The sequence below is a fragment of the Thalia democratica genome, chromosome 9 (genome assembly GCF_965202585.1).
Source record: "Thalia democratica chromosome 9, ktThaDemo2.hap1.1, whole genome shotgun sequence".
Taxonomy (NCBI): domain Eukaryota; kingdom Metazoa; phylum Chordata; class Thaliacea; order Salpida; family Salpidae; genus Thalia; species Thalia democratica.
The window spans coordinates 18,422,355-18,482,900 of NC_139173.1; the positions used below are offsets into that span (position 1 = coordinate 18,422,355).

The 60,546-nt window shown below is 25.6% G+C and overlaps 3 protein-coding genes across 3 annotated transcripts; 1 reads left to right on the forward strand and 2 right to left on the reverse strand.

Annotated features, from left to right (window-relative positions):
• Positions 1–980: 980 nt before the first annotated feature.
• LOC145844873 (solute carrier family 22 member 15-like) lies at positions 981–6,790 on the reverse strand. The gene is made up of 12 exons (XM_082952294.1): positions 6,624–6,790; positions 6,408–6,507; positions 5,629–5,732; positions 5,366–5,442; positions 4,603–4,792; positions 4,333–4,456; positions 3,723–3,873; positions 3,108–3,278; positions 2,238–2,346; positions 1,851–1,950; positions 1,379–1,521; positions 981–1,089 (listed from the first exon to the last, which is right to left on the reverse strand). The coding sequence occupies exons 1-12, from the start codon at positions 6,788–6,790 to the stop codon at positions 981–983; spliced, it is 1,545 nt and encodes a 514-aa protein (XP_082808420.1).
• A 6,385-nt stretch (positions 6,791–13,175) lies between these two features.
• On the forward strand, positions 13,176–24,899 carry LOC145844530 (proteasome subunit alpha type-6-like). The gene is made up of 4 exons (XM_082951929.1): positions 13,176–13,580; positions 18,646–18,751; positions 22,805–22,974; positions 24,556–24,899. Exons 1-4 carry the CDS (start codon positions 13,212–13,214, stop codon positions 24,661–24,663), a joined length of 753 nt encoding a protein of 250 aa, XP_082808055.1. The 5' UTR covers positions 13,176–13,211; the 3' UTR covers positions 24,664–24,899.
• Positions 24,900–41,277: 16,378 nt separating this feature from the next.
• Positions 41,278–52,272, reverse strand: LOC145844527 (uncharacterized). Its single transcript, XM_082951925.1, has 4 exons — positions 51,761–52,272; positions 50,202–50,398; positions 46,539–46,772; positions 41,278–42,045 (listed from the first exon to the last, which is right to left on the reverse strand). Exons 1-4 carry the CDS (start codon positions 52,235–52,237, stop codon positions 41,775–41,777), a joined length of 1,179 nt encoding a protein of 392 aa, XP_082808051.1. The 5' UTR covers positions 52,238–52,272; the 3' UTR covers positions 41,278–41,774.
• Positions 52,273–60,546: the final 8,274 nt, after the last annotated feature.

Here is a 60,546-nt window from a genome sequence, read left to right on the forward strand (position 1 = left end):
TTTTTGTTATTTTTATTGACTAAAATAAAGTATTGTATAAGTTCACAACTAGTTGTTTTGTACATTTAATAATTCTTCTTTGTATTATTACACTTATTTAAATCGAAAGCAAACTTGACTGAGTTCTGTTGCTATTAAGTTTTATCAGTAGCAACTTAATGATGTTGAAAATTTAAATAATTGGCAAATAAGACTTTTTTTTTAATTCATATGTGTAACGCATTGTCACACATTTAGTTAAATATTAAAGCTTTTGACATAGAACGTTATTTGACGACAATTTCAAAAATATTAGCTTATCCAAATAGCTTGACTTCTTTCATTAACAAACCCTAGAATATTTAGTTAAATTCCCCCGTCACTTAAAATTCAAAATGTTTTACTCTTCATTCAAAACCTCCGAATTTTTAGTTAAAGTTTCCGCCCTACTACAAAGCTTCCCCCATTTTTGAATTATCATTTCAAACCCCATTTTTTCAACCCTAAAAATTTCAAAATAGCCACTCTTTCACTTCATTACTAGTTAGTACCCTCAAACTTAGACTAATTTTTAGTCTATGTGTATGTCACTATATTAGTATATACTGTGCATAACTATTTTAGTGTAAAGAAAACCTTACAAAATAACATAAGAATAAATAATATAAAAATAATAGAAACTTTCTCCAGTAACAGTTTGAATAAAAAATCAAAAGCACTTCTACAAATTGCCTTTTTAATACTTTTTGAATATTTTAAAGCTGCGAGTTCTATTCTAATAAAATAACTTATATGAAGCTAAAGAAATTTAGTGATTAGTTTTGAAAAACAGTTCAACAGCACATACTTTCAATTTTATTTACAAACGTTGAGAATTTGAATACACGTGTTAAAGCACGTGACACGTATGTCAGAACAATAAATGGTTAAAATTAACGCAGGCGAAGAAGAATAGAATCAGGCTAGTGTTTTGGAATCCTAAAAAAGAACTGAGCAAAAACCTAATGAGTTAGAAACAGAATTTCTCTTTCTTTTGAAAAAAGTACATCATCGAAGTCTTTATCTAATTCACTTTTATTTGCTCTATCGGCTTGAATGCACTTTCGTTTGCTAGAAATAAAATAAAAAGTTTGGCTTTTATAAACAAGTATTGACTAATTTCAAAAGATAAAATCTATAGTTTTTTAGCTATCTGGTTCGTAAAAGTTAAATTGTAGTATGAAAATAAAAAGCTTTAAAGTATAGATGTATAAAAACACACGTTATCTTTAACTTTTGTTTTTACTTTTCATACTTTTTAGACAAATTATTTAGATATTCCTAACTCATAGTGTAGAAGTGTTTTCTATAAATATTTTTTTCTGTATGCTACAATTGATTTAGAAGCTAATTCATTTACCTGAATATTCTGTTATATAGGGTCATTTTAGTGAGAATAAATTTTTCAGTATCTTTCAGAGTTTTTAGACACTCTGAACCTTCGGTTTCTGGCAAAATTAGACAAACAAAGCCAGCTAAAATTCCTAATATTCCAAAAACCGTCTGTTTTTTTTTATATTTTACTCAGTATATGTTAACTTTACAAACTGTAAAAACAAAATTTAGAGTTTAAACGAAACAAGTTTTATTTTTACCTAGAAATAAAATCTTTTTAACAGCCCAATTTTTTTTCTATTTACTAAACATTTAAAATAATGATGTAGGTTAATTTGTTTTTTTTTTTCTTAGATCTATTTAGATTTCGAATTGTTCGATTGATATTAAATTAAAAAATTTATTTAAATGTTTTTTTTTTAACGTACTAATTTTATCCTTAAGAGATAAATAAAAACATTTAAGAATTGTTCTAGTTTAACAAAGCAACAGTATACCTTTGGAAACCATGGAAACCTTTCGTACAAATGTAAAGTGAAAGGAAAAAACATTCCCCCAAATCGAGAAATCATTGAACAGAATCCCATCCCTGTGCTCCTGAAAAAATGATGAACAATTATTTTGTTTGTAAACTTTCACTCCTGTTTTGCTTTGTACAAATACAATTGTTTTTAGTGTGTTGAAATTTGAAATAACAATTGTAGCATGTTTTCTGTAAGCTAGTTTTTTTCTTGTAATTTTTGTAGAAACAAAATATCGAGATTTATTTTCATTTTTGAAAAACAGTTTCAAAAATTTAAACAATAACTAAAAGCTAGTTTTTAACCGCAGAAAGTAATTTCAGTCCTTAAATGCTATTTTTTTTAGTTTTTTTGTTATTGTACCTGAGAATAGTTGGATATATGTCAGATGTGACGCTGTATATCACTATCCAGGAAGCTTGTGATCCCAGCTTTCCAATTAAAACAAAAACAGTGCTGAGTGATTGTCCAACTTTAAAGAAATAGATTTAGTAAAAGTAAACCGACATGCATTTATTTAACTTAGAATGATACTAGTAAAAGGCCCGCTAGCAGCCGAGATCGGCCATGCGTAACTATTATTATTAAACACTTATTATCGCTTATTTAACTATTTTTTTTGATTAAATTTTCAAATTTTTTTGCAATGATAATATTAAAGGTTCAGTAAGATCTTAGTATTATCAAATAGCATTGACCAAGAACCAAAAACGTTTTGTTTAATTTTGGGCTGGATTGCAAACACAAAAATGTACCAGCCAGCAAAAACACTTTGCAATAAACTTTAAAGAAAAATGGCAATAAAAAAATAAGAAAAACTTTAATAAAGCTTTTATTAATACTTTATTACAAAAACGTAAAATTTTTTATGTCTAAATTTAGTTATTCATTAGATATATCATCTAAATAGCAAGATTAATTCCGTGAGGCATTTTATTTAGTCTTTTAATCATAATCCTTAAAGCATAAAAGGATGTATTCTTCATCCTAAAGTGTTTTTTTTTTTTTGAGCTGTTAAAAACTTACAACTATTGTTTAAGTGTACTAATTATGCTTTAAGTACAAAAAAGTTTAAATATTATGATAATGTTAGAACTCAAACATAAGAAAATTATTCATAAAAAGCTACAAAAACTGACTTCATTTTTTATCAACTGACTTTCCTTCAAAACAATATAAACAAAATAACTTTTTAAAATATCATATATTTTGTTTTTCAACTCACAAACTTACCAACTGAACTTGTTGTTTGTGAAATGATGCACGAAATTATGCAAGTCGTTCCGGAAAGGAAGTAACAGAAACTGAACATCTTCCTCTTGCCGATCACAAACACGAGGGTGCACATCATCACCGATATTATTTCCACTCCCGCGTTCAACACTCCGTTTAAATAGATATTTCCTTGGTGTTTTTTATTTGTTTAATCTTTAAAAAGCATTAATAGTATTGCTAGGAAAAAACTACCTAAATTTTTCAACACGGTACGATGAAACAGCTTTACAACTTACAAAAAAAGTCAGATAAATTTACACGACATTGTTAAAACTATCAATACTTTTTAGTGGGAACTTATTTTTAATTAAAAAAAAAATTAGTAGTTTTAAGTTATGTTTAAAAATAGGTAAAGTTAAACATTCCTAATTACAAATTTAAAATTCTCAATGAAGTTATGAAAGTTTCAGCAAACTTAAATTTTAATTTATAAAATTTTAATTTATCAAAAAACATTAAAAATTCGTCTCTAAAAATAGAAAAAATGTTATAAACTATATATTTTAGATATAAAAACTTTTTTATTAGTTAGCTTAACAAAAAAACAATTTGTTCATTACTGTTTTTCCGCACCTGCGAGATTGGCGGCGTTGTAAATCAACCCGTAATAAACAAGACAAGTTGAAAACCACAGAAAAGAAAGTGATATCGTCACTATCCTTATTCTTGGAAGTTTCAATAAGTCCAAGTAGCTATACTTTTTCTCTTGTTTTATTTCTTGTCTCTAAAAAGTATACAGTACTTGTCTACGTTACTTAAAATGTATGCAAAAGTTTGCAATTTGATCCGAAACTTAAAATTTATGTGCATTTTTTTACTGTTTTATAGACTCATATAGACTATTTTTATTTGCATTTGTTTTAAATATTTAGTTATTAATAATTTATCTTCTTTTTTTTTCTGCAAGACAACAAAACTTTTATTTAATTTTTTGCTTATACTCAAAAAGTTTGTTTTAAAATATTAGCTTAAAGTTTTTAAATATTTACAATAAATTTATTTATAAAGCATTAATTTACTATACCTTTGTCTAAAATGCCTAAGAAATTTTACAGCACGAGTGATGGCCTTATACTGTGAATACTGCCTCACTATTTTTAATTCGAAGTCTAACCTTTGTCTTAACTATACCTAAGTTTTATATCTTTAACAGTTAAAATTTTTACCAAAAGACTTTAAAAACCTTAAGTTCTTCATTGAGCACAACTTTCTGCCAATCTTTTTCAAGCAAAACTGCTTTGTTTGATTGAATAATTTTTTCTACAACTCTTCTTGCTTCCTCGTTTTTTCCTTGGGAGAGCAACCACCTAAAATTGCAATACTTTTAATCAACATTTCATAACGAAACTTCTTCAGGAAAATGAGAATTTAATCTATTACAACAAGTAATAATCAAAAAAAAAATCAAACAAGTTTTAAAATGTACAATTTCAGTAAAAAATTCGTAACTCACTGCGGTGTTTCGGGAATAAACCAAAAAGAAATGAAGCAGGGCACGAGGTAGAAGGAAACCACTACTGAAAGGACGCGCCAGTCTCTGAAAAAGTAGGACACAACCGGCAGGAGTGTGTGAGAGGTCGAGGAGTTGACGAAGACGCAAAGCTGAGCGAAACTCCTCTGTCTCGCTGGCATGATTTCGGCAGCTTCGTTTGAATTAAATTTCAGTGCACATAAGTTTTAGTAGCGAAAATTCAAGTATTGGAGTTGTTTTTATAGAAGTCTTTTTATATAGTTATATAATTATTTTGAAGGGTAGAAATAAAATTTATCGTCTAAATTATTTAATAATACTAGTTTTTATATAAACGACGCTACTGTAAAAGATTTGTTGTAAAATAGAAAAATAGCTAAAGATAAGCTGGCTATGAAGTTAGATGATGTTTTTGGTAAAGGATATGTCATACTTTTAATTTCTTAACATATATACACAAAGTAGTCAACAACATCATCCGTCAATTCATTTTAAAACTCAAACATTGCACACTTTTGAGAAGCTACTGATTTAACTCATTATCGGATTAGGTAAAACTTACTTCGCTAAAACGATGGACGTTATAAAGCTACTTGTTTTATGGAATAAGGAAAATGAAAAGTTGCATTACCTGATAATTTAGATACACTTAACACATTACTAATAAAAGTATTTAAAATATTGTGTCGCTTTATAGTTTATGTACATTATTTTAGTGTAAATTTTGTTAAAAGCATAAACATACCGTACGTGACAACAGCTATAAAACAGAGTATGTAGGCAGCACCCACACCAATATGCAGTATTGTGTACACTGCAAAACTGGTGGAGAAAAAGTTTGCACACTCAAAGATTAAGTATATTCCTAGCGCAACCGCGATTCCTTTTTTTCGTCCATACCTTGTTTGTTAAACACGTTTTATAAGAAACTGATTTTAGTTTTTAATACTTTTAAATTAAAGTTTAATTGTATTTTTAAAATAAAATTACTAATACGTAAAAGCTAACCAGTCACAAATAGGACCGGCCATGAACGATCCAAGAAAAAATCCAATAAAATACAAGCTATTCGCCACTGTATTCCATATAGCTTTGTCACAAACGACATCGTACTGTAAGGTAAAACTTTTGAGATAGTAAGTTAACTAAAAATGTAGATATTACAAGGTAAACATTAAGAAAACTGAACGATTATTGTTTTAAAATATATAAAACAGTCCATTAATTTAGTAATAAACCATTGCTCACATCAGTTATAACTGTCCTTTTGAAAAAATCTTTTTTGAAAGTAAAACTTTCATTGCAGGTAGTATCTGACTTATAGACAACTGTGCAATTATTTTGTTTCATATTTATACAATTAGATGTTTGCTCAGAAAATTCAATTTTCTTACAATGGTCAAATACCTTAAAACAATAAATAATCGTTAGTTTACAAACTACAATTATAACCATATAGTTATAGAATATTTTTTATTTAAGTAATTGTTTCCATGATAAGTTTTTAAACGTTTGAAATTTTTAATGATTTTTTTATTTTCGCTACATAACATTGATATATATTTATTACTTTGTAATCCATAAGCATGAAAACAAATTGTGACTTTAATTATCACAGAATGTGGTTCATACTGTAGTAGGTCATAATAAAAACAAATACTTTATTAAACACCTTATATCTTATAACTTATATATTTAAGCTTTTGGAATAATTTGGGCTTTCTATTTTGAAACAAAAAACGATAAAGCATTTAACAATTAGTTTTTACAAATGTTAAAAATCTTACCTTAGACTGCGTCAATAAAGACTCTTTAACGTCAATTATCTGCTTTGAAAATGATAGGTTGTTAGCCTTAGCATAGCTGCTCACTTCTGGTGAAAAGCAACTGGAATTTAAATTAATTTTTATACTAAAATTCATCTTATTTACAAAAACTAGCAGATTTTTTTTTAAGTTTAACTTAAACTACAACAAATTAAAATAAAACAATAAACGAAAAACCTGAATTCAGGAGTAGCAGCAATGAACACGCCCAGTTGACCTGCTGGCGCGGTGGCAAAAGCGCAGAATGTAACGCAGAACACCACAAACACCTGGTACCTGCTGTAACCACCGTATTTCTCGAAGAGACCGTCTAAATCAAACTTGTCACTTTTTTGTGTGCCCATTACTAAATGCTTTATTATCTTTTTTTTACGGTAACAGTACTAGTATATACTGTAACATTTCGCAGATAAAGTACAGTAAGTTATTAGTTTGTTTTTATTAAATTTTATTTGCTTTTCTTTTATTTTTATGATAAAAAATTGAATTAAAGTAAATTTTACGTAGAAATATAAACTATTTTCTAGTTCAATCACAACAAGTATACTTTTTGTACTGTTACTGAAAACTATAATTCAATCTAAATAAACACAACTTAAAACCTTTAAAATAATTTATCAATTAACATAACTAGCTTGAAAGGTTTATTATGGAGAAAATAATAAATTCATTTCTAAAAATGTTTACAACATTTTTCAAACTTTTAAAATGAAGATAAAAAAATTGTGCAAAAAGTTTTCAAGGCTTTACAAATGCAACATCATAACTTAATTTGTTTGATCTAACTTTTAACACAAAAAATCAAAAATTTTTAAATAGTTTGATATTTGTAACTGTTAATACATTAACATAAAAGTGTTATGAACTACTTTATATGGTTTAATATTTTTCTTTATAGTTTGTTTAGCTTCTTTTAACTGCGTAGGTGTATGTTTAGTAACTATGTATTTTGTTTTTATGTATATAATTCACTTTGTTTCACGCTAATTTAAAATACGCTTAGTTTTATAAAACGTTTAAGTTTTTATCTACTTGCTTGTAAAAAGTCTATGGCTTCTCCAATTTAAATTCTTAAACTCAAGAAAATAACCTTGTTTTCAACAAGCTTTTTAACATCACAACAACCAATATCTATTTCAGCTGTCATCAACAAAGTTTCTCGCGATTAAGCCTGCCTGATGAGTCCTAATAAGGACGAAACCGGTCGTAGGTTGTCTCGGATGCTGTTGTTGTTGGTCTTGTAAATTTCATTATTTATCATTAACATTACAACATATAATAAACAACTTAACATAACTGTATTAAAAAAAAAACTTTACAAAAAGATAGTTAAAAAATTGATTACTTACATTTTCTTAAAGTAACCAGTTAGTTTTCTATATTTCTTATACTTATAACGAGTTGTAATGTTTTTGATATAGATTATATAATTTTTATTTTTGATTTAAACCAAAATTATAAATATTCTGCTTACTTTTTATACGATTTTTTTTATCTTTAAAGTAAGCATGTATTCTATATGTAAGTACAGTACATCCTCGCTTATTCGGTTCCTCGCTAATCCGGCCAGTTTTACTCAAAAAGTTAATTTAATAAATTAATAAAAAAACTAGGCTTTCTTATTTAAAACTTAAAATTGTTATAAGTTAAATTGTTTTTTTGTTTTGTTTTGTTAAATTCCGGTATATTGTTTTTATTAAATTGATTTTAAAGTTTATAAAAGTTTTTCTTTGTTTATTATTTGTTTGTTTTAGTTGCATTGTTCGTTTTAGAATTAAAATAAATAAAATTAACAGAAAATTTAGTTTCGATTATTTTGTATACATTGCAAATAATAAAAGAGGTAAAAACGATGCTTTTTTCTTATCCGGCAAAAGGCTAATCCTGCCATAACTACAAAAATAGCTTGCCTAACATGGCCGGATTAGCAAGAAGGCACTGTATCAGGGGCGTGTTTTGACTGGTTTCGTGTTTCCTGTGAACCCCTGAAAAAAACGAAAAAAAAAGAAAAAAATATTCTTAGAATATCACTAAAAACGTTGTTTATTGACTTTGTTTTGGTTATTTGATAAACTTTGAATAATGAATGTTGAATTTATAACACTGAAAGATTATAAGTTGCCGTAACAAAAATTCTCGCTTTTGCCCTGCTGAAATAGATTTCAAATAAAATTGTAAGTGTGACGAGATAATAGGTAAAATTTTTAAAGTAGCTTTTTTTTCAGGGAAACTTTTTACTAAGATGCTCCTAGTTCCCATTATAAATTGTTAGTTAGTGAAAATAACTTTTGATTAAGTTTTGTTTTTCAACTAGTAAGTACAACTTTAGTTCAAAAATGTCCAATATAATTACTAAAGTTTTATTTTACTTAGTTGATTGTATATAATAATGTTGAGTGAAGCTTTTGTACTTTAACATATATATTTTTATACCAACTGGGTTTAAACCTTGAAAAGTTCAATTCAGAGAGTTTTCAAAATCATCTGTAGACCACTACGACACCTGGTAATTTGTTCTTTTTTCAATTAGTGTTATTTTAATGTTTTTATTTAAGTTATTTTATTTTGTATATCTGTTGGCCACAAAATTGATTCTTGATTTTTTAAATTTTTGAATTTTTTAAAATTCAACACAGTGAAAACTAATACAATATAATAATTACAGTAGACTACCGCTTAAGTACGCAAATTGAACCCGACCAAAAAGTGCGTACTTAGCACGGGTAGTGCGTACTTTTTGACGACATAGTATAATATGAAACTTAGTTGTTTGTTTTCTTTCTTACAACTAGCCACCAAATAATTAAGCCAAATAAACAAGTCTTTTTATTTTAAATAATGTTTAAAGCGATCCAAAATTTCTTTCGAAAAGCTGGTCTAAAAATTCAATTTGTTGATCAAGAAGATGACTCAAGTCCTGTAAAGGAGGTAGATGTTGAAGACCTTGTACACCTGTTAAACCAAGTGCTGCTATTCACTTTAATGATGAAGAAAATAATGAGATGGCTGCAGGATCTAATCAATGTCAATTTCGTGGGTACACCAAGCTATACACTGAAGCTGTGGAAACAGAGTGTCAGCTCTCTAGTGAAGCAGCACTTGGTATAGCTCCTGAGCTCTGTCACAAGCTAAAAAGCACCTATGAAAAATATCAACGTTTGCTAAACAAAGCCGCCTTATCTGAGCAGGGCTCGCACAGAAAGAAAACCAAGCAGCTCACACTTTTTGAAATGATGAAATAAATCCAAGATTTATTTTTATTCTGAATAGATTGCTAGTTAAGCTAAGTTTAGTTTTATTTATAAAAAACTATAAGAAATATGTAAAAAATTTAAAATATTTTTTTTATCTTTCTGGATAAGTGCGTACTTAAGGCGGGGTGCGTACCAAAAAAAGTGCGTACTTAAGCGGTAGTCTACTGTAATAAAATATAATATTTTTCTATCACTACTTACATATTTTTTTTCTAAGCTGAAAAAATCATTTTAAACAAAATAAACAAAAAAATTAATAAACAAAAAAAAGTTGTGAATCCCCTTTGAAAAATGTCTAGACACGCCCCTGCACTGTATTACTAATAGCTACTGCTATATAAAAACTTGGTATGCTTTTTTGAACAAATTATTTTCTTAACAAAATTACTATAAGCATACTTTTTATCACTAATTTAACTTTAACTTATTTAATTTGAAAAATAATTGATACTTTTTATAAGTTTTGTATAAATAAACTGCAAATGTGTTAGCGATGTTGTACCAAAAAACTTTCATTACTGCTTTATAATAAAAATACACAACCTAATGCAACAAAGTGTTTAGCTTAAAAAAATTTTTTAACTATATATATCAACATCGCTAAACTTTTATTTAGTAAACAAATTTTGTGTAAAATTTTGTGCAAGCTAGTTTTTATCTACTACTACTTGTTGTTCTTTTATGTTGTGTAGAATTAAAATGGCTTTTAGTTTTATCGAAGTTTTAAACAAAGCAACTTTAGTTACTTAGGAGTCTATGCATAACAGCATATATTGTTACATTAAACTGTTTTGTGTAAAGTGTCGGAAACACGGAATTGAAAGAAAGAGAATTTAAAATAATATTTTTTTTCTACATTTTTTAACGTTAAAAGTCTTTCTTAATTAGTATTGTTAATTTTTTTGAATAACTACATTTTAAGTTAATTAATAAAGCAGTTAAGTTACTCAGTTCACTAAGAACTTCTTCTCTTTTATCTGCTTCCCTTTGAGTTATGATCTCACCAGATTAATCTCCTATCAGTTGACTTAATAAATAGTTGCACAAATGGGTAACAATCTAGAAGCCTTTATATAAAATATATAGCCTACGACCCAATTAAATAATAAAACTTGCTGTTATAAGCTTCGTTGATGTAACAGTTTATTTACCAGTCAAAGTGCTTTGAATTTATTAAATAACGCTTGGAAATTCACATTATCAACCACTTTAAGTACAAATCTATAATAAAACAAGAACTATCTATAATTCAAGACTATATATTAAAAAAATCACAAGCTTTTGCCTTATGGTCTGCAATAAATTAGTCTATTGTGAGTAAGTGACCAGGTTTAACAGACATTTTTCTTCCAAGGGGCATGACATTTAATAGATTTGTACTTTGTAATAAAAACTAAAAATATTTAGTAAAACAAGCATAAGTGCTCATTTACATATAGCTAACAACCATTTTATGTTTCTTTATAAACGTACTATCCAAAAAAAGAGACGCAGGCCGTAGTTTGCTAACAGCTTATAGAATTTCTAAAACATTTAATATTTCAATTAATGTTTATATCTTAAAGCGAAAAAGAATACTAAACTTAAGTTTTCTTTTATAAAAAAACTTAAAACTTAGTTACTTATATGCAACAATATTGTTTTACTATAGAGACTAAATTATATTGAACAAACATATACTAACTTATTTACTACATAGTTTCAAAAAATTATAATAATTGATAAAATCTTAAAATTTTTACAACTTACTTTAATAATCAAAAACGGTTGAAAGTTTACAAATACAACGTTTTTCATTTTTTGTAAACTTTATTTTGTGACCATAGCTTAATCCTAAAAACTCGAACAAAAACCATTAACAGTCTAAAATAAAACGTATGACAACAAGCCTTTCCTGTACTTGACTAGTTTGAAAAACCATATTCATATAACAGTAAAAAGAGTTTTTTTGAATATTAGTTTTAACAGGTCGATTAACAAAACCTTCACAGTTATGTAGTAACTAAACTTTATATTCTAAATAAACTGTAATAAATATATTTCCACATATTATGCAGAGTAAAAAAAGACGGTAGAGAAATTGTAGAGATAAAATTAAAGATTTAAAACTCCATTTACTTTTTTGTTATTTTAGTTAAATCAATAAAAAAAAGTTTAATATCTATAAGATCAACAAAAATATTCAGTTATGCAGTCTATTAAGATAAAAAACAAACTTATCTGTAACTTGATTACCATCTTCTAAACTTGTACAAAATTTAAATGACCAATCCTTTTTTGAACTTTTTTTTAACTTTAAAGAAACTTTTCGAAGACCTTTACGTTTATAGTTATCATGAATCATAAATAATGTATAGAATCTAAAACTTATTCACCATGATGGAGTATAGAGTACTAAACAACTTGTTTTTTGTTTTCAAGTTTTAACTAAATACTTGTGCACAAATGTAAGTTACCAAATACCAACTACACCTTTTTTCATGCGATAATTTAAATAACTTTAAAAATAAAAATTATATAACTTATTTATTTTAGTTTAAAAACTGCAGTGTACTGTATGTCAATCAGTAAAAAAATATTTTCAGAAATTACTTAATGAGAAAAGAACGTATGCTATTACGTAACTTTATTTCAAAGCAAACTTACATCATAATAAATTAACACTTTAAATACTATTAATTAGAAATATTTTAGCAACTTAACATTTGTACACTGCTTCGAATCTAATTATGAATTATTAAGCCTGGTTATAATTTACACGTTTCGCATCTTTGATACAAACAAATCCTTACTGATAGTTTTTTTTTCTTAGAAAAAAGTTTAAGAAAATGAAACTTCTTATAAAATAGTTTTTATTTATATCATTTATTAGAGAAATTGACGTTTTTTTTACTTAACAGTTAAAAAATGTATTTTGTCGTTTTAATAAGGATTTGATAATCATCTTAATCATCAAATAAATTTTATCATTAAACTTCCAAATCATTTTAAACAAAAACTCATAAAAGCTTATTCTACGGTCGCAGAAAAAACTTTACTTTATGGTTTTGGTTGAAATTAAGTTGTTTTAGAATTTTTAAATTATTTTTCTTTTAACTTAAAATACATTACTTTGGTGCCTAACTAGTCAAATTCTTTAAAATATATTTAAATAGTCACAAACAACTAAAAAAAAAATTTTTTTATAAGGATAGCTCTTCATGGTCTAATTACAACCTACTTTTTTTTTCTGTTTTTTTTTATTTTTTTTTTTTTTAAGAACTTTAATTGTCTGAATTTGAATAGTGATGTAACCGTACTATTTTCTTGCAAGAGAATTTATACTGACTGGTTTTCTTATTTAAAAGAAAAAATTTAGTTACTTTACTGTTGTGCATCTGCTTTAACTAGTTTACTTTTTGACGAATTACGTCCAAGCAACATTTTCAAATTTAAAAACACAATTACAAGCAATTTTAAAGCTGCTTAAACTTATTGTAGTTGTCAAGTTATAACTTCTTCAACAAATAAAATGTCTAGAGGAACAAGTGCTGGATTTGATAGGCATATAACTATATTTAGTCCTGAAGGCCGTCTTTACCAAGTAGAATATGCCTTTAAAGCTATAAATCAAGCTGGATTAACTTCTGTTGGTGTTAGGGGGCATAAGTCTGCTGTTTTAATTACTCAAAAGAAAATTCAAGACAAACTTATTGATAAATCAACTGTTACTCACATGTATGAAATAACACCAACAGTTGGATGTGTAATGACTGGCTTAACTGCAGATAGTAAATCACAGGTAAACAGAGCTCGTCATGAAGCAATGCAGTTTAAATACAAATATGGTTACAATATTCCAGTTGATGCTTTAAGCAAGAGAATGGCTGATATTTCTCAGGTTAGTCTTTTTCAAAAATACATTTTTAACTGACTTAAAACTTGATAGAATGAATAGTCTTAAGTTTTAACTACAATTAATAATATAACATCCCTAAATTTTTATCTTAATAGAATAAAAAATAAATAAAAATTGTGTTTGTTTTAAATGCTAGTCTTTAAAATAATGTGATCTTAATTTGTACTTTATGTGTTAATATTGTTTAAAATTCTAATTGGGTAGTATTAAAGCAGATTCTGTTTATTTTTCAGCTCCTAATTTTTTCTGACATTTGTTCAAGTATATGTATTTTATTTTAGGATGATGTTGCTTTAACTATTAGTTTAAATTGGTCACAATATTATATTACTATTGAGACATTCAACTTATTTTTAAATTGATTTTAACTAAATGTAAATGTAGTTTTTTTTAAGGTAATGAGTTAACAAAATTAAGAGTCAGTCTATTCAATTTTTAACCAACTAATTAGTATAAAAGTTTTTTGTTTGTACATTAGTATTGGTTTTCAATTGCTCATATATAAAATTTTTATTTTTAAAATACTACATGTTTCAACAACTTATTTATCAAATTTTGTCATTATAAGTGATTCATAAAGGAAAGGTACTTTTTAAAAACCACTCATTTCCAACCCTGGGTCAAATACCACCCGATTAAATCCTACCTTGTCAAATCCGAGAACCGCTTACCAACCAAGTGTTAGGGGTAAAAGTGATAGGAAAAAAATAAAGCAAAAATATTACAAAACAAAGGAATAAATAAAGAAAATTAAAAAAAAATGTGTGGGAATTGTGAGCATAGGAGGGAGGGGTCCAATTTTTTTTTTCTAAATAACATTGGCTCTTATATAAAAGCTTTAAGTTCTAACTACAAGCCAGTTTTTTAAAGAATTAAAAAATATTATTTAACTTTTCAGATATTGAAATTTTTGTAAAAAGTTTCCAATACAAACGTATTGACCACAAATTTTTAAGGGGTCAATTTTCTTGAAAATTTAAAAAATCATTAAAAATTTATTTTCTCCTTCATTTTTTGAATTATTGACCTCAAACTTTTAGAAAATGTTTCTTTTTTAGTTTAAAAAACTTTAAAAGTTGCAGTTTTAAAAATAATAAAAAACAAAAATTTTAGACAAAAAAAATTGATGTTTTTTTTTAATAAAAGTTTTATTTTTCAAAATTGAAAAATTCCTCTATTAAGTCTTTTAAAAAATTAAATATGGACTTTCTATGAAAATTTTAAAGAAGATTGGTTAAAAAATGAAGGACAAGATAGATTTTTAATGAAATAGTTATTTTCTGGTTAGTGCCTTTCATTAGGAACCTATTGAGGTCACTGACTTTGAATGTTTTAAGTGGTTAAAAATGTATGATAACTCAGATAAAACTATAAATTAAGATCAAGTTGTAAAAATGAAGGTGGATCCCCCTATGCCCTTAAAAATCCCAGAGTTGCCACACTTTTTTTTACAACTGGTCTAATTGTGTAGAATATTGAATAAGCTACCATTTTCATTTTAAAGGTCAATTTATAATTATAATCAAACAATTTTTTTATATATATTTAGTTAAAGTGGAAAGTATAATAGGTTCTTTATGGGAGGAGAAAACTTAAGCTGTAAATAAAAGTTTCTCTCCTACATTTTTGAGATAAATACCTGAAATTTTTAGGAAATGTGTCTTGCTATATTTAAATAAATCTATAGAAACAAATATATAAAAAGTTAAAAAATAATATTTTTATGATCAAAAAACCAAAGAAATAAAAAAAGTTTTTAAGCTCCTTACGTGATTTTTTTTAAATTTAACAAGAATCTATTAGCTATTTATTCAAAAAACGTATGAGGGTATAGATTTTTAGTGTAATAGTCTATGTTTCCCTTTTTAGTTTGCGCCTCCCAAAAATAACCTATTTTACTCTCCAACTTAACCAGCTGTAACTCAAAAATTTTGATTTAAAAACCTGCAAAAAGCAACGTGAAAGTTTGTTTAAAGTTTACAAAATAAGATCAAATTATAAAAAGTGTAGTTCACCCTCCCTTATGGCCTTAAACTATTCAGGAAATGTTTCATAAAAGCTTAAGAGTCTCTTGCTCCAAAAAAAAATTCTTTTTTATTAATTTTCAAATTTCTTAGAAAATAAACAAAAAGAAATTGTGGTCAGTACATTTTTGTTTTTAATTCTTTTTGCAAATTTTAACTAGCCTTGATTTGCTAATTTCTTATTAAAGAAAGATTTTTTTTAGTTTTAAAATTCCACACAAAAGTTTTTTAATCCATGTTTAGTATATACTGGACTTTAAGTTTTTAAATCTATTATAATTTGTTTTTAATTAATGTAAAGTATCTTTTAAACAAAAAGAAATTATAGTTTTAAAATAAGAATTTAATACATACAATAGACTCAAATTATGTTTAGTTGGATATGAAAATTAGCTTAGTATATAATTGATATTTGAAATTTTTTTTCAAAAGTTAAGTTTAATGTAGCCCTAAATTATGTCAACTAAACTTTGTAACACCTTGTAAATGTTAATTAGGTGTTAAATAAAAAGTTTTGTTGATAAAAAATAATAATACTGATATTATTTAATGAAGATTTAAAAAAAGGTTTAGGTTTTTTTTGAAGAAAGCATTGTTAAAATTGTCTAAAAAACTTAATTATAAGCATTATCTAAAAGTTTAAGTGTAGTAAATTATTAAAATCTACTTGATTTAATGGTTTAATTAAGGCCTTAGGGTAAAGGGGTAAATTACTTTTTTTTTGGAAATTTAATCTTATTTTGTTGAGCTTTAACTAAGCTACAAGTTGCTTTTTACAGATTTTAAAATTTCGAAATTAATTTTGAGAAATAGCAGGTCAAAGTCAGAGATTAAAATAGGTTCCTTATAAATTTTATAAATATTGCAAGGAAACTTTCCTGAAAGCTTGAGGTAACTATCTTAAAAAATGTAGGAGAAAACTAAAATAGCAAACAACTTGAAGTTACTAAAAGTCTATTTCCTCCTACAGTTTTTGAGATAGTTATCTCAAGCTTTCAGGAAATGTTCCTTGCAATATTTATAAAATTCTGTTGCAACAAAATTTTGAAAAATCAAAAATAAAAGTTTTAAGACAAAAAACGAAAATAAAAATACAGTTTAAATATTATACTAGAAAATAAAACAGTTTTTTTAAAACCTGGAAGAAATTTGGAAAAACCCATTGGCAACCCTGTAGTATATACTCTAAGCTTTTAAATAAGAATATTATTTTTTATAAAGAAAATGTTGGAACTCTCCTATGGCTTTAATATATAGTATTACATCAGGATTCTTATAAAAAATTTGACCTTGGAGTTTTCAGCTGATTTTTTTTTGTATGTGGCAGGTATCACAAAAACACCTTCTTAAAACTTGAGCTTGTTTTAAAATACTTTCACATTAGCATTTTATAGTTTATTCAAAACAACTCCCAATGTAAACTGTATAGGATTTTTAAATGTGACCTTGGAGTTTTTGCTGAAAATTGTTTTACATATATCAATTAACACAAAAACACATTGTGTATAATTTAAAACAGTTTGAGAAAAGTTTCACAGAGGTTTCTTTTGATTGTCAGTAATTTTTGATTAATTTTCTTCCAGTTGTCTTAAATTCTATGTCTCAGCTTGTTGACCCTTGCTTTAAAATTATAGTAAAAACCTAAATTACAATAAGAAGACAAACAATAAAGCATTAACTAAAGTAAATTGTAATAGATCAATAGTTCATCTGATATAGATCTAATAATTAAATGAAATTATATAACAGGTTTTATATTATTTACAGGTTTTTATACCCCTCTAGCGGATAATTGGTGTGTGTTAGAGTTAAATGATATTTATTAATTTATTATGGGCGCTTATTTATGTCACAGCTAATAAAAGAATAACTTTAACTGAGTTGCTATAAGATATACAAATTTTTACAATTTTTTACAAATTGTCAATTTTGTAAAAAAATAAAACTTAAATGGACTATAATTTTTTGTCTTTTCTCAGAAATTTAAAAATTAAAATCTATCTGTTTTTATATTTATAAATTAAAATCATCACTTTTATGAACTAATTTATATATAGTTTTAAAGATGCCTAGAATTTTAGTTTTTCAAACATTGTAAAATAAAAATTTTTAATTGAAAACAAAACAAAAAAGTTTCTTAGAATTAAAATTTTCTAAGGTAGAAAGAATTCAACATTATTAATATAAATAAAAAGATTAATCAAAAAATAAAAGTGGAGATAGATTCTAAGCAAAGTAGTCTTTTTTTTTTGTATTTTATAAGTAACCTGTTCAACTCACTAACTTTGATCTCATATATCTCAAGAGTCACTTGAAATTATGTTGAATAGTTAAAAGCGTCTGATAGCTAGATAAATTTACAAACTATTTGCAATTTTAAAAAAATAAAGTAAGCCCTTACATTTTCTCAAATTTTAATCAAAATAAAATAAAAAGAGTTATGGTCAAGAAATTAACTTCAGATGACCATTGGTAACCATGTTCAAAGCATGCAAACCTGAAATGTACTGTTTGAGCAAAATGTTTAAAATAACAATATAAAGTCAACTTGCAAGAATAATAAAATTCTTGTGAATTTTTATATGTATGTACATTGAATATCTTTAGGTGTTTCTTTTTTGTACTGTAAAGAACGGTTCTGATACTTTTGTAGTTACTATTTTATAACTTGAAAAAATAAATAGTTGACTTTTATTAAATATGCATATTTTTCTCATAAATTTGTTAGATACTCATAGAATTTTCTTACAAACTTTTATTTGACTCAGTATTTCTTTAAAAAAGACAGTTTATTTATAACAGCTCAAAGGGAATATAAATTACTTATTAAAAATATATATATATATCAATTAATCACCTATTCAATATATTTATAAAACTGTTGGTTATACAAAAGTATAAATTTCAATGTATTCCAAACTCACTTTTCTAGAAATAAATTCTTTATTTAAATTAACATTTATTTTAGTTTTTAAGATAGTTTTAGGTTTTGTTGATAAATTATAATTTACTTTTGAAAACAGGTTTACACTCAAAATGCTGAAATGAGACCGCTTGGTTGTACGATGATGCTTATTGGTTATGATAAAGAGTTCGATAAACCCATGCTATACAAAGCTGACCCTGCAGGTATTTTTTAATTTTGCAACTTAGAAATAATTTTTATTAGATAAACAAGTGAAACATAACATAAAAAAATATTGTAAAAAGACCCTAATTACAAATTAGATACTAAACTAAATAAATTTATTAAGGTTTTCAAAATACTTATTTATAATTTTAAATAAGAACCACTTTTAAGTTAGTTTTTAATTTTTAATATATTTATAATAGAAATAGTTTTAGTTCTAAAAATTTACTTTTTGAGTATAAACGGTATTTTGTAAGTGTTAAATACAAAACATATCTTAATTTTAGTATCTAAAACCAAATGAAGTATGAAACACAAAACTTTTGTTTATTCAATAACGTAATATAATAATGTTACTTATTAGAAAACTTGACTAACCTTGCTAATTTTTATGTTAAGCAAATATCTCTAAGCATTATTTATTTATTTTAACATCATTGCTAAAGTAAAAATTGTTAGTTGACAATTAAAATACAAGGTGAAGTTTTATTAAGTACAGGACATACCTAGAATTTGACAATTGAAGCAATAAAAACCTGTAATTTGAAAAATTTTGAATAAAAATAACTAAAAATCACATAATTTTAAACATGTTATATGTAACATAGTGAAATTTATATTGGATACAAAAAAAAGTTTGTACTTATAAATTTACTTGTTATAAAGCACATTCAAAATGACATTAGAATATATTTTCAATAACTGTATACTGTTTTAATTTTTTTTTTCTTTTACCTTAAATTTAATTTTATACTAAAAATTGTCAAAAAAAATACTTTCAAAAGCCTGGAAAAAATTTCAAAAAATCGTTAACAACCTTGTAAGTAATCAAAAGAATCAACAAAATATTTAAAATACCAGTAGTGAGGCATTTTTGTTACATTGAATAAAATTAGTTCAGGAAATTTTTACTATTTTTAGATTCGCCTAAGAAACTTTTAAAAACTTGCATTTTATTATATTTTTTATGACTAAGTATTATTAAAAGTTAAAGTATTTCTGTAAATAAACAAAATTAAAGTATTTCTGTAAATAAACAAAATAAAAGTATATTTTGTTATGACAACTTTGATAGCAGCATTACATTTATTTATTTGTTGTATACAAATTTTCAAAGTAATATGCGTAAATTTTAGTTTCTTTTGTAAACTTTTTAAGATGTATGATGTTTTTAACTTGAAGATTTAAATAACTTTTATAGATAATTGAAATATGCTATGATAATAGTATTTATTATTATTAAAAGTGTTTTGTTTTGGTTCTGTTATTTTTCTAAGCATACAGGACTGCCACACACTCAATACAGCTTTATTGTTGAATAAATTTGGTTAAACTTAGGCTACTTTTTTGTTACAACATATATTGATTGTACAAATTGTTTAATTTTTTATTTAACTTACCTTTTAACACTTGTTTTTGCTAATTTTAAGTAAGTTTTTATAAATTCAAATTAAACTTTTTCTTGATTTTTTTTTATGGAATTAAGTCCTTAAAGCATTAGTAAATTTTTTCGAAGTATTTAAGGCCATAGGGGGGTAGGCCATGTTTTTTACAAGTTGATCTTATTTTATAGAGTTTTTACTAAGCTTCAAGTTGCTTTTTACCGTTTTTAAAAATTCGAATTAGTTTTTGAGATATGACCGGCCAAAGTCGGGCCGCATAACAGGTTCCTTATGGGGATGGAAAAACTAAAACGGCGAAAAAAGACTAATGCATTCAAAATCTATCTCCTCCTTCATTTTTTAAGCAATCTTCTTCAAACTTTTACAGCCTATTCTTTATACAATAACAAAAAAACGTTATTTGTGACTTTAAAAAATTTCAAGTAAAAAAACACTTTTTTTTGAAAAAAAAAAATTTTTTGATAAAATATCACTTTTTTTTTTTTTTTTTGTCATAAAATTTTTATTTTTTTAAATTATTTAAATTCACAAATAATGTTTTTTTTTCATAATGTAAGGAACATTTCCTGAAAATTTAAAGAAGATTGCTTGAAAAATGAAGGAGAAGATAGATTTTAAAGCCCGTCTTTAAAAACTTGAGAAAAAGGGCTTTAAAGTTACCCTTTATGAAAGAAGAAAGCTTGCAAATTTGAGGAAAAAAGACCTAGTTGAGGAACAAAAGGTCTTAAATTCAACAAAAAATATAGATTATTTGTTATAAAAGCGGTTGAAAATCTCCGGAGCAGAATGGCCATTGGAAGTACATTTGTAAAAAGTATGTCATGCCTAAATCTGCATAGCCTTGAAAAAAATAGGAGTCACAATTGTTGTTAAGCGTTTTGCCAACATTGTGCACTCCTTAACGAAGTAAAAACTGTGCTCCAACTTTGAAGGTGATACCATCATTGAACAATTTAGAACTTTGGTAAATAATGAATGCATTAAAGTTCAAGAGCTTTAAGCAAAAGGAAGATTGTTTGGACCAGTTCTATTTTGAAACATTAAAATGTCCTGCCAAATCTTCTCTCGGAAAGTTGTTGCAACCATTATTTGTGTTGCACAATGACCAGGCTGAGGTCGATTTAATTTAAGTATCAAAGCTCTGCTTGAAAACAGTATGAAATGAGAAACTATTACATCCAGAAGAAGAGTTAAAGATTATATGTATGCATACAAACTTGAACTGCATCAAGTTAGAAAATACAGTATTTTGCTGATAGAGCTGTTTATTGCAAATACATCAATCATACACAGATGGTTCAAGTGATGTAATGGAAGTTAGATGATTGAATTCATCAAAAAAACTGTTGTTTTAACCTGTATAAAAATAAGATTGGAAGATTTATACAGTTTTAAGTGTTTGATTGTGTATTTTTGAATAAGTTTAACTTAAGAGTTTAGATTTAGAAAAGTTGAAAAAAAAATTTTTAAGTCAGGAAATTTTTCTCAGCTTGATCTGTGGCAACCATGCTTTTTTTTTTATAAAGCAGAGGTCTGAAAGCTGCAGCCCATGAAGAGTAAAAGTACGGCCCGCGAGTATGATTTTATTTTAAATGGGGTGCGGACCATAACAGGTATAACCTATGGCTTGCGATTTTTTTATTTTTTAACTATGGCCCGCGACCGTTAAAAGCCTTTGCTATAAGATTTAAAAATTAGGCAGGATGGGCGAATATTTTTAATGCTTTTTAATAAACTAAAGCTAGTTTTTTGCCTGAGTGTTTGGTAAACTTAAATATAGCTTTATAAATTGTTTGTAATTAGAAGAGGGCATCGTATGACCCGCCAAGCAAAAGTCTCTGGCCTGTTATTTATTTTTTTAGCTAGAAAATAGATTATGTTTAACAAATTATATGAAATTGAGCTTTTTATAACAGATATTTTGAAATATGTTTTTAAAACGATTGTAATTAACAGTAGTGCGTATTATTTTATATTTTTCTTTAAATTATTATTTTTAAAAGTTAACTTTACTAGTAAATTTGACTATTACTATTTAAGAGTGCTCGATTTACAAGTGTAAAGAGCTAATAATACAAATAGAGTGCTAAAGTTTTAACTGTAGAGTTAAACAAAATAAACTTTAGCACTCTATTTGTAAAAGTTAACTTAAATTTTTATAATAATTTTTTTCAATTATCCAACCAGCAAAGTACTTTTTCTAGTTTAATAAAGCGTATCTACTATAAGGATGCCCACCCCTAATTTATATAATTTAATTGAGTATCTTTTTTTTGAAAGTTGTTTTTCTTAAAAATGAGTTAACCTTATACATATGAACAGTAATTATATAGTTCTTAATTTTTTTTGCTTTTAAAAATTATGGTCTGAAATTTCTTTAGATTTTTATGAGAATAAAAAACAGATAGGTAAAAATCATCTAAAATGCTCAATGTTTCTAAGTGAATAATTCACTTACAGATAGCAAGTTAAATGCTAATGATCAACATTTATGAAATATGTTTTATCAACCGAAGTACTTGGCATATTTTTACTTTAACATACAACTTCCAATCTTAAAACAACCTACTTTTTATTATACTTACGTTACAAAGTTATGTCTTAAATAATTTACGTACATCTTGCTGACTTGCAATGTTTTTTGCGCAGGCTACTACAGCGGGTTCCACGCGGTCGCGGCCGGAGTGAAGCAAACTGAAGCCAACACTTTTCTGGAGAAGAAGATAAAGAAGAGGAAAGCCGATGAGAAGTGGGATTTGAACAAGACCATTCAAGTGGCGCTGGCTTGTCTCACCCACGTGCTTGCTGTTGATTTCAAGGTAAGTTCGCACGTTTATTTTTAAGAGTTTGTTTTTGTTGTGCATGTAATATGTAACAGCAAAATAATTAAATGTTAAATGACATATGTTTTATACAAAAATTGTAATGTAAACAATATGTTACTCACAGCTGAAGATCAGACTTTTACAGTGGTTTGTTTTACGAAATTGTTGTAGATTTTAACTATTTTAAACCGTTTTGGCCCATATTTATTTTTTATACAGATTTTTGTAAATTGTCTTTATATGTATTAAAAAATTGTCTGAGGTCTTAACTATGTATAGTTATGTAAAAAAAACAGTATTTTCTAAACCTTTTAGTTATGCAGCATAGTTTAACTTAGAACTTAGTTTGGAGATCTAACAAGAAAATATTTATACTTGTTTTTTTAAATAACCATTAGACTTTGTTATTATTAGTATGAATTTTTTATTTACTTTTCAACACGCATTTAAGTTTCTTTTTTAAATGTGCTAAACTTTTTCGTAACAACCTAAATATCAGTTTAGCTACTGATTTTTAATAAGGTGTCTTAAGTAAAAAATAATTGTATAAATATCTTTAAAAACATTAAACCTAATTAATTTCTAATCTAAAACTTTTTTAATCAAATTTTTAGCAGCTTTTTATCAAATATATAAGCAAAGATTAAATTACCTGTGTCAATACAACCTGCTTATTTAAACAATGTATATCTAAAAAGTTTACAATTTGTATTTTTGTTTTAATTGACTTGAATATTTCGATACTTGATAAGCTTTAGTTGTTCAATCTTAATTTTGTCCTGAGTTCTTAATGTACCAATAAAACCTAATTTTATACTTTTCGTTTATACATTTTTAAAGATAACGATATTGCATTTTATTAAATTTTTTTTTGATATTTTTGAATTAAAGTCTTTGATAAAAATTAAGCTGTTTTCTATGTTTTTGAAATAGTATTTGTACTCCAGTTATTTTCAGGGAAATTTTTCTCCTTATCTAACCAATGTTTGTTTTGACATCTTAAAAGGGTTTTTCTCCCATATCATAAACTTAAAGTTTAGGCTATTTTATAACTATTCAGAACATATCATCTATGTACTTAACGTAAGTATGGGTTGTTTTAGTTTAAATTCTTCAGTGTATTCTGACTTCCACAAATATCTTTTAACTATAATGTTATAAATACATCTATGTTTTACCCAACAATAGTCTTTGTCATAATAGCCATAAATGTCCAGGGTTGTCAGGAAAAACGAAGAAAAATTATAAAATTCAGGAAAAAATTGAGGGTTTTTAGAAAAAGGCAGAAAAATTCATGTAAACGTGCTCTTAATAATAAAGTTTAACATCATTAAAGACTGCATTTAGCTAATGTTGTTTTATAAAAATTTTTGATTTAACCTGAATAAAAGTAAGATTGAAAATTTTACATATTTTTAAGTCTTTGGTCATGTATTTTTGAATCGGTTTTAATTAGGAATCAGATTTATAAAATTCAGCAATTTTTTCAGCTCGATATGTGACAGCCCTGAATATCATTTGTTTAAGCACTACTTTGTTAGTTGTTTTACAAGTAATAGATAAATTTATCTGCAGTCCAGCGAGATTGAAGTGGCAGTGGTGAGCAAGAAAGATCCTTCATTCCGTGTTCTCACCGAAGATGAGGTGGAACAACATTTGACTGCGCTCGCCGAAAAGGACTAAAACGGTTTTTCACACTGAATTAAGTTATTTTATACAAATTTAGTTTTACATTTTTTATTAGTTTAATTTTTATTTTTGGTCGTTCAACTAAACACTTACATAACTCGTTTAAGTTTAGTATAGAAGAAGTTTCTACTTATTTTAAAATTTTAATTCCAAATATATAATATTGTTGAATAAAAAACCAGTGTTGTAGCACTTAAGTTTTGTTTAATAAAATTCTTGACTGTCCTGCATAGAGTCGTTTTTTATTTAGTATTTCATTCGTTTATTTTTGGTATAGTTCTTATTTTATGTTAATAATTAATTGTAATATATTGTATACTTATATTAGAACAGTTGATTTTTGTAATATTTAAAAAAATTTATTTATAATCTACTTTTATGGGTTTGTACTTATAGAATTGTTAAACTATTTAACATTATAAACATGTAGCAGTAAATATAAAATAGTATAATGGTTTTAAAGGCACTGTTTAAACTCACAACCCACTCAGGAAAATTTTAAGTTTTAGAAAAAATCGGAACAGTCCAGGCTAGTTTGAATTTTTTAAATGCACTTGAAATTAATTTTTTCTTACCTAGCTCTAGAATTTTTTAAAGATGTGTACATAAAATCGAAATTATACTGAATGATAAAATATATTACGATTTACGATGGACTAAATACACACTATATTTTGAAACTTGATTTGGTTTTTGTGCTGTGTTTAATGTGTGAAAGAAGTTATTAAAAAGATTTTTAACAGCTTTATAAACGAAGCTGCTATAGACAACTTGGTTATTGTAATGTAAAAGCGTGTATTAGTTTACCCTTTGATTTAATTTTAGAAAAATTATTAACATAGAAATCCTAGTGGTTTTATAATGAGTTTTATGGTGGAATTTATTGTTTTTGGAAAAAAAAATGGAAATTTAATAAAAGTTACAAAAAGTGATAATAATTACATAAAATCAAGAAATTCCACCATAAAACTCATTGTAAAACCACTAAGATTTCTATGTAAATATTTTATTAAACTTTCTTTAAATCTTTTTAAATTGTTCACAGTGTGTTTGTGTGACAATAAGCCATATGTAAAAAAAAATTGAGCTTAAAACTCCAAGGCCGCAATTTTTGGATCCCATACATTTTGCATTGGAGTGGTTTTTAGAAAATTGGTTCGTGCCAAGGTAAAAGTTTCTTCAAATCATCAAAAATTTTGTACAGAGTATTTTTACGATATTTCGAAAACATAAACATTTTTCCAGCTGGAAAATCAAAAATGGCAGTAAAAATAAGCACCTTACTGTGCACACTGTGAAGACCACTGTTTAAGGGAACTTAAAAGTTTAAGGTAAAAACTCAAGACCTACCGTAAAATTGCTTGATAGAAGAAAATTATATCTTTACACTATGAAGGTTTCTAATACGAAGAAAACCTTGAATTTGCACCTAAAAATAAAAACAAAAAAATCAAACATGCACTAAATTGACAAAATTACCGAATAAATTTGTTCAGACTTATGATGCGTTTTTATACTTGATGAAAGTTTTTTTTTGTAGCAACTGAAAATTATTCAAAAAAAAGAGGTCAATTAATAATCATATGAAACTAATGTTAGCAAGCTTCATAGTTACAATCAAGACTAGATTAGATTCCTAACTGTTGAAAAACGTATAAAAAGTTTATATAAAACAAACACATATTATTATTTGTCGGGATTAAAATAAATTCTTCTGGACTAACACAATACAGTAACCTCTAGCTTAATTACGCACATTGTGTCCACAGAAAAAGTGCGTAAAGATACGAGAGGTACCAAATATACTTACTATAATGGCTGTTTTTTGATAATGCTTCTAGTTAAAAGCATACTGGGGACTTTTCCACTTATAAAAGTTTGTTTATTTAGTTTTTATATATAAAAACAAAAGATAAAACTATACATGTGTTAAAAAAATCAAATTTAAGTTTATATAAAATAATAATACTTTTAGAAAAATTTTACTAATTTTAATAATAAGTATATTTTATCTTTTTTTTTTATTAATATGTGACTTATTTGATACTTAACATTTACATTGTATTCTAGTTAGCAAATTCAACTTATAATTAAGCATTTGTTTACAATTAAGAAATAATGAGGTTTCTATATTAAAAATTGTTTTTGTAGCCTTTTACAAAAATATGCATTTGGTGCTGTAATGGATTTCTTCTTTTAAACAAAAATATATAAAATATAAGGAAAATGTTGGAGTAACTGGTGCTGGTAAGCATTGCGAAGAATTGAAGGCAACAAGCGAAAAATTTCAACGCTTGCTGTGTTACAGAAGATAAACTTAAACTAAAAAAAAGTGTCAAATGAAAATAAGTGATATTTTTACTAAAAAAACAATTGAAATTTGTGATAAGTATAAGCTCTATATTTTGTATCACTGCTACTTTTTGCTAGGAAGTTTTATTAGATTTATTTTTTAAATGTTTACCATATATAGGGCAAGAGTACTGTATTATTTATTTGTGTTTTAAAACTTCATTATACATTTATCATTTAACACAGTAATAATTCTTTTAGAATTTCAACTTAATCTCTTATTGTTAACAAAATTGCTGATATACTAATAACTAATGTTTTTTCAATTAGTCAAGGAACATAAGTTTACAAAGTCTAAATATATAGAGAGGTGAGATAGCATTTAAAAACATACTTTTAATTAAAAATATACAATAAACCTAATTTGTGCAATATTAAAAAAACTATTTTTTAGTTTTGAATTCTAAAATGCTTAACTAAACGAGAGTGCGTAACGTCACGAGTGCGTAAAGATACGAGAGGTTACTGTACAATACAAACACAGAAAGATTATTTTAAAATATTTAATTATAAAAAAATTTAACAATCTAAAATTACTATATCCTAAAACTTAATTTTTCCATACCTCCAAAATATTTATTAAATGTCAAAGAAAAAAAAATGTTTAGAGGTTTTAATTAAAACTAGATACGCACATTTTTTTTTTGTAAATGTATATTACTTAATGAGTTTTAGCGGTTTAAGTTTTTTTACAACTTGAATTGTTCGAATTTGAGAAGTCGTGCACCCAAATGATTTACTCCTCACCCTGTGGCTTTTACGTGTTAGAATTTTTAATTGTTAGAATAATTACTTTTTGAACAAATGGAAGCATGGACTCCTTATCAGGGGTGTGTTATGACTGGTTTCTTGAACTCCTGAAGAACCGGGAAAAAAGGCACTAAAAAAGCGATTGAATATTTTTTTTTTTTTTGAAATAGTTTATTTACTAAAATTTCATAAAATTTTGCTATCAAGTTGTATTGAGACCATAACGATTTAAAGTATAGTTTAGTTCTTACTTTTATGCAGAAATGACGTAATTTTTTTTGTGAAAAGAAGTTAAGTTGTACGAATATTGAATAATTATGTCAAGAGCATATTTTTAAAATGAAATTTTTGATTTAAAATTAGCTAACTAATTGTGTTAAAACAACAATTCTAATTGAATAGTTTGCTTCAAAAATTGATCAATTTTTTGACTCTACTGGTTTCTACAATAACACTTTTTTTTTGTTCACTTTTAAAATAAATTTAAACTTACCTATATAAAACTTTTGAGTTACTGAGATTTAAATAAGTCTTTTTGGATAGTAATACACTTATATAATCTTTTTTCAAGACTTATAATACTCTTTAGCCATTTTCGTACGATAAGCTTAGCTTTATAGTTTTTTACAAAAGTCAGTGTTTTTCTTATAAAAACAATCAAAATTTTGCTTTAAAACAAAGCTGATTCAGGTTGATAAAAATCTCCAAATAAGATTAGTTACAAAGAGCTTCATTACGCAATCAAAAACTTTATCTGTCTTTGTGGTCTTCGAAAGTAAATGACCACCTAACAGCGCAAAAAGATAAAAAAAAAATTCATATTTTTTCAAATATGTAGGGAGTGCTACTAGAGTACAAAAGTAATAGTTCTAACATTATCATTAGTTCTTTCTTCATGTCAAACTTTACTGAACAGCAGATTATAACAAAAAAATTAGCTGTGTACGTACACATTTGTCGAGAAGTTTAGACAGAATTAATATTCTATTTACCAAAAAAACTTTGTTTCTCAAAAAACTGTGTGGGTAGATTATTTTCGTTTACACCTCAGCTGTCGTAAAGTATCTTGGTAGCACTTCAACATGTAAAATTAGTAGTAGTGGCCTCAGCCGAACTTTTTAGTGAGAAATATAAAGTTGGTCACAATTTTTTTTTTTAACAGAATGTTACATAGATTGTTGTTGATAGTCTTGCAGTTCTGTTTAATGCTAAAAGTTAAAAAGGAATGAAACTACTTTTAGAGTATTTGAAATAAATTTCAAATTTTTGATATAAAAAATATATAAATAAACTATCTGTTCAAAATAAGCATATATTATTTATTATAACTAAAAAAATATTTATCCATTTTAAATCCCTTATAATATATAACTTTAATTAACACTTTTATTTTTTCTTTCTATAAAAAATACATGTTCGTGTTAAAAAACGCTTTAAGTTGTTTTTCTTTTCAGATAAATTAAAATTTAATCAAAAATACCATTTTTATCTTTTGAAAAACTGCTTAATAAAACACTTTCTGGATTCGAATTATAAAAATATTGGTTTATTGAACGACAAAAAAGGCGCTCAAAATATTTTGTACTAGGACCTGGTATACGAAAAACTTTTCGGTTATCGATACTACTTTACAAGTAAAGAAGTATTTTCCAGAGAATCATTTGTATAAAAGAAGTTTCTTTTTCCACTACGCATTTTTTTGAAGTAGCTTACCGAAAAATAAACTTGTTTCTACCATTTTCTGAATACTTTAAACAGAGTTCCCAATCTTTATCATTGTCTGTAACAAGTATAACTATTTTATGTTTTCCACGATTCAAATTTGCCCTAAACGAGTTTGGACGAGCAGGGACTTCGTCGACTAATCTTTTTTAAATTCCGAATCAGTAATTTTACATGAAACATATATTCCCATTTTAGCTTTTTCTATCACGTTTAAAGGTACTTCAGTTTCATCCACTTTCCATGATGGCCAGTTATCAGCGGGTTAAGTACCAGTGAATTCGATAAAAGAGTTGATTTCTTTAAGTTTAACAGCTTGTTTTAAATGTAAGAAATAATGATCAAGTCTACGTACGTTATCTAAAAACTTTTTTTTTTTAATAAAGAATGTCCTACCATGTGGGTTGTAAAGTTTTTCTAAATAATCATGTACATCAACTAAAGTGTTACAATGGCGTTCCCTAGTAAAAGCTACTGTCATTTGGGATTTATTTCCTAACCCGTGTTTGACTATATCAGGTACGTTCATGACATATCCGTTTTCAACTCTAATTTTATAATTATTTGGATAATTTAAAAAAGCTGTTTGTTAAACTTGTTAATATCCGGTGCACACGAGTTCCTACTGCAGTTCATAACTTACATCAAACAGAAACTAAATCAACGCTTTTTCCAATCATGGCCCTGACAAGGTTCCGTTTTTGGAGCTTTTAGAGTAATTCAATTTTCCATTTTCGTCAGTCGGCAAACTGTCGTCGATGACAACTTTGTGAAGTTTTCCAAACTTGTAAATATTGAACTCGAGTTCCGGCTTGGAACTGTTGTACTTTGCAGCGAGGTTGCAGATTTTTTTTCGGTATAACTTGACTGTACAGCTCGCGGTTGCTAGGCAGTGTCGCCATTGCAGAAATCATGCCGCAATTTCATAAATCTCCTTGTATATAACTATGCTGTGTTACGTCACAGTCTGCATCATCTTTTCTGTCTGCTATAATGTTCAATGGTATCCCCCGTATGTTCCCTGTATTTCGCGATGGTTTTTGCAGTGCATCCTGCCATGCATGCTCCAGATAAAGCTTTAACAACAATTTTAAACATTTTTCTGAAAAAGTTGTCTTAATTTATGTGCCATATTTAAAGGAATTGTTGTTGTATAAAGAACTTAATTAATTGCTATCCAGATCAAACCCGATCAGAAATATTTCTTGTCCGAATTATTTCCCGACCAAAAAATTAACCCCCGAAAATTAAATATAGTAGTTATGTTTAAGCGCATCAAAAAATTTTATTAAATTTGAAATACTTTTTTACTATTTCTAATAAGAATAGTATAACAATAAGTGAAAAAAGCTCATCATCTAAACTTAAATTGTGTGCTATCGTGTTCAAAATGATATTTTTTTCTGAAAACTCAGATTTTAAGTCAATAATTTTTTTTAAATTACAGACAAGATAAAGTTTTCACGAAAACTTGTACAGCTTTTACTAAATATGAAAAAATTAGCTTAACATGTAAGAAAATAAGTTAGTTGTAATTAATATTTAAAATCGAATCTTACAGTCATCAATACTATGTTTTAGTTTATAGCAAGGTCGTAAGACTTGCTTTTTTTTGAACAAACACAAAGTTTAAGCAAATAACTATTTACTATGTTTTTAATTCTTAATATTTTATTCTAGATTAGTTTTTCAAACAAATTTGTTTAATTTAGAGTCTAATGGGTTTAAATAAATTTAGTGTTAGAAAAATCGGATGATTTCTTAAAAGATGGGAATAAATTGGGATGAAAACTGATCGGATTGAAAACAATTCTTTAGGGTTTTTATTGAGGGTGAATGTAAAATGTTCTGAAAAACGCTCGACCTCTCTTAGACCTAACTTACCTTTTTATGAATTTTACATTTTATCTTAATTGTAAAAAAAAAATTAAGCGTGTAAATTTTCCAAATTAAAGTTTCTTTTTTTTTTTTTTTGACTCGTTATAACATTCACTTAAATTGTATAAAACTTTTTTTTTAAGTAAGTACTAAATACGGTCTTATTAATTGCAAAAACTAAAAAAAAATTAACGAGCTAAACTTAGTTTGAAATTAATAAATTTAAAATTAATACATTGTAGATTATTAGTTTTTTTTTTTAAGGCAACAACTTAAAGCATGGTTTAATTTATTTTATTAAATCTGATGTTCATTAATCGAAATAATATAATAACGAACAAAAGCTTAATCTAATCATCACTAAGCGTCGTCAATGTATTTGTTTAATTTAAATACTGTATAGAAAAAAAAAAACAAAGTTTTATGACAGTAAAAATACAAATTACTTCTATAGCAAAGCTTTCAACGTTATTTTAAACTTCAGTTCGTAACGATGAATCTGTATATTTTTTAAATGATCTCAAATGCAACGTATGTTAAACCGCAAGGTAGCGCTTTCTTTAAACAAGTGCTACCTCCGAAAAGATAATAAAAATATATTCTTGTTTACTGACTAAAATATTTTTCAAACAGAGACTTTACTTTTATTAATAAACTTTTTTCTAATTTCTTATTTACTTTAAAATTCTAATCAATGAGATTAAAAAATATTAACATGATAAAAATTAGCACAAGAGGTGTTTAAGATACCTTTAAAACAGCAGTAACTAGTTTTAAAACAAAAATTTACTATACTTTAAGAAAAAAACTTTAAAAAATAAGTTATATAGTTGGAAAAACTATGTATTAATTTCACTTAGCACTTAACAGAATAAAACTTTTCTTTAAAATAAGTATATAACTTTTAAAATTTGGTTATATTTAAGCAAATTCACTCATGTTTTTTAGCATTGTATTTTCTTTTAAGTATTTGGTTTTTCGAAACTATCAAGTTTTAGTTTATACATTTCACTAAAGGCTGACGTTCGATTTCATTTGTTTTAACTACTAAACGACGACAATAAAAAGGTATTTTTTTTTATTAATTTGATATCAAACTAAAGTTTTTGACTTATATTTTTAAAATTCTTAAATACTACAAATCACTTAATTTTATAGTGAGATTAAAAATTATTTAAACTTAATTATTAATTAAACTTAAAATTTAAAAACATTATGAAATTTAAAAAAATAATTGTTTAAAAATTTTAAGAAAAGTTTGTATATATCACTCTAGTAATTTCTTTTAATTGCTAATAGTAAAAATGACATGTTCAGTTTAAGTGAGTTATAAGAATAAGATTTTAAAATTAAAAAATTTCAAAACTTTTATTTTTATACTTGTATTTTTAAATAACAGTTTATTATAAAATAAAATATGATTAATAATATAGTATTAATTTTAGATATACTTAATTATAATTGTATTATAACAAACAAATGGTATAACAAAACAACAGACACTTCATTTATAAAGTGTTTCATTAAAAAACACAGTACGCTCTTTTCAAAACACATAAATATTGTGCTAACCTGCTTAAAAAACCTAAAGCTGACTTTACTTAAATCTAGAGATTTTGTTTTAAAAGTTAAGCTGTTCACAAAACTCAAGATATCCAAATTGCACTGTTAAAACATCAATTAATACTGAAGATGAACATGCCATGTCAATATACATATTAAATATTATCCCTAACCTACTCTACTCAAAACTTCTTAGTTTTAATTAGTGATGTACCGGACCCGGATCCGGACTTATCTTTCAAATTAGAATCCGGCCGGAACCGGATCCGGACTTTTTTTTCAAATTGGAATCCGGCCGGAACCGGATCCGGACTTTTTTTTCAAATTAGAGTCCGGCCGGAACCGGATCCGAACTTTTTTTCAAATTAGAATCCGGCCGGATCCGGATATCAGACAAAAATGGCAATATCCGGCCGGACCCGGATAGTGAGTCCGGTACATCACTAGTATAAACTAGCCTAAGTCAGAATGAGGTTTTTAAAAACTGAAAAAAAAAAGAACTTTAATATAATAATAAGTAGAACAGCTAGCCACAAGGTTTACAAATTTAGGTCTTATTTACAATTAAAAATCTGAAATCAAGTTCTGGAACAAAATACACTAGAAAAATACAAAATATTGAAAACTGGATCAGCTCAAACTCATTCAAAATCTAAAAGAAAACTAGCCTGAGTTTTTATAAAAAACTAAACTAACCTGAGGCAGTCCAAGATTTTCTTAAATTCCCTAAAATTTTTAAACCAGCAGGGTTGCCACTGTTTAAGTCAATTAGACTAGCTAGAGTGAGTATAAACAAGCCGGAGTCAGAATGAGGTTTTTAAAAACTGAAAAAATTACTTTAATCTAACAATCAGATAGCTAGCAAAGGTTGAAAATTTGGTAGTAAAGTTGTGGACTGATTGTGGTGCACTTAACTTATTAGTACTACCCATCATAATTAAATCCTACTTTATTTGATTAATATCTAACAAATACTAAATTCTAACTGAGATTACTTTCTATAATCAGACACGACAGTTTTGAGTGATGAATCTTTTATATAAAACACAACAAGAAATACTAGCATATACAAAATTATTAATTACTTTGGTAACACTTTAAAAACTGGAAGCTATTTAAATCTATATCAAAAGACTTAAAACAACAAACTAAAAAGAAAAATAAAACTTTTAGTAAACAAGAAAATGTAAAATTTTTAATAAACTATTAAATTTTAAACCTGGCTTAAATATTTAAACAACTAAACACCAGTTGAAATATTCACTTTTAAAACAAAACACTACTTACAATAAGTATTCACAAAAAAGTTCAAGATATTTTGTTGCTTTAAGCTGCACACTAAACTAACTAACTGCTTACATATAAACTGCCTTTCGTGTTCTGATGTTTTGTTGCATCAGTATTTAGTTTGAAACATTTTGTCATATGATTCTCATTTGCTCGTACATTCAACGTATTAACTCTAAATATTCTCTGAGCACAACTTAAAACAATAAATAATGCAAGTATTCATTCCAAAGCTTTTAATTTTACAAGATATGTAAAGAGTTGCATTTATGAAATGTTTATTTCATAGTTCAAATGTAAACAAATGTAAATTAGTTTTGGTACAGAATGAGCCAATCACGGTAGGTGTTTAATTTTAACTGACGAAAATGACTCTTATTAATTTACACAGGGTTTGTTTTTGAGAAAATACGGATAGTGAGTCCGGTACATCACTAGTTTTAATCCATATCTAACTAATTTTACATAATCTACCACCTTATTTTTAAATGATAAAAATGTATGATGCTCAATAAAGATAACTTTAGTTAAAATAAGTTTAAAGCTCAACATAAAAGAGTAACATTTTTTAAACATTGACAGCACTATTTGTATAAAATAATTTTTTATTTTCATTTAAGTGTAAATAATAACATTATGTTATAAAAACATATTAACAAAAAAACATACAAAACTCAAAAAACTTGTGCTTTGTCATAGTGCTTTAAGTAAACTAATATTATGCAAGTATTTAACGGAGTTGTACAATGTACATCTACCTAACTTAAATACACCTAACTTTAGATATAGTAAAAAGTACATTTAATGTTAGCTTTTTAGTAAACAATTATCTTTCATAATTTTATATCAAATATTAATGTAAAAACGTTTAAAAATATTTAACAAAACATTTAAAATAAACATTTATTATTATTATACTGTTTCTTGTGCAATGTTGGACTCAGGCATCATACCCTGAGCCACTTAAACAAGGTACACAAGAAGAAAAGAGTAAAATGAAATGAAACAAACTCATGTCTAACTATTTAAAATACAATGTAAAGTAAAACTGTTAACAAACAAAAAAATTTATAGTTCAATTAACTATACAATAAAAATTAAATCACACAATCCTGTAACTATGTTGATGTAGATCGAAAAAAGAACTTTGACTAAGTAAATGTTATTTAAACAATTTTTTTCTACTACCTCTCATAAAAAAAAAATATTTTAAATATTAATCTCTATAAAAGTATTTTCAACTATTTATTATAATATTTTGCTCTTACGAAAAAGATGAATCTAAATTTCGTCTTATTCTTTAGATTTTGAAAAAAATATATATACATTTAAATCTTTAAGTTATTTTTTGTTTACATCTTATATGTTCAAAATTTAGTATTTGAAAATTTTATAGAAAAAGCACAACCAAAACTAAAAAATTTCTACTTAAATAACGTGATTAAAGAATTTAAAAAAATTTAATGTTTCTTCTTTCTTTTTCAAGGGTAGCACAGGCTCCAGGAAAAAAGTCAAAATACACCCCTAATTTAAATGATTTTTGTTCCTTAATTTAAAATAAGCAGTTATTTATTTTTAAAGTTTTAAAACTCTTTGTGCTTTACTTGTTTTATATTTATAACATTAATAAGTTTATCTCGATACCAAATAAGTAACTGTTATTTTACTTGTATTGTTTGTTGACGTTTAATTTTAAAGTACTTATTTTATACATTTTTTGTTATAAAAATGAACTGTTATTTGAAAAAAACATTGTTTATATAAATATAAAAACCTTGTACTAAACTGATAAGTCATTAAAATTAGTGAACATCTATATAAAATTGAATTTTCAACTAAGTTCTAAGTAAAGTTTGAAAACAAAGAAAAACAAAGTTCACTTATGAAAATTATCTGACTACACATTAAAACAAAATTTTAAAAATAAATCTTTAAATTAAAAATAATTTTTAACAAATACCAAGTAAAGTGTTGATTGGTCTTAACTGGTTTTCAACATATTTTAAAAAAGGGTATAATTTTTATTTTTACAAACTTTCTTAATCGTAAGTGGGTTAATTTAATTTTATCAAAAACTATTTAGTATTTTAAGTTATTTTGACTTTTTTAGTGATATTTAGTTTGTTTCAAAAGCTTAAAATCTAAATGTCTCTTCTTAAAAAAAATTTGATTTCTTTTGAGCAAAAGTTTTAGTTTAATCGGATTTGAATTCAATTAAATAATAAAAATTAACTAGGTATACAAACATAAAAAATTGTATTGAACGATAAAAGAAAAGCGTTCAAAAGGTTTTGTATAAGGACCTGGTGTACGAAGAATTCTTTGAATTATCGAGTCGTACACAACAATTCTTCAATACATAAATGCAAATATTTTTTCATGAGTTTGGTATTGTTTATTAAGTAATTTGTGCGTGCTAGAGCAATATATTTTTTTGTTAATTAGTTGACATCGTAGAAGTATAAGAATATTAAAGTTTATTACGCAACAAAAGAGGCTCAAAATACTTGGTCCTAGGACCTGTTGCACGAAAAAACCTTTCGGTTGTTGAGTCGCACACCACGATTACTTTTTAACGTTTTGTACAGGACGTATGAAATGTCTTTCTTAATTAAATAGAAATTGACCAAACTTTTGATAAGTTCTAAGTCATGTAAACAATTAAAATGTCGTGATTTTTTTTTTACTTTATCTCAAAAATTTTTAAGAATTGAACATAATGATACCACATTTCTGAATTGTAATAACTAAAAATGCCAGTACTTTTACTTTTAACAAATTTTTTTGTTGAAAAAAACTTTTCTAGAAGAAAAAAAGTATTAATACAGAAGCAAAAAATAGTTAATTTTATTTTACTGTCTTTTAATCATGAAATACTACCAAATTTATTTTAGAAACAATAACAATTTATTGTACTATAAGCATATAAAAAATTGATATTGCTGCAAATCAATTATTTTTTTAAATAGCTTTTCGAAAAAAAAATATCAAAAATAATTTTGAATTACTGCAATAAAGTTTTCATATTGCGAAAGCATGCAAACTACTTATGTTGATCATAGTATAAGAAGCAGATTGAAAAAACATATTTAAGCAAAACTAATATATTTTTTATACAAATGATGACTTAGCGATCGTAGAAAGTAATTCGGTTCCATTCATTGAAGAACATTTTTCATAAAGACTCACAAAGGTGTTCGATAGAACTGACCTGGAAATGACTATAAAGTCAAACTATGAAAAAACGATGACTTTGATGTAGAACTAGACTTTTGCAAAGAGTTTTACGCACTGTATAGAAAAGCAAACTATCATCGTACATCAACGTAAAATAAATCAACTAACTTTTTGTCGTCAATAAAATGCCAGTTTCAATCAACAAAAAATTACAACTATACCTAAAGATGAGAAAATATTTTTTTAGGGCGATAAGACACTACCAAGATCAGTTAAGTAAATCTTTACAAGAACGAGTTGAAGTACAATAAAGTGAAAATGAAATATATACTATACATTACCATATTTTTAACGGTTAAGACGAAAGTTAGCTTGCTTTTTTACAAATCGTTAGCCGAAACTTTGACCCAACACAATTCTTCCATGATTTTTTTCGATAGAAATTGTTAAAACCAAAACATGACAACAGCAAATGCAAGGTAAGTTACAGTTGCTTACTATTAAAATTCATTTGTATTTATTAAGCGATAGTAAACAGTGGAGAACATTAACCAAAACGTTGGCGCATCAAATTTATTGTTTAAGAACAGAAACACAAGGCATTATTTTTAAATATCATAAATACAAGATTAAAATTACCATTTAAAATGTGTTTAAAGTTAAGAGGTTGAAATTTAGTCTGTAAGATATACTGGGAAATTTTAGCCCGAACAGTTAATAAATTTAGATTAAAAAACAGCTTCAAAATTAAAAAATATATATTGCCAAGTTAAATCTAAATTTATTCTCAAATATAAGAAAAAAATTTAAAGGTACCAAGAACTTTGTAACTTTTATTTTTATAATACTTGTGTAAATTTATTTTTTAAAGTTTATATTCTTAAAACGGACTAAACTAATGATATAATAAAGTTTACCACTGAAACAACAAACGTTGTGAGTGTTTTTTTTTACTATAAGTTTGCAAAATTAAGTCTAAAGTTATATAGAAATTATCTTCTTCGTAATAGTATAAAAGTCCATATAGTCTTGTGTTCTGTAAATGTATTGTTTTTTATTTTTATTGACATACATATATTCACATCACAATACAACTTTTTTTGGGGCTGTTGGTTATGCAATCAAGACTTCAAATATTTTAGGATTTTATTTTAAATAAAGATGTGAAAATTGAATATTTTATCTGCAACCAGGTTTCGATGACAAAAAATTACGACGTCTTCAAGTAAACTAAAATATTAAACTGCACATAACAATGTTGCTTATCTATAATGTTATTTGAAAACTATTTATGCATAAAAATCTTAACAAAAACCTAAAATGTTACCTATTCGAAAATTCAAGCTTTTTAGTGTATAATTAGGTGAAAATAGTACTAGTTTTTAAATAAATTGTATTTAATTAATATATCGAGTCAAAAAAAAGTTAACTGATTAAGAGCTTTTTTTTTAAGTTTTAAGATATTTATATCTTGAAATTTATCTAGATGGAATTAAAAACTATCCAAAATTGGAGTTTTAAGCCAAGTATCAACAAAACTCAAAATCACTGAAAAATTTCAAAAAAAATTTATTTAATTTAATGTAACAGTTGATATTTAAACGGATTTAAGAACTATCTAAAAAATTCTAAAAATTTATTTAAGTTAAATTGAGAGCTGTCTAAAAAAAATTATTTTAAAAACAATGTTTCACTCCAAAAAATATATTATCAGTTAGTGATAAAAAACTTGAAAAAATAATGGTAAACATGTAAGAAGACATTAGGCTTATCTTAAATAAAAGGCAAAAGTTATACAAATCAATTACATACTCAACAACACTAAAATGAAAAAAATATACGTAAAAATTGAAGGTTTTCTTCTGTACAATGGACTAAAAGGGGTGAAGCGGTCATTGACTTTTTTAGTATTTAAAAATTACAACGAAGTTTAACCAAAGTTGAATAGAACTAGATTTATTATTTTAAAAACTGGTTTTGTTTCTTTTGTGCTCTAAATATTTCTGTAGTTATTTAACTTAAATTCTTAGTTTAAACTTTTTTAGTTTAAAATTTAGTCAAAATTATTCATAATTTCTGTCAAAAATAACTTGCAAAAACTACAAAAAATACCTAAAAAAAATATTTTGAATTTTTCTTAATAATTTTCAATAAAATTTTTACAGGGTTTATTGAAAATATAAAGTATGTTATTAAAAATTATGTAACTTGTTTTTACAAATATCATTTTTTTAATGAAGAAAAATAATTAGGCTTTGAAAAAACTTTGATAAAAATATGAGGGTTAGAGTATGAGTTAAAATAAAAAGCTCGATGAAATAGAAAAGTTAAAACAAGCTTTTGAAAAAATCAAAACTCACTCAAGCGAATCGGTGTAAAACTGCATGAGCCTAAAGCATTTCGACCTACAGAATGAAGCCTCCCGTAAAAGTTACAAAAATAGAACACTAACAGATATATTCAGTATGGGTGCAAAACAATTCAAAACTTGACAAAGCAAGATCTGGCAGTTCAGACTTCGACTCTTAAAATTCTAACAATTCTGAGTTATTGTGAATTATCTAATTTAATACTTTTTACTATCATAATCTTATCATTTAGATCTTTAGAATGTATACATTTTATTTTAATACTTTAAGATATGAAACTTTTAAATCTTCTAAAATATGTCAGTTGTCAAGTTTTTCTAATTAAGGTTTTTCTCTTTTAAGAATTGTTTTTACCATCATAATCTTAACTAGAACTTGTGGTATGTTTTATTTTTTATTAAATTTAAGTTACTGTTTGAGATGTTACCCCTTAGAAATTTTAAAAGAATTAAAATTTCCCTTATTTGAATTGTCATGTTATCGTTTAGTATTTTGTTGCAGACCTTTGTAAGGCACAAAACAATGTAGATGAATAACTAGTAAACTGAATTATTTTTTGATCATTAAGATGTTTTTCATTATAGATATCAGTTAATATACATTTAAAACACTTGAAATATATAAGTGTTTTATGTCATACTTAATTATAATTTCTTTTGAAAAAAAACGAGAATATATAGTTGAATTTAAAACTAATAAATTATATAGAATTTTTTTTAATCTAAATCAGTGTTCGGTAATCTGTGGGCCGCGATGTACTTTTCAGCTAAAACAATTCTTTTAAAACATAATTTTTTGTGGTGAAATAATAAAATTAGGCTCCTAATTCAGTAAGCAGTACTTACTAATGTTTTTTATCACATTTTGTTTTAAAATAGCTTTTTTATTAACTACATTAATTTAACTTAAGTGCATCCCGTGGAAGACACTTTTCTATAAAAAATTGCCCATGAGTAACTTTTTTCTAGAAATTTGGCTAGCTATTTATTAAACAATCGAACCATGATCTAAAATAATAAAAACTAGTTGAAACAAAAAATATTTTGCTCTATACACCTAAGTATTTAACGTTCTACATACAGCTAATGTGTAGTAATTTATAGTTATGCAAGAAAAAAGTATAAAAAAGTACTTATTATATCAGTTAATTTACTCATATTCAGACTATCTATTAAAAATTTTTATACATAAATAACACCTATTGGACTAGAAATTATATTAAAGATTCACTACTAACTGTTTTACTAAAGCAATTTCAATCTTATTAATTAAGATAGTGTGGTTTAATATTCTTTGCCTTAAATTTAATTTTTCTTATGTAAACTTTAACCAAAAAACTAAAAACTACTTTTTAAACTGATTAGATTTATTCAAATTTTAACATTTTGAAAATAAATGTTGTTTCGATTTATTACAACATTGCGACAAAAAAACACTTCAAATCAGTTTATAATTTTTTTTCAATAATTTACTAAAGCTTTCATTTATAAAAGATAGGTCATATGCAAGAAACTTTTACTTTTCAAAACTTTAACTTAAAAACAGTTGTTATATCACTTATAGGTCTGTAGAAACAATTTTAGCTATAAATATAATTTATAAAATTCAGGTATAGCAATAAATACAATTTTTCAAGCAGTGAAAAACTTTTTATAAAAATCTGAAACTATATAAATATATAAATTGTTACTAAAAACCATTATAAACGACATGACAAAATTCATACTTACATGTACAAATATATATAGTTCGAACTACTAGATGATTGTTTTTATATAAAACTTAAATACAAGACAAAAAATGTAAAGTTTTAATAAAAATTCGAGGACATATTATAAAAAACATTACAAAAAGATAAACACTCTGAATTTTAAACAAACAATATTTCTAATTTTATTTATAAAGTTTTCAATATGTCAAGAAAAATCCTATTGCAATAATTTATCCTTACAATGCCTTTTTTACTGTTAAAACTAAAAACAAAACACAAAGTTGACAGATAAACAACTATTTTTCAGTTTTGATTTTTGAACATTCTGCTTTAAAAATTCGTTGCCAAAAGCTTTTATTTTGATGCAAGCTTACGCGCCCATTTTTTGTTTCGTACCTTCTTCTACAGAAGAACAGCTTTGTGTTTCTGGGAAAAACAGCCTCGCTATTTAGAAACGGTCTTTGGTGGAAAAAGTTGTTTTCTTCTGTTTGACAACCGCCATTATTTTCTGGCTCGTGAATATCAAACAAACACAACTTCTTACCTTGCTTTAAACGTGATTGAACTCTGAACAAATAGTTTTGATTCAATGAAATATTATTAACCTTTTTTAAACATCAATCAAATAACTTTTAGTTTTTAATTAAATTTTAGAATAATATTTTATATGAAAAACCTCTTTTTATCTCCTTATGTTATTTTTCAAATGTTTTTTAATTTTTTTTTTTAATTCTCCTTAATACTATTACAAAATTTCAATTTTATTTTACTTTTAACAAGTTGAAAGGTAATCATCAAATAAATAATATTTACAAAATCAAGGACTTAGTCCTTTTTGGTCTTAGTCTAAAATAGTTTTGTGATTTTCATCCTAAAAATGATAAAAAGACAGTGTTTTTTCATTAATCAACTACTTATATTTTGAAGATACAAAATCACTTCTTTTTTAAATAGAACTAATACCCCTGTACGTTATAGTTCATAGATTTTTTATAAGTTTTTATTGCTTTAACTAAATAATTTGTTTGTTCAGCTTTGAGATTAAGTAAGTTATAATGAAAATAAATGTTACACAAAAGAAATAATAACTGTTCTTTTAATATATTGCATCTTAAGTAATACTTTAAAGCAGTGATTCCCAAAATAGGCAATATTGCCCTTTTGTGGACGAAATTTAATAAATAAGGGCAATTATCTTTTTTATTTTTTCCAAAGGGGTATTTATGAAACTGAGTTTGGGAAACCCTGCTTAAAAGTAATGCTAAAATAAAGTTTTTTTTGAAGATAGCATATTTATAACAAAAACATAATTTATAAGTTTTGTTTTCTTTAAATAAAACACACTAAAATTGTTTAAAACAAAACTTTTTTTGTTTCAATGCCAAAATATTAGCTTTATAAACAAAGTAAAATAATATTGTTTTTCGTATTTTTAAACTATCACTCTAATTTTACAAGAAACAAATAGCAACTGTTGCAGTTTTTTAAAACGTTAAAGTTTTAAGACAGTTAACAAAAAAATCTCAATTGCAATTGTATTTTGAACTGTAGTAAATTTAAGTTATCTTTTCGAATGAAAATATTAATACTTAACAATAGTTATCACTAAACTTATACTTAAAAACTTGCAAAAAAACTCTCAGTTTATTCAATAATTTTAAGGAAATTATTTTTATCTGTAGTAAAAAAAAAATTAAAAATAAGGGATCAAATATTATAATTTAATTTTAAACAAACTTCAAGTATTTTCATATGGTATAGATTAACTATTCTAATAATGCGGAAGTAAAGACCAATTATAAAAAAATTCACTATAAATGGCATTGCATAGTTTATTATAAAACTTAAAGAAACTAAGAAAAACTTATGATACTAATCTCTTTTTAAACTTTGTTCATATAAAATTTGAACTAAACATTTTTTTTAATTTTAGAGAGATAGCAGGCAATACTTAAATAATTTATAAACCCAAGTAGTACAAAATCACTAATAATGTACGGTACTAGAATAATTCAATTTATTATCAATTAAGTAGATTGATACATTAGATACTTAGTTTGAGTTATTCTAAACATGTATAACATTAATAACAATCGAATTTAAAACTTTAAATTTTTATTTCAGAAGTTATATAAAATTAATTTATTTAACCTTTTACAGTAACTTCAATTTAAGCCAGAAGAAAGTTTAACCAAAATTAGATTTTATATTGTTTTTGTCTAAAACTAATTTAAATATCTAATTAAAATACTTTATCAAAACATTAAAATGTAGATCCATTGCATAGGACACATTTCAATCTAAATAAATTATAACTTTCTTTTATATACCTTTAATTCAACTTTTCATTTTTACTTTGAACATAACTATTTTAATTTTTGTCAGCATTCAGCAATTTTCGTCTATTGTATCCAAAAAAAACATAATATAAAACAAAAACAAAATATAAACAAATTAAATACAGATTTATCTAAGTTACTCTTTTCGTCGTAGTTTCCAGATGCATACATTAAAGTAACACAAACAGTATATTCAATTTATCTTAATAATAATGTATTTGCATTTTTAGACTAAAAATATTATTGCTTTGTAGGAAGAGTTCAAAATAATTTTTTGATTAATAGACAATAATTTACAAGGCTTTTAATTATATATTATTCTCTGAAACGGGCGAGTAAGTATTATAATTAATTATTATATAGATACTTAATACTAAATTGTTAGTTTCTATTCGTCATGCTAGATACAAAACTTGTATTATTTTATTTTATAACTAACTATATAAAGCTAATTTCTTTTAACAACGTAAATATTTTGAAGTATCATTAAAATCTTTCGTAAAACGTCTACCATTACCATAATGTATCAGCTTTGTATTAGTCACTATCACTATTTTACTATGAAATTTATTAAAACTTTAAGTATTTTAATACAGAATTTACTCTTTTTATTACATACCTAATTGTACATAGCAATGGTAAAATAGAAAGTATTTGTATATGGTTTTTGTGAAATTAAATCAACATGTGTAAGCATTTTGAAGTTTCAAAAAAGATTCAAAAGACGTAAAGCTCAATTTTCTAATTAGATATTAATTCAAGTCATTGTAAAAATCAGTATAACTTGTATATTTCTAGAAAAAGTAAATAAAATTGTTGATAAGTACATAAAAGATTAATAAAAAAATAAATAAATATGCTACATTTTTAATACAGATAATAGTTGTACATGTTAACTATCAATATAAACAAACTCTATTTACTCTGTCCTCATGAAAAACAATTTTTAAATAAAAATCTGAGTTTATTGGACAAATTAAGGTTATTTGGGACTTGCAACTATATCTATTTCTACTTTTAATAATTGATAGGTAGAAAATAAAAATTGTCAATAAGTAAAATAGTGTTTACAAAAAAATATTTAAGGACTTTCGTGCTTTTTACACGAATTTAGAGAACTATTATAATTTCTACAAGACAAACTACTAGTGTTAAGGTTTTTCAACAACTACTTTTTTAATAAAAAATGTGTGATCACTCTATTACAGATATTCAACAGAGCAAAATTGAACTGAAAAGTAATTAATATAGAGAATAAAAGATGATTCTAATTTAATCAAAAACATTTTGAAGCAAAGCGAAGTCAAGTTTTGTTTTCCTTTCTACACATAAAAACATTGATCAAAAAATTCAACTAAGTTTTTCATGAAGAAGTATTTAAAATAATTCTGAAGCAAAACAACAGAGTTTCATCTATTCTCATGTAAAAATTAAAAATTTTCAATATTTACACCTTATTTAGTTTACACAAAACTCTATAATTCATCAAAAGTAGACACGATGTCTTCAGTTAAATATTCAAATTGATACTGCTAAATAGACGTGTATTTTTGGAACTCTTATAACGTCATGGCTAAACCCTATCATTATTTTAATCATGATTATTACTATAAGTTGTCTAAATTTGTACTGATTAATGGTATTATTATAAAGTTTAAGTAGAAAATAATTCATAAGTTGTTAAGAACTTAGTGCTAATTTATAGAAATTCAAAATCGTTCATTCTAATAAGCATTATACATAACTTGTTTACAAAAAACAGTTGAAATATTCGTCTTATTTTTCGACTGGTATATACTTTATTAGAAAAAGTCAATAGCATAATTAAAAACTACCCACTTCAGTTTAAAAAAAAACTAATACTTTGTGAAACAATTAGTAATAACAACTATAAATAGTCAGTTGTGTACTATGTAGTCAGTAATCATTATAAGATTAATAGTATAATGGTAGATACTCGTTTAATAACTGTTGATGAAACACGTGTAGCTTTCCCTTATTATAGTATACTAATAGATGTAAAATTAGGTGCAGCATCAACATCTAACAGGAATTTAGTCTGTTCTCAGAAAGATTATGTAACAATTTCCATATAACAATAGATATTATATCACTAAACCACTTAGTATGCAGCTAGAAAAAGACCAGTTATATTATGTATAAGCTATTTCAAATTTATTTGATGATAGTCTATTTCTAATTAGTCAAGATGATTGTTAAAATCCAAAAAATACTATTTATAATAAAAATTGGAAGCGGATAAAAACCGTTTTGACAATTTTTATAAATACAATTTAACTAGAAAAAAATTTACTTTTTTATTTTTTAATTGTAGATCTATTAGAGATTACAATAATCTTTACTTTGAGCACGCACTTCTTAGGGACACGTATTCTGTTGATTACTAACTTTTGAGCCAATGTTTATGTTTAAGATGAAAGTTTCAGTTAAAACTGATACTTTAAGGTGTGCTCATCTTGTTAAGTAACACTTTTGAGCTGTGTTCAGAGTGCGTACTCAAAAAGAAGATAGCAGTAATATTAACTATTGTGTGTAAAAGGTAGATCTGTTGAAATAAAAAAAATATATTTTAGCTTACTACATAAACCAACAAAATAAACTGTCCAACTTCTACTCGTAGTCTACTATAACACCCGAAAATTATATTCTTTTTTTAATGACAAAATATTACTTATCCCTGAAAAATCTAACGGCGTTAACCTGCAATAGTGGTTGTAAGAAAGGACATGGCACCTTCTTTTAACAGTGCATGCGCTGATACAATCCATGTGATTCGAGGCGTACAACTCGTTCTTGTGCAGTAAAATGTCGTTGTACTTTTCCTCGTTTTTTTCTTTGTTGAAAACCTTGAAAGTTTCGAAATGAAGTTTGTATGCGGCGGAATTTTCCTCGTTTTTCATGTCTAAAATCTCCTGCTTTATTTCGTCTTGCGAGCTGAGAGTTGTAATGTTGAACTAACTACTAGTTTTTAAACATGTGATTAACAGTTGAACTAAATAGAGTAAGTTTTAAACGAAATATCTCAGACATATGACATATTACAAAATTAAACCACATTTAAAGTAGTATTTTTTTAATATATATATTTATAAAACACATTTGAAATAAGCTTTATATAAAACTTTTTATTTTCTTTTATTTAGAAATTATATATTTTATTTTATTTGTTGTAGAGCAGTTATTTGTAACGTGTATAATTTCAAGCTAATGGGCTATAGACACGCTAAGGTACTATAGTTTATTAAACGATAAAAAAAACGCTCAAAATATTTAGTCCTAGGACCTGGTGCACGAAGAATCTTTCAGTTATTGAGTCGTACACCACAGATACATTTTAATGTGTTGTCCAGGACAAGTAAATATTTTGTTTTGGAAACAATTAAATTATAAGATTTTTTAAATAAAAAAGAACTACTTTAAATAATTCAAAATTATGACTAAACATATAAAACAATTATTTCTGAAGCTGTTTACTTTAAGTCTCGTTGTTACACATATTTTTAAAACCCTTAAGTGCAACACGGTCAGTTTGAAACTACAAAATTACAACTTCAGTAAGTTAACAAATCTAGAAAAATAAAGTTTTAAAACTTGTTATTGCAGGTTTGTCAACAGTAACTGCCTATTTTTTATTATCATATTATAATACAAAAACCTGGTAAGTAAGTGTACTTACTTAAATCTTGAGCTTAATTTGCAGTAGTTTTTAACAACATATGACATTTGATTTCCCAAACTGCTAATTTAAACTACTTAACTATATACATGTCAAGATTATTTTTAGTACAATCAACAATTTTAAAGGGAATCTATACTCAGTAATGTAAAATTTATGAAAACTAAATTGTAGAAACTATGTTAAATCAAACAACAAAGTTTTAAGAGAAGGTTGACTCCATACAATAAAGTAAAAAATTAAACCACAAGTTTTATTAGACAAATGAAAATAACTTAGCTAGTGCAAGCAAATTAAAAAGTAATATTCGTTTATTGATAATAATTAAAACAGAAAACAGCTTTAAGTCAAAATTACAAATATATTTAAATGCTGTTTAAAGACAATATTTTGTGTTTTTAAAATGACTTTTTTTATATGTAATAACTGCCAATGTAAACATAAGTTTTATTTTGTGTTTACTCTGACATTTTAAGAATTAAAAAGTACCAAAAGCTGGAAGCTGTTTTTAATTATGTACTTTTAGCACTAAGACTTAATTATATCAGCTTTGGTAGTAATAAACAATTAAATTCTTATAACTTACAGTGCTGTACATTTTTGAATTGAAATAGGTTAAAACGAATACTTTTAAAACTAAACATTAATTTAATATTTTTTGTTTGCTTTTGAAAACTTTAACCAACATTTTTTTATGTTATGCTTATTTTGACCAAATTTTATTTAAATTTTTAAATATTCTTGGAGTTAAAATATTTCAAGTTAACTCAATTAGCTTCAAATAAAAGTTTATTGTTACATATAGCTAAGTCTAAGCTATATATGTATAAGCTTTAAAAGTATGTTCTAACAGTTATTATCATAAATTTAATATATTTTTCTTACAATTAGTTTATATTTCTAATAAAACTAATTTTTCATTAAACTTTTTTCTCAATAGTTTGATTTTTCAAGGAAAAGCAGCTTTTTTATTTGATTGACAAAAGACATAGTTATTAATATTCATTTATTAAATCATTCTACATACAGTTAACTAAAGTTAACTAAATCTACACAGGCTAAATTTGGACCAAATAAAATTGTACAATTTGGTCTTATATTGTAATTTTATGCTTTCGGTGAGATTATTTTTCAAGGTTTTTTATAATTTTGTGATATAACAAACTAGAATTTTAGAGTATATCTGTTTTATTATGGAAGGAACATTAAAAAAAAGATACAAAACTACTTTATTAAAAATATACTTTTACTAACAGATTTTAAGCAGTTGCTTTCAAATTTTTCAGAATAATATTAAAAATTAATTCAAAGACATTATGTATAAATTTATTTAATTCATATCTAAAAAATTTAGTTGTTCAACTAAAAATACCAAGATTATTTTATAATTCTAATAATTTTTTTTTTTTATAAAAATTCTTTTTTTAAAGTAGTTTTAACTATGCAAGGAATTTTTGATGAAAATAAGATCCCTAGCATGATGGGATGAGATAGATTCTAATGATTTTTTTTACATAAATATTATTAATTTTATAAAATTTACCTTTCATAGGTTTGTATTGATAACTTTTAACAAGACTGAATGTATGTTATATGTTAACTAATCATTAATAACAAGTATTTTATAGTCTATATAGCTTTCAATTAACAGCCAATTTTTTTTTTTATAAAATTGCACCATAACTTCCATAGCCTTAAAATAACTATTAAAGCATTTAGAATTAAAGTCATATAGGGATAATCTAAGCAATTTTTCTACAGAAATAAGACTTTTATGGAAATTTAGAGTATGAATTTTGCTTTATTTCACTTTGATATTATTTCTTCACGTCAGTTTTGTAAAAAATGTGTTATACAATTATAATTATGTGGTGAGGCAGTTTTTTATAACTAATTTTCAATAATTCTAAAATGTCAACAAATGTCTACTCAAATCTAAGTTTTTATAGCTAGGACTTCAACTTTTAAGAAACTATTTTTGTATTGCTTAAAAATCATATTTATGGTAAAAAAAATCTATGACATATTGTTAACTTAAACAAAAATTGTAAAAATTTATTTTATGGGAAACAAATTTTTATATTTATAGATGGAATAGTGTTTCAATTTTTTTTGTTACCTTTTACTCAGATTTTCCTTGAAAAACTTGTTTAGTTATCAATTATGACCCCAAATTTAAGAAAAAAAAATTTAAGCTTTCTTAGTCTGTAAAAGTGTATGGTAGCTAAGCTTAAAATTTACTTTAGACCAATTTTTAAATAAAAAACCGAACCTTCCTTATAGTCTTAAATATAATTACAAAGGTGATGATCTATTTTGTAGTTTTCGTCATACTTATGACTATTTTTATCAAAAATAAAATATTTAAAGGGGTATTTTACTGTCTTATATTAATATTATTTTACTCATGATTCAGTATCTACTTATACCTTGTTAAATTACACTCAAATATGATAAATAATAATGAAAGTTTTAGATAAGGTGAAATTAATATTATTTTTTAACATTACCTTGGAAAATTTATAAGTTAAATTTTAAGAAATGTCAAATACATTTACGTGAGGTTTAAGAAATTTAATAAAATTACTCTTTATTTTACAATTTTTGTTTTAGTTTTGATTTGAAACAATATCAAGAAAAACTTTATACTTTATTAAGGTGTGGTGAGCTAAAATTTGTAAAACTACCTGTAAAACCACATTACACTAAGTTTAATTTCTCTTTGAAAATCATCATCAAATATTACATAGATTGCTTGAATTTTAGCAAAATAGCTGTGGTCGTCCTCCCCTCGGACCTCTACACAGTCATTTACCATTATGACATCATTATTGGAACGAATGGCAGGGTGGCATATAGTTTTCAGCTCGTAACACTTTTGTGTCTGGTATAATAGTTATCAGTTAAAAAAAATAGTTAAAATAGAGAAAAAGAATATTAAAATTTGTATAGGTTCATTAAAATAATCAAAACAAATAAGCTATAATAAATATTTAATTTAAAATAAAGCAATTATTAAGGATTGCTACTTTTTTAGGCTAGCTTTTCATTTTATGGTTAAAAACAAGGAAAAAAATAGGACTAGTTTTTATAAAAAATTTAATAATACAGTTACTAATAATTAAAATTGTATAAGCAGAAAACTGAAAATGTTGCAACTAAAATGTAAAACTATAATACAAAATGATATAACAGTAATTGATCTAAAAAATAATAAAGTTTTTAGAAATTTTTAACTAGTTTTCAGAAATTAACTTGACTTGATTGATAAACTTATTTTGAAAAGTATTATCAAGTTTTCAAAATACTAAACAAGCAAGAGTTATATAAAAAAATACTCAAATTTGTATGAGTAAGCATGAGTTTTACAACAAGGTTGAACTAGCTTTATGTCAGACTAGGTTTTTACAACATTAGGTTTTTAACTTGCCTTAAGTGTATTAACATATTCTTTGTTAATTTAAAGCTATTTTAGGCAGGCTACATATAAAACCCAATTAGGATTAGTGTTTATGTAGATATTCATTGGACATCTTAGATTGAACTATTTTATTGATTTTTTTTAAATCTACAAGTTTTTAATTTTTTTATTTTTAAAATTAGTAAAAAAAATTTTATAAACATATTATTATTTTGAATATAAAATTTTAATAAAGATTTTGTTATTTGAAACAATAAATAAGCCAGAGTTTCAGAAAATAGCTTAATTTTAAGTAATAACTAAAAAATGCTAGGAAATTAACAGCTTTATTTACATACTGATAAAAACTGAAAAAAAATTAACCAAGTTATTTAATTTTAAGTTGTAAAGGTAAGCATGTTTTATTTTAATTGCATATAAAAGGAAGACAATATTTTATTTAAAATTTTGAATGAATATCTTATAACTACATTCTTGTGAAATACATTTATCAGTAATAAAATACAAATATATCATAATGTTACTATCAAATTTTTCAAACACTGCAAAAGAAGTACAAAAAAAATTATATAATTTTGTTGCAAACAAACTTTTTAATATAAAATTTTGGTTTTTCTAAATCTATTTTTTGAATTTATCTTTTTAATTTAATCTAATAAAGTTTTCTTTATATTTTTTAACTATTATTAACCAACTTCCTCATTTATATTTTAATTCTTAAGTATTTACATTTAATTATTTTTGAAATGTCTTTGAATTTTAGTTTGATTAAATCAAAATAAAATTACAGATTAAATCAATAAATACCATTTCAATTTAACTTACATAAACTAAAGAAGTATATGGAGCTCCTAGAGTAGTCCATTCATCTTCTTCAGATTTTTTTCTTTTTTTTATTGGTTTTGTTTTGTTGTTTCTAGTTTGTTCACAGTTATGTTTCAGTTGCTTTAAGCTTAAGCTTTCTTCATCAGATGAACTATCTTCTTGCTCTTCAATACTAGAAGGGCGGGTTCTTTTAGGATTATTGTTTTTCTTTCTTTGTAGTTGTATTCTTTCAGGGTTATTGTTGTTTTTCTTTTTTTGTAGTTGTATTCTTTTTTTAACCATTAGTTTTAGAAAAGCATTGCAAGGCTCTTTTGGGCAAGTAATAGGTTGGTTTTTTATATTGTTAACAAATACCTTAGGCTTTTTGTGACATAATCCATCAGCAACTGATTTTCCGTCCATGGGTCTTTTTTTAATTCCATTTACTACTTGTGTTTCCTGGGAGTTTTGTTCATTAAGAATTTCATAAGGTTTCATAGTAGAGATGTGTTCTTTGATTTTTAGAACTACAAATTTTCTTTAGTTAAAAAAATAAATAATGTTAAGTTGTTTTGTTAAGGTACTGGTTTGAAAATAACTACTTGATCCAGAAGTTTCAGCATAAACCATGAGTTATAAACATTTGTTTTTGAATAGTTTTGTTTTATATAAAAACAAACAAAAAATATATTTCTACCTTTATTGAATAAAAAAACTCTATTAAGCTAATGACTTAAAAAAGAGATTTAGTAAAGTTTATAAATAATGATAAAATAAAATTAAACTTTTTTTTTTTATTGATAGCAGTTTGATAAAAACTAATATGAGTAATTAGGAGTTATTTGTATAACAAGCAATTATATAAAACAAAACTTTTAATAACGAAATGAGTTAAAGTCATGAAATAAATGAAAACCAAGCCTAGTTTGTTTTAAGTTTTAAGGTAAAAAATTATTTTATTAATAAAAATTACTTAAATGCCATTTGAAGTATGGTCTATAATAATTAAAACTCTGAAAAATACTTTTTTAATATTTATGTGTAACAATTTATGTAACAGCTATTTCTTATGTAATCTAATTTTTAGTTTAGGTATTATTCAATTCCAGGTTTTACTGCCAAAATTTTTCAATTCCTGTTTTACCAAAAACACCCTGCTAATTGCAAATTTTTTGACAATCATTTAGAAAAATTGCTTTAAATAAAATAAAAACATTAATTTCTATTTGAACTTCTTCATTAAAATTAACAAATTTTATGGGCTTCAAGTTTAAGTATACAAAAGTACAAATTGTTTATAAAAAGTAAATTGACTCATTGTAAATACAAAATTGATTAACCTGAAATGTATTGTAAGAAGTAAAAATATCAAACTAGATTGAGCTGACTTAAGTTGGCCCAAAATTTTCAAAAATTTTGAAATAACCTGATTTAGCTTTCCTATCTCAGAAAAAAACAACTGAATTTGGTCTTAACTGAAAATTGTATAAGTCAGGGTTGGATAAGTTTTTTTTCTTATTCTTTCCAAGATTTCTGAATTTCTTCAAAGTTCCTTAAAAAACTATATTTTGGTCTATTGTAAGTAAAATATTAAATTTAAGGTAAAAATTTTCTTAAATAGTATGACAACAAAAAATATTTATAGTTAAGGTACTTTAAATGTGTTTTTTGATAAAAAAAAATCTTATGTGATAGTTTTTGTTGTGCATCTACTTGAAATTTTATTTCTTTACATGTCAAAATAGTCTAAAGTTTCAGGTTTTTCTAGGTTTTTTTTATTTCTTGAAATTTCAAGTGTTTCCAGTTTTTTGGTATAAGTTGTTAAATTTGAGTTTTTTTCAAGGATTCAAGGTTTTTTGGCACCCTGAATCGGTAGGTATTCATAGAATAAAAAAGTAGAGAAAACTTTCTTTAAATTAAATATTTCTTTACATTAAAAAATATGATAATAAAATAACTATAATTCAAATTCTATGCAGGGTTGCCAGTTGCCACTCACTTTTTCTAAATTTTTTCCAGGTTTACCAAATTTCTTCCAGATTTTTATAAGTACCCATTTTTGGGTCTACTTTTAGTTTAAAATTAAGTTTAATGTAAGAAACTGTGAAATAGTATAAAAACATTTTAAATATACTGTAAAGCTACTTTAAATATGTTTATTAATAAAAAAAACTTTTGATGATAACAAAATTTTTCTAAATATATGATAGATTTTTTGTGTCAAATCGAAATTTTACTACTGAACATGTGAAAATTGTTAAAATTACAGGCTTTTTGTGCTTTTTTTAATAATTTTTGTTCAAAACTCCAGGTTGTTTTTTAATTTCATAAATTCCAGGTTTTTCCAGATTTTTTTTGCCTAAATTGTCAAATTTCAGGTTTTTCCAGGATTTCAGGTAAAGTGGCAACCCTGTCTGTCTATGACTTTTTAAACATAAAATTAACAGATAACTTTACCTTAAAATTATGTATGATAAGATATAATAAAGCTGGTAACAAAGCCTGAAGTTAAAAAATTTCAAATCTTATTTAGTGCAAAACATTAGAACATCAAAAAAAACAAAAATATATATACTTTTAGAATTATTGCTATACTAGGGGTGTTTTTTCTATAAAAACTAAAAACTTGAATTTAAAATTAAGTCATAACTTAAAAAACTTTTATACTAGAATTCATATAAATTATTTAAATACAAGATTTAAGGATTTTACTTTTTCTTTGATTCAAGTAGCTTGGCTTTTTTTTTCAATTTTTAAAGTAAATTGGCACTCCTGAATGTAGTAAAAATATTTAATATTATAGAAAATTAATTCCATTATTAAAGTCATTGTCTTATCTTTATAACTGCACAATAAACTCTAAATTTAATTTTTATTTTTAAAAAGTTTATAAGACCAGATACTTGCTTCACCACTCAGTCTAACTTGGAATTTTTAAGGTTAACTTTAAATAATCAAACTTTTTTTATTCTTTTTAAACTGGTTTTTAAGCAAATATTTAGGAATATCATTAATAATTTTTTTTATGAAAACCTTTTAAATGTTGAGTCCTTTCATTGACATTATGATATTAATATTTGATTAATAGTAAGTTTTACCAGATTATGGTAACTTTTTTCAATTATCTTAAAAACTCAGACTTGATTTTCTTTCTTCAACTAATGTAAGCCTTACAAGTTTAAAGTGGTCTATTTGTTATTACAAAAAAATGTTATTTTTTATTTTAGTTACAATTGAAATGTTGTTCTGCTTTTATCTGTACTTGATACTAATTTGTAACTTAAGCTTTTCATGGCTTGATTAGTAAGCTTAAGCATAACAATAAGAAATTTGAATTCTAATATAAATAATTTCACCTAACAAATTATTCAATGTGCAAACAAATACAATTTTTTCGAATCTATTTGAAGAACAGGTCCTGGGCAAAAGCTAAACTATTATGTTTTGTAAAGGAATGTTACCCTTTTAAACTATTATAAAATGAATTGAGTTTGCGTACTTCTATTTTATCTTACTAACCTTACCCTTTTTCCTTAAAAAAATGGTTTATACTTATCTTTACCCGTACATTTTTCTTAGGACTTTTATAAAACAGTGTTTCATCAAAAAAACTCAGAAATTACAAAAAAATTATTTTAGTTTTAAATTTTGCTACAAATACATATTTAGTTTAATTTTTTTTTTTAATTTCTGCAGTTAAAATTGAAAAACCCTCTAAGACACCACTACATCTACTACTACTTTACACTAATCAAATATGTTGTTTAAAGTTAATAAAACCTTAGAATTTTGGTTGAAATATATACTTAATTATGAACAAGCGAGAATAATAGAGCTTAAAAATTTGAAAAAATTGAATACTGGTTAACCGTTTGCATGCTTAAATTTAAAATCTTATGCTTTAGTATTGTGTAGCGATTTCCCCATAGATATCTGGCAATAAATAAATGCATAAGTTTTTGAAACACCTTAGAGAAATTACTACTGAAAAATACAATTATAAGACTTGGTAAAAAGAATTAATTTCAAAATATACATGAACAACTTTTTTCTATAAGCTCATCGGTAATGGCCATAATGACAACTCTGCAGTCTGCACTACACTACAGAGGGGTCGGCTCAGCACGGCTTTCGGCAACCTTATACATGGCGCGAGTGAAATTTCTCAAGAAAAACTGTTCGCGAGCCTCTGTATAAATAAAATTCGTGCGCCGTTGAAGTTATTTAAATGTTGTGGTAATCAATATACAAGTTCTATTTAAATTAAAAGTGTAATAAATTAAACAAATATTAATTATAATCTATTATTTAACAACCTAGTTGATAGGCTTTTACTCAAAAAACATGTTTTTATTGTTAGTAAGTAGCATGTTTTCAACTAAAATGTTCATCAAGGGCCGCAGAGGTTTGCTTTTTAGGTTGCATTTGACCCGCGAGCTACAGTTTGCCGACCCATGTTAAACAGATAGTTGCTAGATCTTTCAAAAAGTCGCCAAACAATTACTAAAGCATTTTAAGCTAAAACAATGACTTTTTTCAGTATACGGAACTTTTTTACCTTGAAATCTGGCAACCGCACAATACAGTCTACAACTCACCAGCTCATTTAAAAAGCATTCATTTAGAATGGATTGATAAAAAAAAACTAAAACATACTTTAACTCGAATAAAATTAAAAAACTCACTAAACTAGAAAAAGTTTGTATACTAACTTTATTTTTAAAATCTATGATAATGAACAACATAAATAATTAGTTTACCAAGCAAAACTTAAACAATCTTAAACTTTATTGAAAACTCAGGCTAAATCATTCCTTAACCGTATAGAATTTTCAACAGCTGAGTTAAAACACTCGAACTTATCAGCAGCAGCAAATGCATCTCGCACAACAGCAACAGTTAAGAATTCATCGGCAAAACTCGCATTATTTTCAGCAGTACGATACGCTAGATTCTACCTAAAGCCTACTTTCATTTGCAGAAAAATTTAAATTAACAAAAAAATGTGACGCATTTTGTAAAGATGCATATAATAAGCTCAATAACAAATATAACAGCAGGTAGCAAGAATGCTGCTCAATTAACAATTGCTGGAGTCTCAAGTTTCTAATAACTCTTATGTCGCACCATATATAGATTCCGATCCGCTGTCAAAAGATGCTTCATTAGGTTTTATTAAACTATAAAAGAAATTTCAATGCAGTTCATCAATCAACGCGAGCTAACATGAGTAGTTTCACGCAAGGTTGAAACTATTTCAAACATCCTGAAAAATTATCACATTAAATAAAATATTGTTCCTTACGAACTCAAAAACAAATTTTCAAATAGTCATGTAGAAGGACTTAATTTTTCATTTAACATTAAAGGTTGTGAGGGTAAATTGCAATTATGGACCTGTATAATGTACTAATCGGTCATAAATCATTTGTTTGACAGAACTTTGCATTGAAGTCATTCCATGATGCGTCAGATTCAAATTTTGGGGGCACGGAGCTGGATACTACTACTTTGTCCTTGACTCCACCACTAAGATACAACCAATGTATTACATATTTAAATTTTAAATAAAAATTAATCTTCTTTATACAAGTTGTAATTTTTTTACATGCTTTGTAACACCTAAAAGCAGTTTGTTATAATATAAATTTTGGCATTTTCATTTTTAGTAATGGCCATCAAATAATAAACTTCATAGCATATCAAGGACTTCTTCCTTTGCTGGGGTAGTTTACAATCAGGTTTTTGATCAGGCACTTCACTCTTTGGTGAAAAATCACCAGTAACTCTACTATCATCTGTATGCAGATTAGCTAACTGATTTGAACTCCCAACATTTTCGGTATACTTTATTAACAAGTGTGATATTAACTCGGCATCTTGTTGTAAAAAGTTAGAGTCATCATCTTGTATATGGAAAGCATTATACTTCTTAGATCAACTGCGCCAACAAGGAAGGTATCATCTGAAGTTTTTTTATTTTTAGAACACCTTTTTTGTTGATAAGACACAATAACTGGTTACAGCCCAGGCAAAAAACATGATGGGACTTATTCCTTACGTTAAAGCGTTCATTTTTTTAAGTTTGAAGGAGGACCCTGCTGATAAAGTCTGTGAAGTTTTGTTTGGACAGCGGCCCATTTCCTTGCTTTAAATAAATATCTAATAGAATGACCTAGACAAAAGTCCTTCGAGTAATGACTTTTCTCTTAACTTCATCGTCTTCATAACCAGCAAGCATTACAACCTTTATTGCTTTCCCGTGAAAGTTATAATATCCTGTTTACAACAGTCACACTAACTCACATTGGTAAAATTTCATGTTTATGCTTTGTTAAAATTTTGAATGACAAATCTTCAAAAAAATTTCAATATGGTCTGATACAGGCCTTAAGCTTTGCTCTTTACACTACAATGGCAGTTTTGATTACAGCAACAGATTCCATGAACTTTGCAACAAATTCTATTTAGTTTTGTCATTAGTTGTGAATCCAAAGTAAGCATAAAATTATTTGAAATGCGCTCAATTGAATAAGTATAACCTTAAATTATCAGTTCTTATACTAGATCCAACCTTAAATGTCTTCCATCTGTAAATTAATGCCAGTCAAGTCTTAATTTCCACTTATGGATTATAGCTGATTTGGTAACAGCTCTATATATCCTTTGCCTACCACCACCGTGCGTAGATGCTTTTGATTAAGTAAAGGCTTCAATAGTAAGCTCTGAGAAAAATTCAGATAGAGATAAGTCTTAAACACTGAGGAAGAGAGAACTTCTTAGACCTAGCTTAAATACTTGTTGAAATGCAAAACTCTAATTAAAAAGCCGTAGTTAGAGCCGCGTAGGCAATCTGACAATTTAGTGTCATTACTGCAGTCAGCTCATGCGACAATGATAAATATCAGCTGTATCATCCTCACTGTTTCCCTGAGCCATTTGTTATTGTAGAAAAACAGATCTTTTTGCATGGACAACTGCTAGAACCTTAACTTCCACTCTTTGAGAGGTCACTCCATTTACGTAGGTTTAATTTTTAAGACACAACACTGAATGCAGTTGTTATCTATTTGGCAAAAATATGGGCGCCAAGGGTCGTATTCATCGGTATGAGAAATATTTGCAGCATACTGAACAACTACCGCCTTCCTTAAGCTAAACAGACCAAGCCAACAAGGTGTTGTTTTACCACATAACTTCCTAAATAGGTGAATAAAAATTATTATAGCAAAAAGTAAACTGAAAATGAGTTTGACAAACAAAACAGAATAAAGAAACCTACTCTTAAACTGAAAAGCTGAATCGTCCGTACCATGGCTACTGTTATGAACCCTAAAAATGTAGTTTGTGGAAAAATAAACTTCTGTTATAAACAACGAACTTCCCTGTCTTAAGATTGATAATAGAGCTCTTCAGAAAACACACCATGCTGGTCAAGGCTCAACAAGAAAAACTAGAAAAAAGGACTAAAACTTTTTTTGTAAGATAATTTTGTTGATTAACGTAGCCAAGGTTGTATAGAACTTGCTGTTAAGAGTAAAATAAAATCTTTGAAACTTGAAACAGACAACAAAAGGCTTTGCCACTTTTATTTTACACATCAAGAAACAGAAATTTTTACTAGTATACATGCGCTTTTCGCGTATGTTATATTCTGATGAGTAAGTAAAAGATACATTTTTTAAGAATTTTAATCTTATAATAAGAAAGTAGTCCAAAAATTAAAATTGACTCCTTGGCCCTGTCTAGGAAGTTATGGTTGAATTCAACCGGTCCACGCTATTTAGAGTTTGGTCGAAAACAAAACTTCTGTGTGACCAGTTCTTTTTCAAAAATAAACCGCAAAATACGCAGGTAGCACGAGTCGAAAAAGGCTACGTAAATATAGAATAAGTTTATGAAGTTCAGCAAAGAAATGCGCTAGAAATTTTTAGTTAAACGCTTGTATTTAAGCTACTGCTGACCAGTGGCATCGCGTGGTATATTTTTAAGGGGTGAAAAATATTTATAAATTCTAAACATAATGATTTTATTATAAACTAGTTCAATACCTTTTTATACTACAACTAAATCAACTTGTAAATTTAACAAAATATTTTTTAGATGAAAAAACTAAGTAACTATAAAAATAAACATTTAATGTAAAACATTACAATTTCGTAATAGTTATAACTACTTTTTATCAAATAAGAACTATTCTGATCCTACTCAAGTTATCCTTGCTCAAGTTGCCCCTGCTCGAGCTGTCCTTGCTCTGGTTGACCCTGCTCGAGTTACAGTTGCCCAAACTGCCCCTGCTCGAGCTCAACTTATCACTACCTATCTTATTGTTCGCGATTTGTGGTGAATTTTCAACAACGATCATGATTTTTGTTTCACATGGTGCTTAAGTTCATGCAGCTCAAGCATTAAGCTATTAAAAAAAAATTATATTAAAAACTTGTATAAGTTTAAGATGCATCTGACACAGATTGAGCTTGCAACTCAAATATCATGAAAATTTTGAATATCAAATATAAAAGTTAAAAAAAAAACAAATTTAGCAGGAAGATTAAAGACAGATTTGGATATTTACGAAACACATACACATAAAGTCGAAACAAGACATACACATAAAGTTGAAACATATTTAAATCTCTGTATTTTATTATTTGGTAAAACGTTTTACTTTGACATTTGAAATAGATTGAAATAATAAAACAACAACATTTTATTTAAAATACACGAAAAACCATAAAATATATTAAATAAACTTTTAAAAGAGCTTTGTAAACAAACATATGTAATGCTCTTTTTACGTGATTTGA

Excerpts from the sequence above, each read along its gene's own strand:
- LOC145844873 (XM_082952294.1), bottom strand. The coding sequence starts at position 6,790 with ATGGGCACACAAAAAAGTGACAAGTTTGATTTAGACGGTCTCTTCGAG. Across the intron at positions 3,874-4,332 it reads TGCTCAATGAAGAACTTAAG|AGACAAGAAATAAAACAAGA; the intron begins GTTTTTAAAGTC and ends TATACTTTTTAG. Across the intron at positions 3,279-3,722 it reads CAACGCCGCCAATCTCGCAG|GAAATATCTATTTAAACGGA; the intron begins GTGCGGAAAAAC and ends AAAAACACCAAG.
- LOC145844530 (XM_082951929.1), top strand. The coding sequence starts at position 13,212 with ATGTCTAGAGGAACAAGTGCTGGATTTGATAGGCATATAACTATATTT. Across the intron at positions 13,581-18,645 it reads GAATGGCTGATATTTCTCAG|GTTTACACTCAAAATGCTGA; the intron begins GTTAGTCTTTTT and ends TTTTGAAAACAG. Across the intron at positions 22,975-24,555 it reads TGCTTGCTGTTGATTTCAAG|TCCAGCGAGATTGAAGTGGC; the intron begins GTAAGTTCGCAC and ends ATTTATCTGCAG.
- LOC145844527 (XM_082951925.1), bottom strand. The coding sequence starts at position 52,237 with ATGAAACCTTATGAAATTCTTAATGAACAAAACTCCCAGGAAACACAA. Across the intron at positions 50,399-51,760 it reads CATATACTTCTTTAGTTTAT|ACACAAAAGTGTTACGAGCT; the intron begins GTAAGTTAAATT and ends CTATTATACCAG. Across the intron at positions 42,046-46,538 it reads TCTTACAACCACTATTGCAG|AGTTCAATCACGTTTAAAGC; the intron begins GTTAACGCCGTT and ends CTATTTGTTCAG.